At 41.4% G+C, this 72,089-nt stretch overlaps 1 protein-coding gene across 1 annotated transcript; it reads left to right on the plus strand.

Moving 5' to 3' along the window:
- Positions 1-5,171: 5,171 nt before the first annotated feature.
- Positions 5,172-58,371, plus strand: pdgfc (platelet derived growth factor c). The gene is made up of 6 exons (XM_036551944.1): positions 5,172-5,269; positions 33,947-34,142; positions 39,015-39,195; positions 57,024-57,231; positions 57,646-57,863; positions 58,181-58,371. Exons 1-6 carry the CDS (start codon positions 5,254-5,256, stop codon positions 58,295-58,297), a joined length of 936 nt encoding a protein of 311 aa, XP_036407837.1. The 5' UTR covers positions 5,172-5,253; the 3' UTR covers positions 58,298-58,371.
- The last annotated feature ends 13,718 nt before the right edge of the window (positions 58,372-72,089 follow it).

Genomic DNA, 72,089 nt, shown 5'->3' on the forward strand with positions numbered 1-72,089 from the left:
AGAACCGGGGCGATTGACAGTCATTCCAGTGCTTCCAACCCCGAGACCCTCGGCATGCACCGCAATGTATCTAAATAGGTTTATCATATATAATAGCTCCTGAGCCAGTCATATTTGGCAATGATGACATGTAGTGTCGAGCCCCAGACTCTCCACCTTCGAGTATTCCTCAGTGCTCTACACAACTGGCATGTGGAATCAGTTTGGCCTGTGTGACGGACAGGAGATTTAAGCAGTCGCATTCAGCCAAGACAGCACTGCCTGACTCATTTGCACGGAATGATTACATTATCAATCATACGCCGGTGCGTGTCATTTGATATATACATCATAACATTCACAACTGGAGATTGCTTCAATGGTGCATAAACAAACAAAGGCAAAAATGGTGCCGACACGCAGACAGAATCGCTGGACACCATGAGAGCTGGGCAGTCCAGGTATAAACAGATGTTGGTTTAGTTGTCTGAGCGGTTTTACACGCAACACTCAAGTGCAAGCATCAGTTGCACTTACAGTACATTCAAATAACGTCTTGCCGGACCACACTGAGTGGGACTACATGGAACAGCCACAGATCCATCAGGAGAACTGTCCTTCCAATAAAGCACTCGCCCAAAGCAGCTTTTGAATCTTTAATGGAGTCCAGCAGATGTTTGATTTCCCTTTGGCCTACTGTGGATACCACTAGAAACAAGGGAAAAAATGTCTAAACTGACTCTAAAAGTTTGCATGAGGTGGCCATACTGGTGCTCTAGTATCATGTTCAACTTCTATTGGGACCATTATTTGGGTCCAATTACACACCCACTCACTGTAAACAATAGAGTATCAAACGCTATCTTGACATATCTTGCTAAATAACTAGGGTCAAGTTTTCAACAAAGTTTTACAGTGCACGTCAGATCCAAGATGTTTACAGTTTGACCATCAGACTTTGAACAAAGTCAAGACAGATTCAGAGATAAGCAATCCTGAACATTTGCTCTGTTTAATACACAGCATATGAATACACTTTTCCAAACTTGGTCACATGCACTTTAAAAAAAAACAATTGCTAACGTTTAATGCCTGAAAGCAACAATAAAATAGAGTTATTTGATGAAGATTGATAACAATATTTCTGCAAGATAGATGTAACTGAAAGAGGTCAACCACTGATTAAAAATATATTTTAAAACATAGAAAAATATACAAGAAACTACACTCAGATGCTCTTACCAAGGGTGACTTATAATGCTAGCTAGTAATTGTTTTACATACAAATATATGTATACATTTAGTGCCAAAGAATTATCTTACAGAGCAACGTGCATCATACTACCATGCACACACAGCCTAATAGTGACCCATAAAAATAACTTTACCTTATATCATTATGTTTATATTGTGCCAGACAATGTTCCATGACACAAAGCTAACTTGTACTATATAGAACTATCATCCACCCAGGGACAAACAAAATCAGAAAGACCTACATTTTGCAATATTTGATTGCAGGTTGGGTTCAGAGCTCATCTCCCAATGAAATCTCATTGTTTGGACTTTTAAATATGGGCATGAACGGGTATATTTTGAAAATATTACACATCTTCAATGTCATTGTTCCCCAATACATTCATGCCTTAGCTAATAGCAGATCTTCTCTAGAACTTGAGGGGCTTCTTCATAGCAAATTCCAGAAATGTAGCTTCAAGGAATGCCACCAGGTGTCTCTAGCCTCAAAGCAAAACCAACATTAAAATAAGCTTTGTATTGAGCTTTATTTTTTAAATAAAAAAACTCTAACATATATGTAACATATTGTAACATGTTATTATTCTGAAGTGTTTGGGTTATAGATGTATGGCATCATTAATCTGATGTGTATAGGATATAGAGTTAATGTACTGTTTTGGTACCTGCGCAGAAAATGTGCTATTATTCCAAATGGCATTACTTTTACAGGGCTCTTAGAAGAGTGTATAAATCAAGAGTGGTAATAACAGTTTCTGCGCATCCCGATTTTATAGCCCACTGAAAAGTATCATGCATGTGTATTTATGAGCATACATTTTCATAGCCTTAAAGAGGCAGTCTTACTGTGTCTCTGTTACAGGCACTTACAACCAAATGCACAGGGAAATGCACACCATAACTTCCACAATCACCAACATTTTTGTCACCTTTTCACTAATAAAGCTAAAGTATAATTTTTGCAGCCTAAAAACACTCAAGTTTCTGCTCGACTTAAAAGGCTGAGCCATACTGACATTTTGACTTGAAGACCGGGCAGCTTCATATTAGATGGGTCCTGGAGTCAATGAAGTCTTGTGCATTTTTAATTTCTGAAGGTATATCCACGCTAAATACTATTTTCAGTGTATGTCATTCAGGAAAAATAATGTGTCATGCATTTTAAAGGAGTAATAAATGAAAAACGAGAGAAATAGCATGGTCACGCCACTCTATATTGATGTGTGTGTCTGGACGAAACAATGCACGCTAATATAAAGCAGAGTTTATTCAATAAAATCCCCATACTTCATGCCATTAAAGCTCCCTGCACTACCATCATATTGTTTGCAGGCAATGCTCAAAAGAGTTACCTTGACTCTGGTTTGACTGTTTATTGCATTTTTCTTTTGTATTAAAGGCTCAGTGATTCACAAGACCACCAGGGAAGTATCAGTCGAAGGGGGCCAAGAAGACAAAATACCAAGCTTTGCAGACAAAAAAAAAAAGAAAAAAAAAAACTGCACTCGGAGGGAAAAAAGAGGGGAGGGATTCCGTGCGCTGAGGTGTTGACAGCCGCTTGCAGACTGCGGGGTGGAACATGATACTTTCTTTTACACAAAAGAGCCTGGACCTCGCACCAAACCACAGGGGGACCTATCTACGTCTGTTAGCTAGGGCTACTTACATGCCTACCTGCTGTATCACTGAAACAAACGCCGCTGGTCACTTTCGGCCTGTAACTCGTTAAAATGCTGTTTCTGATTTCATAGGCAGGGGAGGGTTGAAAGGGCTTTTTTTTGCAGGCTGGCTATTTCAGTGATCTGACACGGAGGTAAATTGTGATACCATTGCATCATGTCTCTGGTATTAGAATCAGTCCAACTTGCATGCTCAGATTTAACTGTGTGGTCTGACTGAAGGCTAACAGGGAATATACACTTATGGAATCCATTGACAGAGAAGGGATGAGAGTGACCACATAAGAATTTCTTTTAATGTGAGGTATTGTTCAGGGGCACAAATTGGAAACATAAGGAAAGCATTAATCTGCATTGTCTTAAGCTTCCATTTGACAAGTTGAGAGGTCTTCCCAGACGAAACATTAATTCATTATTATGAATTATGTTTCAGTAATTTTTAGTGGGGCGCTATAGACGATGAAGTAGTAACATGTAATTAATGACTACTTGTGACTGACGGTTTCAACGAGGGACGCTGTGTGGGAGATTAATTGCTTTAAAATGTTTTCAAACATGCTTTCCCCCGCTGAGAGCAAATACATATCTCATCAGGAGATATAGCAATATAGCAAAAAAGAGTCGATTGTTATGCTGGACGCCCAGACTCTGTCGTAAGATCATTAGAACGAGGGAATGTGACACTTTCTCATGATATTATCGAGTTCTGAAACATCTCTTAGACACTCATACATTTTGACATTGACTTTTATAAGATAACGTTTCAAATTGATGGGCTAAACTTGTCTCATTAGCACTGATAGCCACCAGGCTGGATATAGCTGACGGCTTTTGGACTGTAGGTTGATGAACTCTTGCATGCTATGCTAATGCCCACGACAAATAAGTACACAGTTCATGTTTAATAACGTATTTATGCTTGACTTATTGCTGCTGAAGTATATTACTTTTGATTCTTAAGCCTGATGATAGACATTACCTATTTTAGTATTGCGCATCTTTCTTGAAAAAGTAGGCTACATAAACGGCAGTTTGATGCACAATTTACCACGGGCTACGTATCTCCAGCCTGTCATTAAACAACGGGTAATTTATGCAAGCACGAATGCATGGTCATTTTCAGCGTTTTTCATTCGCTTGCGTAGATTAAATTATTTATTTACCCCATTTATTGACTTGGGCCTCGGTTTTTTTTTCCTTCAGTAATTTTGTTGTATCTCAGAACAACCTTTGTCAGATAAACCCTTGACAAATACATTGCCAACGAATTGTGTTCATAAGGCCGCGCACGATTAAAATAAAAATGCAGACTCTAACAATTGAACGAAAATGTCAGCGATCCCGGGTTCACTGGCAAGAGCCGCAACCGAACAGTTAACACCTCCCCGGGGAGTTTCCTTTGCTGGAAGTTTTACTTTATGTGCAGCACCTGTTGTGTCGCCAGTTGGCAGTCTGCATTCACCCAAAATCCAGACCCTGCTCCTCTTAGCGCTGCAACTCAATTCGGTCTGCCGCGCATGGGATCAAACTTCACTCAACACCCAGAGATTTTTTTTCTTCACAGGATCATCCGGAATCTCAACTGCCGGCGGGCAGAAACATCTTTTCCAAGCTGCGCTGTACACATCTCTGCCGAGAATGCCAGACTTGTCAAAGCACCAGTAAGCCTCGGGACAGTATTGGACTAAAGGGAGAACGAATGCACTGGCAGACACTTGGAAAGGAAAGCAACACCGGCCGGAGACAAATATCTGTATGGATAATAGCCTATTAAAAATACTTTAAAGATCATCTTTACATCAGGGTAAATTTCAAGAAGTGACTGACCTTTTTTCGACACAGACTCGACACATTTCGTGTTGGACGTTCACTTCTCATCTGCGTAAAGGATATCCTCAACTTTATTTAACTTCTGCAAAGTTTCAGTGGAGTTAACAGGTGCTCCGCTCGTGCATCCTACCCAGCGTCTTTGACGCGCTATAGTCCTGAAGTGGACTGTTAAACGTTTCTAACAGCGGATACAATATCAATTCCTTTATTAATCGGGTGAATATCTATTTTTGCTGTACTTTTAAAGGAGTAGAAGTTTGAATGGGATTATGTGGACACTACTTTGCGTGCACCCTCGAGAAATGTGTCCAGAACAGGATCAGTGCTTTCTTCCAGATGAAGTTTGTGGATGGTGAAATAAACTTCACGTCGACCTGAAGTGCCTAGTAATTGCCCTTCAACACAAATCCAAATGATCCTGTCATTTCTGCTCCTCTTTATAACGGCAGTCCAACATCATGGCTCGAGAGCTGAATCCAGCCATGGCAACAAGTTTCAACACTCCGGTATGAAGGAGCAAAACGGTAAGTTGATTTCTTGGACAGCGCTGTTGCCATACCGTTTTCGTCGCTGCTCACTGTGTTGGGATACTGACTGTACAGGGCGACATTAATATGTCGCGTAGCTCTATTCGCGCAAAGTTTACTTAGAAACAAGAAGGTCTTTGCTCTAGTGTACATTTCCGCAGGTTCGCGGTAAATGAATGAATACCTTTTATTCGAGCCGAACAGCGCAATTCTGCAAAGGAAGTAGAAATTACTTTTAGCTTTCAAGTGTACCCGGGTGTGTTTAAAGGGGGGCGGGGGCGATCTCAAATCCTATATCCCTTGAGAGCTAAGTTCTTTATGACCGTGAAAGACTTCTTTCATGCAGAGCGATCCGCTCCGGGCTGTGTAATTTACCTACCCTCCGAACCCTTCCTCGTATACACTGTTTATTTCTCCAAATCAGTTTAGTCTACGACTGTCGTTTACTGCCCCTTGTTAAACGTATAATTAAAAACTAGCATATGTGAGCGACTGCGTGCATGTTCTTCTTGGATCTTGTTGATTCGGGGTATCCAGTTAATTTATTGTATTCAATTAAGCTTTCGTTCAGGATGGTTAATGAGTCACCAGCGTCATTCCAGTATAACTCATTCATTTAGTTTGACTGCACTGATTTATCAATTTGCCTCCCCACCATTGTAAACTACGAGAGTATCTAGTGTCCTTTAAAGTTCGTAATGGAAGCTACATTATTATTCACATGCACTGGACAACGCACTAATGTGCCACATAGTTTCAACACTGCTTACATCACCAAGGCGTTTGAGCAAAACTGAAATTAGTACAGTTATTCAATACACCAGATTTCAATACACCTTTATAAGGAAGTTTCATGGGTTGTCAATTAAAGTAACAAACGTGTATTCACTGAGGACGTGTCTAATTGATCTCACTTTATAATGTGTCAAGTGTGTTTTCTGTTTCAAATTGTAAGTAGCAGGAACCAAAGGGAAACACTATCAAAGTTAAATAAAAGGCCATTATCTCCAGTCTTAATTTGTTTTCAGATTGCATGCCTATTGTCTTAATCATCCTCCCCTGTTCACTGCTAGATGCATGCGGGCACTGAAAGTGAAGCCAATGACAACTGCACCCCCTGCTTCAATCCGCTGGTCACAATGGGTGCTTGTTTTAGGGGACCCTCCCCTTGTTATGCTGATGAAATGCACACGGTCACACCCATGCTGTTTGCGAATGTGATGACATGCAGAACATGTGGCCCGGTCTGGCGGCTGATCAAAGCCCAGCCTCGGGAGCTCTGTCTAATCAGCAGGGTTTGGGAAACGCTGGGCGGGGAAAGCCATCAAGATCATCAGAGAGGCGGCTTCCTCTCGGGCCTAAAATCAGCCAGAGTGTGACCTTTAACCTGAACATGTGAACAGGCAGTTTGTGTTTCTTTTCCCCCTGGTTATTGGATGTCCGATACTGAAAGATAAGCCTCTATTGATCTGTGAACTGGTCCTGGGACTGTGGTAGCTCTGGAGGGGCTAGTCTGGAGTCCCCGCATCATTTGCAGGGTGGTGTGTTGACCTCGTCAGGAGTTTCTCTCAGGTTTACAGGAACTTCTGGCATGCATCCGCCTGGGTTGAGCCCGGCCTCTTCTGGCTCAGTTTCTGCCATGATGCTGAACATGGCCAAAAAAGGGTCAGTGGAACAGGCGAGTCTATTGTGACGCTGTGGAATCAGAATATTTTCATTTATTTTTTCATGCCTGGATAAACAGTGTAACAAAGAAAGGCCCTCAATTTTTTGTTGTAGTGTGTTACCATGAGAAACCTAACTAAATGAAAAATGGGCAGTGAAAAGTTTTGAATGCCTTGGACGTAGCAACATGGTTTTTGTGTCTGTCAGTGCAACAGATTCAGAGGTGAAAAGATTGGTGCATGCTTGTTTAGAATAATGTGCATGTAACAAATTATCTGAAAATGTATATCCCTTACAGGAATATTAATGCAAATGTGTTTTGCATATGCCAGTAAAACATATATAGGCACATGTGTTCGAGTAAGAGAGTGCTGTGCATACTTTTTTCGCCAGAGGGGTAGGGTTTGTCTAAACATTTTCATTTCACATTCACTTGTTAGAAATATGTAGAGTATATGACAAATTCTTGCCCATAGGGTTTTCAAATGTGTACATTTTGAGGATTATACTGTATGTGCTGTTGCCTAGCAAGCGGGTCCGTTGCCCACTAATACACCCATATAGAGGTAAATTAAACAGTGCCCAAAAATAACCCAGGGTTCCTCTTTGTAACAGAGAGCTTTAGAAAGCCGAGGGGTGGTTCAGCAGTTTAAAACCATTACTCAGCCGTGACAGAGACGCCGCCTCCTATCGATGTCCGTGTAAGCCCACCCCGTGCCAGAGTTCTCCGCATAGCTGTGACCGTGTTTAAAGAACCAGCTGCAGACATTGTAGGAGAAACAGATTATCCCCTCTAATCTCATGTGGGCCGATTCCTGCGGCCCCCGGGACAGCGCCGGCTGCGCTTGACCCCCCCCCCCCCCACCCACCCCTTTCCAAATGACCACACAGCTGCCTTGCCGCTGCAGTGCTAGACTGCAGGATTATTTGGTTGGAATGGGGTTAATATGACCCACGGGGCAGCGGTGTGTAGCGTCCCATGTGCGTTCACACATCGGGCCGTGTGCTGCCGAGTCATCGCAATGTGCCTTTTCTAAAAAGAAAACTCCTGTGTATCACTCCACGGATAGAATCATTTGATACGCCTAGTGCTATGGCAAATATTTACTAATAGTAAAGGCCGACTGCAAATGCAATATATCAGCAGGATAGGAAATCAGTGGACTTAAATAAAGCGGAACTGACTTTAAGGGCTGTGTAATTTCCTTTTTATGTTGAGATAATGGCGAGAACAAGATAACAGAGTGTTTAATTCATTTTGAAAGCGAGGGACCAGAGCCGAGTGCCAGCAGTGAGAACAGGGGGAAACATTCCTTTGTACACCTGCTGATAAAAGGAAATGGCTGGTAAATACTGTAGTTAGAGAAGGCCAGTCTGAGGATTCAGGGAAATTTAATTACTCAACCCTTATCTCCTCTAGTGGCCCATGTCTCAAACATGATGGAGCATGTGCCCTGTGCATTTGGTCTTGTTAATGTGGCTTTGATGATCTTTGGTCAAATGCGCCGCAAGTTAATTCTTTTTCATTCAGTCAGAATTCAGCCCTCGTTCCAATCCATATTATCACACATGGAGGATGCGGCATGCTAATGTTTGATTTGATTACAGGAGGAAACGGGAATCCATTTTTGCCAGGGTAGATTGGTTACAAAGTGGCTCCCAATTAAGAGCGTGTGCTTATCCGGCGTCAGTTTTCTCAAATGAATTTTGAATTGGCAAGATGAACTGAGCTGAGGAAATCATGGACTTAAACGTTGACTTGAGTGATGACCCCACTGGGTGGGGAAAGTAGATGCAATTGGAAAAACCCTGTTAGAAAGAAAAAAGGTATTTATGTGGCGGACACGGAAACTCAGAATTAATTGCATTCCCTGGTGGCAGGGATAAACTATACAAAGCAACACAATGGTGTGCTTTTACTGAAAGTGAACAACCAGTGCTTATAAGCAGATTTTTACACAACATCCTTCCACGGTGACCCATGACTAATGCCAACTGAGGATTACAGTGTAGATGGATTACAATTCTTTTGCTGTCTGCACTTGTTTGAATGCTGTGGAATCTGTTAGGCATGTAAGCAAGTTGCTGGCTACTGGTGTTTGTCACTTGGGCTGTTGGGGCAGATTCTCCCAGGGAACTGGCCTCCCAGCTAAGTAGGTCAGGATGGAGTTTCAGTATCTCGAGTGAGCTGCGTCAGAGCATTGGGCTGCACCAGCGTGTGGTCTTCAGCCAGCGCTGTTCTCTTGCACTGTAGAGATTCTCTTCCTCTAGAAGTATCCACATCTTCCAGTGTCATCTCCTTCTTCTAGAAGTATCTTCTTCCCCAGGCAGCACTGCACAGTCTGAGCCATGCACCACCAGAGCGTACATTTCATCTCTTGAGGTGATGCTAATTTTTAACATGTAGTTAACTGTAGTCATAGTTTGTATGCTTGTTCCCCCTTTTATGCAACTCGGTTTAGGAATTGCCAATTGTATATTAGGTATGTCTCACCATGACACCGTCTGCACTCATGCAGCAGTGCTGAAGTAAGAGGAACACAATCCTCCGTTATTCTCACACACACCCGGTAGCCATCTTTAATGCTGCAAGTCACACAGTGCATTACAATGGAGTGGGTGCTCATTGGAGAACAGGTGCTGACGTCATCTGAGCAACTCGCAAGTGTTTGACATGTTACAGGGTGCCAGAGAGCATTGAGATGAGAACCCCTGGCCAACCAATCCACCCTTGTCTCTGGGAGGACAAAGCCAGTTTATCTCACCGCTGGAGGCTGCTGGTCAGGATCGCAGATATGTTTTGGCCCCTTCACCTACAGTACCCCCTCTTCCAACTGTTTTTTTTCTTTCTCCAGGTGTATTACCTTCTCATAGTAATATCTCCTTTGTTATTAAGTGTCACCTTCTTCCAGCAAAAAAGCACCTTTTTGAAATGCCATGCTCTGTTCCGCCATGAGCGTTGTTTCATTTACAGTGTAGCAGTGCCCTTCCCTATCAGTGGGTGTAGGTTTATTAGTATAGGTGTGTGTGTGTGTGTGTGTGTGTGTGTGTGTGTGTGCGCGCGTGCCACACGTGTGCGTGTTGGAAAGTAAAATGTCCCACGTCAGTGAGCGTAGAAAGGCTATCCGGATTTAACCTCCATCCAGTGCATCTAATGCGTACCTCATGCAGCCGACTTAGAACAGCCCTGCTTGTATTTATATTCCAGGCATTATCCAGGTGAGGCAAGCGCAGCTCAAGCGGATGGAATGCTTGCACACAGAATAATGTATTAGGCCCCTGAATGCACGGCATAGGTGGGTTAGAATGTGAGACGCAGGAAACGGAGCAGCCCCCTTGAATCCACACGTTTAAGTCCAAGCCGACAAAAAGAGCCGTGTCTGAAAGTATGTTCAATATTTGTCTTCTCTACAGAACAAAAAAAGGAGTCCCAGAACAAGCCCTCTGTGCTGCTCCCTTCTATGAAAACCCCGGCGAGGTGAAATGTTGGTGGGCTGGAGTGAGAGTCTTGCAAAGTTTACGTCTTCCTTGATTCACCTCCCTAATTGGTGTGATTTCTCTCTTGACGCCAGGCCTAGCGATGAAAAAGGCAGACCACCATCACTGATTCCCCGACAGCTGGTTACGGCTAATGGTCCTCAGCAGCCCCGTTCTTACCCCAAATATTAGGATTAGAGCAGTTCCTACACGGCACATCGCCGGGGCTGAGGTCTGCTCTCCGAGAGGAAGAGCGGCCGCACTTTGATTAGGAGGCACGGTGGTCCGCAAGCACGGTGGCTTTCACCTTCCCAAAGACAAACACTCGTCCACATTCTGCTTGATTAAAGGGAAACTCCCGAAAGCCAAACTCCCATCCATATTACAGTAGATTAAAGGGAGCCTGCATTGTTCTAAATGTTGGTTTTGAGTTATGAGAAATGCAGTGTGATGGAGGATGTCGGCCTGCTCTTTCATTTCATTTATGAAACCCCGGCGTTATTGCATAGTAGCGCTGCAGCGTTCACCACGCGCTTGTTTTCAGAACGTCAATTCAGTGCACCTGATTACGAGCGGTCAGTGAGCCTGTAATCCCACAAGTGCCTCTGCTTCCTCTTGTTTTCCTACCACCTGTGCTAAGGTGTCGTTTATCGTTCCTCAGACCATGCCTGTGTGCTTTGCCTTTAATATTATACTTTCCGTAAAGATCGCACTGAGCTTGAATGCAGCCTAGCCGATGTTAGTTAATCTAAAAAATATATGTGTATCCCAAAGTCTGTTTGGTAATGCACCGTGCCTTCGACATATAGTCATAATCCTTAAAAGCTGCCCCCTGGGCCAAAATATGCCTTGAACCTCATGATGGTGAGGGCTTCTGGTAACAACCTGCAGCTCTCCAAGCATCGATAAACAGTGTAAAGGGATGTTGCTATTTTCCCCTGTACATTGGAAGGTCACGTCTTAAATCCACAATTTCTCCCTCCAGCAGTAACACGGGTTGCATTTATGGCTGCTGAAAGCCATTCGGAATCAGTAATGGAATTGTTATAAGTGCAGGGCCCTGGCTGGTGGAAAGCATTTTTCTGACGGGAAAAAGTATTTTGCCACTAGTGTGTATGTCTTTCTCTGAACGTACCTCATTGTTCCACCGCCACTCCACCAAGGCTATAGACCTGCATATTTGCACTGAAACATCATGAATGCATACTGAAAATAAATGGAGCTTATAAGAAATAAGAGCTTACTCTCTCAACTTCCACATTATAGAATCATTGATCAATGAGCAGGTCGTACATTCTTTGTAAAAACATTAAATGCCCTATATATGCTTCTGTTTTAGTGTTTCTAACTCAGCACTTAGGTAGCTATGCTGCTATACTACTCGGTCAGAATAAGCAAATGCTATTATACTAAATAGCTTATTAGCTCTTAGCTTTGGCATCCATAGCTCCAGCGCATATAGACAAACTGGCTGTCCCCATCCCCAGGAGTGTGGCCTAAATGAACTTTTGATAGCGTTACTTCCTAGCTAGCTAGCCGCATGTGGTGTAGTGGACTGAAAACAGCTGCTGGCAGAGACTGAAAATTATATTGCTGACTGCTGCATTTTAAACTATTAAGAAATGTGATGACTTCATTGTTTGTCCTGCATACCTTGTGCAAGGAGTAAGGAAAAACAAAAGCAGAAAGCTGACCACATTAATTTATCTGCGGGAGAAATGTTTTCAAAACATGCTAATAAATGTTAATATCTAATAAATTTGTTCTGACACTCCCAACAAAGGTGATGACCTGGCGTTTTTCTTAAGAAGAGTAACTACAAAAAATTGTACATTCCTGTCTGGCTTTTTTCCCCCTTCTCTGTTTTGTGCACCAGATTTGTGGCACACCTTTTTAGCGGCAAAGCAGAGACTTAGCCGGCTACAGCTGCTATAAGTTGAAAATTGAAAGCAAGACGGAGAGGTCTGCAAAGTAATTAGAATCAAACTCAGGATTCCAATCCCTCTAGTACAAAACCTTGCCTGCAGATGCTGGAACAGACTGCAACTTCAGTAAGGGATTATGTGCAAAATACATATATTTCTGATATGGGGCCGGGTAAAAACAGTTAGCAGCTTAGCCTTGAATTTTTGTTTGATGAATTTTCTGCAAATCACCAAGGAAGCGAAGTAATGATTGCTTCGCTGAGTACTTGATAATACTGAAAAAGGTGTGACCAAGTCGAAATATGATTTTAATACGACACGTGCTATATGGTGCAACTGCTACTGTCTGATGATTTGGCATGACTCACAACGTGCTCCTTAAATTAAATATACGGAAGATATGTGTTATTTTCATGGCTTTTAATCAGGCAGGCCAAAACCACAGAGTAAACTGATTATTTTTTTATGATCTGTAATGTTCAGCTGAGGTTCTATTTGAGTACATCAAAGCTTAGGTCATCATAGGTCAACGAAAAACAGCACTGACCTGACAGTGCCTTACCACAAACAACCTGTAGGTTCATGTTGCATCACAAATCCTACTACAGTTATATTGTTTGTGAAGTTCTCTGAATCAAATCTGCCATTTAATCTGGTGACAAGTAGGCATTGTTAGCTAATCAGACTTATGTCTTAGAAATAGAAGCTGACATGCACTGACTCTTGGATAACCTGTGCTGTATTTGTGTTTAAAGATGTGCTCAGTGGAACCGGTCTCAATCCATATAATGCCATCAGCACATTGAGACTTAGGTTTTTACACGGCTGCTGCCTTTTTAAAGTAAACTAAATTCCATTAATCCCACAATTTTGGCAGCAGGCGGGCGTGATGAGTTGACCTTGGGAGCCGTCTGCGGAGGGCACACCTACATTCCTGGTCGGGTTTCATCACTCCCTGTCAGTGCGATCTTAATGCGTCTCCGTCTCGCATCTCTTTTATGTGCGCTGTTTGAGCGCTCCTACACCTGACTGACACGCGGATCAGATGTCAAAACAGAGCCTCCCCTGCCAGAGAGATAAGATTTGTCATGTTGTTAAAATAATCGGTAGCCTCTTCTTTTAAGTCGCGGATCAATCCCAGGTTCCTCTGAGCCGGGGGGGCGGCCGGAGACGCCGGCGGCGGGTCAGCGCGGGGCAGCGGTAGCGTGCTGTTAAGCACTTCATCACTCCATGCAAGATTTCTCCTGCCCCCCTCCATAAAGTGAAGAAAGGCCTTGGTGGGAGGCTCTTCACCTTAAACAACCCGGCAGGCTTTTGGAGAGCCATCGATTTCTGTCCGCAGAAGATCTTTTATTATTTCAGCGCCCGCGTCTGTGCAGAGAGAGATGGACACCGTTTGCCAGGGAGCTCGCATGTGTTGCGTCGCCCCCACCTCGAGGACACGCGTCTTGGGCTCAGTGTTCGCGGCTTTTCCGTGGAACCTGGCTCTCATATGTGAGTGAAATCATCCTCAGGTTATCACCGCCCTAACCATAACATGTTCCGAAGGAATATACTTGTGGTTGGTATTATGGAAAATACAAAAGCAGGGTTACATTTCTTGAATTCCCCTTACCCAGGTGGTACACAAATGGTCCTGCTGAGACTTCAGGCTTCAGACATTACTTGTTGGGTTAGGCTCCACTCAGCATTCAGTGTTTGCATAGGTATGAACTTTTTGAAATACAAGAAACGTTCAGTGTATGCAGATCCCAATGCAGTTAAGTGGTTAGTTTATGAATGCTAACATATTTCAACAGAAGCCTGCAGTGGGATGAAATGACCTGCTGTGGCTTATTTTTGTTGTGGTTGGTCAGGGAGCTTGCCATTGGCCACCACACCTGTCCGTCACAGCAAAGGGGCAGCACAGAGATCATTTATCCTATTCCTTGCCATGGCATAGTTTTTGTAGACATGATAGACGCAAAAGTAAGGAAAGATAAACAAATTTCTTCACTTTCTACCACGAGTATTGGGCTTTGCTGTAAAATAGTCATTAGACTTTTTTCTCAGATATGTCCTTGATTTGTGGTGAAAAATACATTTCAAAGCATTCCAAAGTACAGTACTTTCCTGTACTTTAAAATTCTATGAAAAGCCCACTGTAGCGACCACCTTGTGTGAAAGCACTTTTGAACTGGATGTTTGTATTTGACAGAAAGCTTCCTGCTAATTTGGGAGTTGATTACACAAACTAGGGGAAAACATATGAGCAGTAACACGAAAGCAACTGAAAAAGAACAGATTTTTTATAACACGTTTTCCTTTTTTGATGTCTTTTTTGTTTTATTAAACTCACTTATTTAAATGTAATTGTATTTAGAATTATTGAATTGTGTTGCATTTCTACTTCATGTTCTCTTTTTATATTCAGTTTTATGTTTAACATCCAAATATGTTTCTGCATTTGAAATGCACAGCTTTTCTTTGTCCACCCAAGTTTGTCCCATCCCATCACAATCTGCTCTTTGAGTGCATCCATAATATAGCTCAGTTCCACTGCAGAGGGGCACATCTAAAGGAATATCAAAGTTATATTCATGATATTAGAACTGTGGTCTGCTGGAGCCTTCCTATAACTGTGAGGCCCAGTACAACAGAGCACATGATAGCTGGAACAGTGTTTTCCAAAAAGAAGAATTTTTTTCATTTAATGTCAGATACTTTTCTCATCCATTATTGTTAAGTGAGAAATCATTTGCCAGCTGTACAATGTATGCTCTCATTTTAAAAGCCATTTAATACTGTCAGCGCTGCTGGGATTTAAAGAATGATTGGGAGGTGATCATGGCACGGATCATTCAAACAGAAGGGAGGTGCTTTGTGATTTTAGAGAGGTGGGGCATGCTGTGATCATAAGGGATGGCCTTTATTACATCAGCAGGGTGGGATTTTGTCCTCTGCAGGAAGGCCAAACTCTGCCCCCACTTGCCATTACTGGAATAATTATTGAGCAACAAAGTTACTTTAAGGTTCTGTATAAGAGGATTTTTAGAAATATAGCTATTTATCAGTGACAGTTTCAGTTGATGCCATTTTTACATGCTGGATTTCCCAAACGAGTTCATTGCTCAGCACAAACATTTGATAAGCAGGGGTTTCAGAGAATGTGTCTGACCACCTACACAGGAATGAAGCATAACAATGCACTCACATGATGGGGTGTCTGTGAGCTGGAGCTAGATATTGCAGAGGAGTGATGAAAGGCACCCACTCGCTGGAAGTATGGCACCGGGTCAGCGTTGTTGCACACTGGCCTCCCCAATACAATACAGATTGTAAGTGTATTATTGTGACAGACAACGGATGATCATGTTCTGTCTACTCCCACAACATCTACTGTTTGAACAAAGTCCACTCATTGGCTGTCATTGAAAGCAGCTGAGGTTCACCATGCTTTTAAAAATGTTGCAAGAGATCAGACCTCTGCCTCTGTTTTTCCATACCAAAATCAAACCCCCAACTTTAAAGAGTGGGTAAGTTGTCCTGATATCGTCATTAAAAGAAAGGCAGTCTGAACCACGTGCTTTTCCCTGTACTGTACTTTTAATGGAAACTTTGGAAATTCTAACCATTTTGTATTAAAACTCAGGTGGGTATCAGTTTGTAAGTGGGTATAAAAGCATCAGGAACTTGGGACTTCTGTCTAGTAACTGCAAAGATATCCAGTTATGATTTGAATATGGTTTTAAAACGCAGCACATTTATTGTTTGTTTGTGGTATCAGATGTATAAGAACTGAAATAATCTGAAAGGTTATAGATTCAAAGTGTTCACATTAATGGACAATGTCCTCTGCATGTTTGATTTATAGCAAACACTGCTCTTTGGAAGAGAATATACTGTCCACTTACGTTAGAAGACTTGATAAATTGGCCATTAATGGTTATGTCAATCCAAACATTATGTATAGTCACTCGGATTCTTAATGGAGGGTTTAATTAAATCATGAACTTTTAGGTTATTATCACTAGTGACCTTGTACAAGGGAGCTGGTCAAAGCCGCATGCCTGTCAGCTTTAGATGCCTGAGTTAATCCAGGCCAGTAAAATAAGGGGCCTGCGTGACTCAGGTCAAAGAGAATATTAAATATGCATAGCTGGTAGACTTTCCTAATTAATAATCTCCCCAATGTTCTGAGTCTGGAGCCCGAAGCACTGCTGTTATCAAGACAACACCGTGGAGCTTAGACAGTCTCTAATTTGCCCCTTATTTGCATCTTTGTCACACAGTTCACACAGATGATGTGTCTGTTTTTGTCTCAGTAGAGTTTGTCTCAGTAGAGTAGTGTTCTTGTATGTTTGAAACTGTTCTTTGCTGTGATCACTTACTGTGTATCTTTAAAATGCAATTGAGAAACACTGATTTATATTATTTAAAACTGTTAGTTTGTGTACTCACATGTTAACTGGTATCGGTTTGCTTTTGTGACAAGGCGGAGTTTGTTATTGAATGTTTTTCTTGTGCACAGGTGTACGTGATTTTTTTAATGCTTCGGTGTGCAGGGGATGTTGGCAGATTTTATTTCATAATGAGAAGGGATTTGATTTGTATTTCAGGGTTTTGAAATTAAGATGACATATATTAAAAAATATCCTCAAAATTAACTAGTTCAGCAGGGTGTCGGGACAGCGGGACTGTATTAGATTGTGTTATGGCGCTGCTCATTTTTTTGTGATTTGATTTAATGCAGCGTGCTAGTTGTGTGTGGGATGTAACCAAATCACACAGACTGTTTAGAGAATTGGTAGACTTTCCCAAAGCACAGATTGGATTTACAGCACAAAACACATTCCTTACACACCCTGCAGTCAAAATTAACCACATGGAACCTCAAGAGTGCTAGCTATTCCTAGAATACTAATGAGACCAAAGTAAACTCAGATTAGGCGTTTAAAGGAAAATTGAAGTTTCAAGCAAGACTGTGGTATGTCTACAGTAAGCACAAAACACAGTGTTGATGTAAAACAAACAAACATGGGCAATTTCAGGCATACAGGAAAATGTAGTTGTGTCATTAATTTGGAGGTAAAATCTATGGTGCAGATAGGCTGTAGATTGTAGCACACTGAAATTAGCATGGAAACGAAAACATGAAAAATCAGCACCGTGAAAAAAACAGAGGATGTCCAGAAACAGGCTTCGTCTCTCAGACTCATAACTGGCGGACGCCATGGATTGGGAGTTAAAGCATTTCGGTGCACAGACGGGCAGTGACAGCAGCGCTCTCGTGAACGTGCTGCAGTGCAGTTAAAAAGCAGTGACGGGGACAGCGGGCCAGTGCCCGACGGGGGCCTCTTTCATAAGTGAATTTCCCAAACCGACAGGAGGCAGGTGACAGGACAGCTCGCTATCAGCAAGGTGCGACTCCCCCCCTCCAACCCTTCATTTTTTTCCCCCCTTTCCAGGCTGAACATCTGCTCAGCTGTTTCTCATTAACACTCATGGATGACAACATTAAAATAGCCCAGGAGCCCTGCTGGCTAATGAGATTCCATTGACATGCCCAATCTATCTTTTGTTGCCATTTGTCAAATAACACCTCACTAAAGCTTAGGTACAAAGTTTGCTCTGCAAGTTGTTTTCCACAACCTGTAGAAGCTGGGTATCAAATTTTGGGAATGTCTGGTTGTTTTTTTAGGATTTGCAGACTATTTTTCTCTGGGTTCCAAGAACAGGACTGTTTACAGATAATTCAAGACAATTTATCAAGTGCTGATTTATAAGCAAGTGGCTGTTCCGAACTTTAAAACTCAGAAAACAAGCCATTGATGTGGTCAAGATGTAATGCCTACGAATTCAACTCTGACCTTCTCACTGGGCGAAGACCCCGAAGAATTTGAAAATCTCTGACCTGATTTCAATGCTCATGCTGTTTCTAACTGTTTCTAAACACTCTCTGTGCTAAATGCCTCACACAAGTGCTTTACACTCTGTTACGCATGTCCTCCTTTGGAAGCCGAGGGAAAAACCCTTGAATCAGTGATTTTTGAAGTTTGAGAAATTGTAGACCTATATAGAGGTCTGAGTGGTTCCAGCCCTTAAACTGCAGAATCCCATATCTTTTAAGCATTTATTTTCCAGCACCCTCAGCAAGTGCAGCAGGTGATGTGCTTTCAAAATAAGTCAATCTTATTTTGTTATTTTCAAAAAAAAAGAAAACATGGGTCCTTAATATGAACGTTGTTGTCTTTCTCATCTTTCTCATCTTTCTCACCTTAAAACATATTGACCTCAAAACTAAAAGTACAGTATCCTGATGTACAAAGAAACTGAGAGTCTGAAAGAAGAGAAGAATGTCATTTGAAAATAGTTTTTAAAATCCACCGAATGCCATGGGCTCCTTCTAATCAACACTTGACATGTGCCAAATGAATGCTGAAAATGGTAAGATACATGTCTATTTGTGGTCTGCACTGAAGGCATCAGAAATTTTTTCCGCATGACATGACAAACTGATTTAGTGTTCACATAATTAATCCCAGGGTTTGTTTTTGGTTTGACATACCAGGCATGCGGCAGACAACCTTAAGGAATGACTCCCATTGAGTGATTAATCCAATGTTTAATTTCATCCTGGCCTCTTTTTTTCCTGATTCCATATTGAATCATTATGAAGTTAAGTTTTTTGTACAGGCATAATCCTCCTGTCCTCTGCTTTAAGGTTGTATTTCATTTTAAATCAAATAACATGTGGAGTTTATTACTTTAGCTGATCAGTCTAAAATCATGACCACATGCCATGATTTGCACAGAAAGAACACACTGACTACTCCTTTTATTTTATATGACAGGAAGTCATTCAGGGCTGAGTTCTGGAGGTAGGGCATGCATAACTTAAAGCTGGATGTGAGTATTGTTCTGTGTATTTCACCCCAATAGCAGGATGGTGAAAGCCATATCCGACCTAAATGCTGTAGCCTTGTTTTCAACCTCGTTTTGGCAACAAAAGCAAGCCCTTCAATGATGGCATTTTGTAGCAGCATGTCAGGGTTGCATAAGGGATAGACTGTACTTAGCTTGAAGCCATGTCAGCGTGCTGGGTGAATAGGTAGGTAGACAGGAGCATTAGCTCTGTGCAGAAAGATCTCCACATGGTGTCAAAAGATGCAGGGCTTCCAAGGAACCTGACTGCATTTTACTGGATTTCACTGTTTTATTCGGTCATTTGAGCATTCTCACAAAAAACACAACAGAAGTTCTCCAGAATTTCAAAATCACACTGTTTTAATATTATTGCTGAATATTTGCTAAATGTTTTAAGGTAGAACACAATGACTATTATAATTCCCATTCACCAGATGTCAAATAAGCACATTTAGTGACTTGATCTCTCTGGTAATGATCATTTGAGAAAATGTGAGACATGTGACATGATACACTCTTATAGTCCAGTATACAGGTGACAGTATTTAGACTTCAGTTCAGCCCCCATGAAGCAAGTTTGGATTCCAGCCTTGCAAAGCAGTAGGGGGAAACACTACAATGTCTACCCAGAGCCCTAAAGTGAAATGTTACCGGATATCTTCAGATGGTGGTGTCAAGTCAACATGTCAGCATCCTCACACCTGAACTTGCAAAGCACACAGACCTCACCCTATTGGTCAGGTGCAAAGTAGGGAGCAAATGTGACATGAATATGTGTGGTACTAGTACACGCTAATTTTGCTCCTTAAACTTTTATTGTGTGCTGACATTTCAGTTCATGTGGAACTTCACCAATCTGAAATGTCACATAATAGTAGTGTCAAAATTGTGTGCACAAGAACTGGTACAGTCAACATCTGTACATTTGCATAAAATGGCATGCACTTTTCCTCATGTGAAAAGAAAAACTGATAAATAAGTGAAGATATGTCACGCTTATGCAAAAGGTGCCAATAATTACAGACACTACTGAAATCATGAGGAAGAATCTGTTCCAAAAAAAAAAGAGAATTTCCCCAGGTGTCTGAGTGGGTGTATGTTTCTTGCTTACGCTGAGATTTCTCTGTAGATTAAAGGCTGTGCTTTGCGAAGGCCTGGAAGCTGTTTATCTTCCTCGGTTTTTCCCTCTCTTTTTCATGTGTACTTCTCAGCCCTCCGCTTTCCACCTCTTCCTCTCAGATTGCGCGTCCTCTCCCACAGGGGTCTGCTAGGTTGCATTTGTGCTGACACCCCAGAGGAAATGCCCCACGCTCTCCGTCCCTTGGGACAGCTGCATGGCCGCCAACATCGGAAGGACAGTGAGCGGACAAGTTTTAATCCCTGCTGTTTCATTCGGGCTGAAGACCTATGACTTCAGAGGACCTCAAACGTCTCGGTTCTCCTCAGCCCTTTCCTTGCAATGAGTAGATAAGCTGGTTTGTTTTCAGTTCACGTAAATGGCTGACATTCTAGAGGCAACACTGTAGGTGGAGTGGCTTCTACAAGCCGCAGATGCAGACTCGTGTTGTTGATTCTGTTGTTCACCTTTTCGACCGCCCGTTATCGGACGTTTAGGAAGTAAACTGAAAAACACTCTGCTTAGCACCTGTTCTGTTACAGAAAGCGGTTACTGTTACGTAAAATGCCAGCTTGCCTTTGATGAATAGGGGCATTCAGATGTGTAATGGGCCATGCAAGCTATGACATAAGCGTTGAGCAGTAAATATTTAGCTTTGCCTGCTTTATTCCTTTCAGCATCAGTTGCCCTGTAAATGAATGGCAGACTGATTGTAAATATCGCACCTAATTAAGAACTACCATGAGTGATGAAACATAACATTTCCGGTGTCCTTCGTCAAAATGTGTGTGAAATGTGAACAAAGCCACACTACCTCCAGGTTTCAATTCTGGATCCAGCCATTTTTATAGGCCTGACACAATCAGCAGCAAATGCTTTTCCACGGGCAGACTGCAATATATTTTTAACTGTCTCTGTGAATGAGAATCCTTCATCTCTAAAACTACCTGCCCTTGAACCTATCTGCTTTAAGGGTCTCTAACAGCTGACCAATGCCCTGCACATAAAAACTGTAGGAATGGCAAATATTTACAAAACCAATGATTGATTCTAAAAAAATCCTACAAAACAAGCCTGAACCTGCATGGCTTGGGCCACAGCAAACTGACTGACCAATTCAGTCAAACACACCTGTATTTAAACAGAGGCTAATTAACAAGTGAGGCTTGTTAGCCAATAGCTGGCCTTCTCACATACAAAACAACACAGACAATGATAATTACAGTTAACACATTTGGTCAATTGCACTGTAATCTGGTTATCAACACAGGGGTTTCTCCATTAACACATTTACACTAGGATTGCCAACCGTCCCGTAAAATACGGAATCATCCCATAATTGGAAACTAAAAGACGTGTTCCGTATTGAACTGATAATGGGACACGCTTTGTTACGTATTTTTGAGAGTCAATTCAGTGCAAATCTATGGGAGAGAAATAGCATATTACAGGTTAGACTATTAAGACTCTGTATCTCTGTATGAGATAGACGGAAACCCTGCTGCTCTCCCTCAGCCTGTCTGTCATGTTGTGTTCCACTACCCAAACAGAGAATGCGCTTCTCTGAGAAAAAAAAATCTTTATGATATAAAGCAAATACTTGGATACACTGTTGAACATTTTGATCCACATCCCTTTAGAGCATAACTCTCCAGCTTCAGTAGATGATGCAGACTAGCCATGCAAACAGAACATGGTTGAAAAAGGCAGATTTTACAGAAGAGGCAGAAGAAGTTCAGACATCAAAAAACTTTTTGAAAAACTTCTGGATGTCTGCACTTCTTGAGAGAATCAATGTGCATGTGGTGACACTACTGTTGTTGAAAAAAAATGAGTGAAAGGCTTACTCTCTCATCCTACAGTCATCCTACACTGAAAGGGTTCAAAAGCATCACTTCTAGTTTTAGTTTCATCCTAGATATTCAGTGAACTTCTGAACAATGAAATCGTTGCCATTCACAAACAGCACATGTAAATTCCAAGGGTCTTCAGGGAACATAGAAGCATAATCCATTTTAGGATTGTAATACGTGTAGAAAAGCCTGATATTTTGCCTGGTTTTTCACAGGGATGTGCTTAAGACATAATATCATGGGATATAGAAATATGATTCAGTCAGTTATCCTCATCCCCTTCCACTAGATCCCCAATAAAGGACAAAACCCAGGAAACAGGTTAAATCGTGACCCCAATCAGGAATATACCAACATTTTAGTGGATACAAGTTAAAACCAGAGCCCTGTTAGAATCTACACAATTTGGCATTGTATGTATACTTAGGTAAGACCCCTCCAACCTTTTGTCTAAATGTGTTTTTATCATTACAGAGAAATTATATTTCAGCATGTGTACAGTGTAAGACTGTATGGTCATAGATAGTAGTTATCTGAATACTGATTTTATGGGTCCAAAAAGTGTCATTTCAGTTTTCTGGAAAATGGCAGTGTCGTGACGTATAAGACTTGTCAAGGGCATACGTGGCTGGCTTCCTCATTAAGGTGCTCATTAAGTCTCTATCTTTCCTTTCCTATGTGGCACACTGAATATAAATATTATGCATATCCTAAGGAGTCTCCTCTAAATGACCTGGACATATGAAATGGGTTGAAAATGTATTTGAATTTAAATGACACATTTTTAGTTTTTCTCAGCTCAACTCATATGAGCAAATTCCTCCTTCAGTAAGACAAATCAGACCTCCTATAAACAAAGCTAATAGGCTTCAGACACTATAATCAAAATGTCTGCTTTTTTGTGACTGTGAGGAGGCTGCGGCACTGCAAAATACAGGCAGGTCTAAACGCACACTTGAAAGCTGTGGCGTTGTCCAGATAAAGTCAGAATCAGTGCTGTGTGTTGGCAGTTGCTACAGATAAAAAAGCAAGCGCATTACATAGTCTGTCATGCCAGTGTTACCAGAAGATAAGAGTGCAGGACTAGTGCAGGACATGTGTCCATATTTCTGGGTGTAAAGTAATTGGCTGATTAACACCTGTTTACTGATTGGCCTTTTTGTTTCCTTTGTTGCTCTTGAGTAACTACTACTGTATTATGTGATTTCTTTTTCTCTTTCTGTTTGCCTTTGTTGATACTTCAAAAAGGCCATGGTTAAGACAGCTGGTCCCCAGATTGTGGAAGCAGGTTGATGGTATGTCAAGTGCATGGCATTTCTTTAAGATCAGTCAGGAAGATTCATATTTTGGCAACAAAAACCAAATTGTTGAGTATCTTGTTACGCCACTCTGATTAAAATGTTCTTGGTGCATTGCATTTCCCAATCTGAATCAATAATTTCATTTGTGGCTGCTGGAAATCAAGTCATGCCTGTGCAAACTTTGGCCAACACTAGCTGTTCAGAAGTCTGTTCAATTCAATCTCTCCCGTAAAGCTGCACCTTCCAAGGTAAACGATTTAAGTCATCTTATACTTCACTTACCAACACCTACTAATAAAGTGGTGTGCTTTCTAGGGAAAAGGAGTCTATTAGTACATCCATGTGTATCTGATGGGCCATCCAAAGGTGCAATGTTGGGTGAGAAATGTTCTCGTAAATGAGCGGTTCTGTCTTTCACAAAGCAGAGGTAATGGGCTGCTGGAAGAAGGTCTGTTTGGCTGAAGTTCGCATGGTTTCGGTGCTACCGTGAATGCGCCGATTATAGGAGCTGCAACCTGAGATACAGCGCAAAACGTTTGTTTACAATGCAGAGTTTTTGCGGTCTCAGGCTAAAGGTAATAGGCAGGTCTGTCCCCCCCGCCCCACCATTTGGGTACCCTGTGCGCGCAGACATGAAAGCCCCGCTTCTCCGTACATTCCAGACATCAATGGGCCGAGCCAGGGATCCGTTTTCAGATGGCAGCCAGGCATTTAAGTATCTTCCTGAGTTTTTCCAGATTACAATTTACGGGAGTAAAATCGCTGTCAAGCGCAAGAGGGGGATCGCCAAACCCACAACAAAGAGGGATGCGTGGGACGTCAAGTCGTCAGTGAAACTTCATCCCTCCCCCGCCGTTCCCCCTCCCCCTCGCGTTTGAAAACCTGGATTGGCAATCGCTCTTAATAACAGTATCCTGATCTCGCAGTGTGAGCTGCCTGCCAGCGCGGCGAGGCTGGATAGCACTGTAATTCACTCCCAGGTTCCAGCTGCCAGTGTCTGACAGATGTGCCTACAAAGGCCTCTCTCTCTCCGCCGTTAGACCCCACAGCTGCGGGGGGAAAATTGCTCGGTAACTTTTTTTTTTTTTTGAAAACTCACTGATGTGTCCATCAGCGGCTGCCGGGAGACCCGGAGAGAGGTTAAAGTTTTGTCTCGCAGCGTTTGGGAAGACATTTCTTAGGGTATTGTTTCTGATAGTCAAATTAAACATTTGCTTTTCAACACTCGGCTTATTGACTTTGCTGTGTTGCTGTGTGGCTTTGATGTGTTAGTTGATGTTTAATGGCTGTTGATCAAATCGATTGTACTTTCATCAGTCGTTTCCCTCGAGGCCTTGTTATTATGTATGACAGCGTGCCTTTCAGACGAACCTGATTAATATCCTTGTCTATTAACGTCCAGACCCCCCTTAATGGGAAAATCCCTCCACAAATTTCTGTAGCTGATTTTGGACTTCATCTTTCAACTGTCTATCAGGAACAGCATCATTATACTAAATGCAGAAGCTAATTTCCGATACAAGCATATTAAAGTTTTTTTTTTTTTAAAAAAAAAGCTTAAGGGTTATCTTGATCAAATGAAAATGAATAAATATGACAGCACACAAGAAGAAAGTTTGAATACCTTTGTATTGCTGTGATCACAACTGGCTTGAAGAGAATCATGGCAATTCTACCTATCCAGTAAATTCAATGGTTTGTTACCACATTTGCTGAAATGTGAATATCATCTTAGATTCTTACATAGTATGTAAAGAATATAGTTAGTGGAGGAGCAATGAGTAAATAAATGGCTGCCAAAAGAGTTTTAAGTTGGTATTTTTATAAGACTGCATGTTTAATGGCAATCAAGAAGAAATACATATTTGGAACACTTATTGAAATAAACCTTTAACCACTTTACTTTCCTGTTGCGGCATTTGCTAAAAAGTCAGCACTGGCACAAACATAGCCTGGACAGCTAGAGAACTTGCTTAGAATCCAATCAGTTAATAAACCTATTAAGAGTTCCATTGGCAAGTAGAAATTCGTATTTTTATTCAATTGCCGCTCATTGCTTTTGCAGTAGTAAATCTTTTATCTCAGCTTGCTTATTCTTTCCAGAGACAATTTTCTGCTTATGTAAAACATTGTCTGCAAATGTTATTGGCCTCATTTAATTGTTCAGGATTTAGTCAAGCAGAAGAACATCATCCCGAGGTATTCGTGATTGCGGTCACGCGGACGCTCAAGTATCCTCTGTGAAGTTGGTTGAGGTTCCCAGATTCCAAGGATGAAGTCATGTCTAAGTTGAGGCTCGGGGGGTTAAAGGTGCAAGTCTGGTGGATGCGGCCATGTGCGTGTAAATAGAATTCCACAGCGAAAGTGTCAACAAGGCAGCGTGTAGGATATCTGAGAGCCGCGGGGCGTTTGAGGAGGCCAGACAGGAGTGTCAGCAGTAATTAGTGGGTTTCCTGAATCGCTAAAGGACACAAGCCACATGCAACGTGAAGAGAACAAATGTGCAGCCGGAGATTAGCCTGCCGGAACGGCGCAACTTAATGTGTTGAAAGGGAGAAAATTTAAACAGGCCTGTCGGCCTCATTTTCCCATGTGCGCTGTGTATACGGAAACACTCTGTGGTCTCTATAGTCTTTCTCAATTACGTCTTGTGTAGGGATTTATTTTCGCTAATAAAGCCACTTGTGCAGTCTGACTTCCCCTGTGAGAAGAATGCCTCTCGAAAGGAATATATATGCCTATACATATATAGACACACACGCACAAGCACATGTGTGCGTTTGCTGTGTAGCTCTATCCTTTGAAATCAGTTCCCAGTTCACCTTGGTGGCTGCAGATGTGCACACAAATGAAGAGAAGATTAACAAGAAAGGTATGAATTTTGTGAACAGGGCGTGCAAACATAAAAGCAGACTTAAAATAAGGCTTAACACCACTTTTTATATTTTGTGGATGTGGACACATGAAAGTGGCTAACTTTTGTGATAACAAAAAAGGTGATAACCATCTCTGGGATGTTTCAGAATTGAAATCAAATCCAAAACATTCGTACAAAAAAGAGAAGCTTTTTAAAGGTGCCGTACCTGTCAGGATGCCATGGTACTGGGTGACAGAGCCAGGATGGGATTATTGGAGGAGCTGGAGGAGGACTGGCGCCGTGTGTGGTGAGGAGGACATGCGGGTAATTTACTGCCGCGCAGTAAGCATATGGCTCTGGAATAAGATTTACGCTGCAAAGGAGCAAGTGCCCCCAGAATGCTGAGGCCTCCCCGTGACAGGGATAGCACCCAGGCATGGGGCTACCGAAAGGAGGGTGTCGGGTTGTACGTAGATACTAACCTCAGATAACACAGCTGAATCCAACAAATCTGTACACAAATACAGCTACAGGCTCAAAATTAAAATATAGGCCGTGACAACTGTAACAAAGTTTTTTTTTTTTATGTAAACTGCATTCCCCGTTTTATACACTCCTTATATTTTATACATTTTGAATATAATCTTGTTGATTTTAAGTTCGTGTTGCGTGCTGTTCTGGCACTGATACGGGGTGGCCACTGTAATTTTGTTGTCCTGGGCAATGAGAATAAAGCTCTCTTAACTCTGTTATCTTGTCTTGACAGTGTGCTATTTGAGCTTTTCAGATTGTGTACTTTCATGGATTCAGTTCATTATGTACATTTTTTTAAACAAGAATATGATGATCTGTCCTGGTGACTCACCAGCTGGGCCAGACAGTGTAGGAAACACTGCCATAGAGTGTGCTTGTAAGTGAGTTATTACACAAACGCGTTGTAATTATTGGTCTGTTTTATATACCTGCTAAAACAGACACTATTTAGTCCAGCACTGTTGTCATTCGTGTCCCTCACTTTGTGTAGCAGGAAGATCGACATTCTTGGGTAAGCTCCCAGCTGGCTTATTGATGCTATCCTCAGATGTTCCTTGGCTGCTTCAGCAGGACGTGTGAACAGACCGATTTCCTCGTAGGGGCGTGGAGCCGTTTCCCAGACACAGCGAGATGATGCATGTTTTCTATCCTGATGACGGTGCCCTCCGCGGGATTGCGGAGTGCCTCTGCGCCCCTGCGTTGGCGTTCTTCCAGGCCATTCCTGAGACCTGGTTGAAAGCCTTTTTTTTTTTTGAAAGACACGACTGTTCTCAGTTCAGCTTGAGCATCCGTCGCCCCCCCAGAGCACAGAGTCACCGGAGACTTTCTCCCCCTGCTGGCCCCTCCTGGCATCAGACAGACACTTCCCCCTTCCTGTTTTTGTGTAAGCAGATTTGAGTAAATACAGTGACTGAGCGCATGTTAAGCATCCAGCTGCAAGTACGCTGTCCTTACTGATTCGTCAGTTGAAATAAAGTTCTTGCAGATGACTTGATCTGGATGTGGTTGGCAAAATATCAAGGGTTTGATTTGCAAATACCAAAAGTAGAAAGAGTATCAAGTTAAGTTAGTCAGTGACAAGCCCAGTGATTAGGAGCCCTATTAGTATTTATACCCGGGTGATATCAACACCAACCTCCTGTCGCTGTTTACTGTCCCCTGTGACTAAAGGGATATGCCCCCACAGCCTGAGTAATTTTATGAGTGCAACACTTGGGCTGACCTTTAAGACGCGTGGGCCTGAGGCATTTATTTTCAGATTACTCATTTTTATGATGTGAAGTAAAAAGGTCCAGAGTTAATGCATTTCTCGCTAATTGTTAGAGTAATACATTTTAGGGGATGTGTCCAATTAACAGTGTCTCTTTGAGATGACGAGGATCAAGGCTTTGGCAGTAAATCAGTGTCATAGCCTCCTACGTTGCAGACTGTCATCTTTGGGTTCCACAAAGACAGCTAGACCTAGCCCAGGTGAAATAGGAATGCTATGCTAATCTTTTTGAGCGCAATCCGTCTTATATCAGCTACTTTGTAACCACCCAGGCATACCAGAGTCGTTTATGTATCAAGGGAGTCCATAATCCTTAACAGCGTCATTCCTCAGATTGTCAAACTGAATGGCTGCAACTGATGCCCACTTTAGATGGGAAGGTGCATATAGACATCAGCTGCGGCATTTATTTCTAAATGGTCTAAGGAATGATGATGCTGATCTCCTTTGGTGTGCATCGGTGGCTCAGTGTGGAGTCTGTGACTGGTGGGATCGTTGCTGGGGTTGGCCACAGTTGTGTAGTGCCATCATCATGGAAAAAAAAAAAGATACAGGGGACATGTGGACCATGGACAGAAGGATTAAAAAAAAGCAGAACTGCGGTCTGGTCAAAACCTGAATGAATAAGTCCTGCTCTTGGCGAGATCAAATGCATTAAACGGCTGAGATAATGCAATCTCCTTTATCATTGTGTCAAACTTTGTCCGACTTAAAGAGAATCATCTGTCCGGCAGATTAAGTTAGTGCAGGAAGCAATGCTCTCATAAAGCCAGATTCTTTTTAAATGGCATGAGAAATTCACATTCGGTGTTCAGCAACTTTGCTGACCGACTGTAAACCTAAAGGCAATAAATATTTGAAACCAGGCCTGTAATTTACTGCACCTGTAGTAACCACCGCAAAACCGTAATAAGCAGCAGATGTGAGAATGACTGTACTGGACCTCAAAACTGGGTCAGAGATTTTTTAACCTGACTAATACGGCCTCATGACTTTGTTTTGGACAAACACACAAGGTAAAGTCCCCAGCTATATCTGTTGCATTGGACATTGGCATTTTTTAGAGGGATGGCTAGTTGCAGAAAGCATGTAGCATGTTTTATGCTTAACTAGTCATCAACAGCACCTTAATAATGGCGCAAACCATGTTTTTTTAAACCACAATAACTCCTTAGGACTGAACCAAATTCAAAGCCATCATTAGAAGTGAATGGGTCTCTACATGATAAATAAATAGGTTCTAATTTGCTGCAGCCCTGAGGCAAACAGCCACATACAGTTAATATCTGTCCTTAACCTTGACTTAAAAATAAATTCAAGCATCAGTGCAAACACACTGTATTGAATTTGTTTTGCTGATCAAACTGAGTTTGTAAAAAAAAAAGTACCACTTTCATTCTAGTGTACGCGCTCGAGTAAGTACACTTTGATATAGTGAGTCAAAGTTAAGGATAAATAAATCCAGAGTAAAATCCTGCCTTAACCACAGGCAAAACAAACACAGGAATATTACAGAATTGTAAAAGCTTGGTCCCTTCCTGCAGCTTATGTGTTACCCATATGCCTGTCTTAGCGACAGAAAGGTTAATATTTGACATTGGTTGCTTCTCTGAAATACTTTACTGAGTAATGTGTGAACAAAACACAATGGATTCACTGTGTGGGCCTATTTACTTTAACTCACTTCCTGCCCTAATCATCCTCACTTTTCTCCTAAAATTAGGTCAAGGAAAAGTCATGTTTGAGGCAATTAACCCAGGGGACCCCATTGTTAGCATGAAGTGTCTTTTTTTCTAACCAGGAAAGTGAGGTCACCCTTTACCCAAACATAGGCTAACAGGGGGGAGGAGCCCTGGCATTTGATACATCATTTCTGGTTAAGTTTTTGAAAAGTCAGACAAAACATACCTTTTGAGAGTGTCGGAATTTTGCTTTTTGGTTGCATGTCCCTATGTATTTTGTTTCACAGAATGTTCCCGAATGTACAGTATATGGAATACACTCTACTCTGAGGGGGATCCCAGCCCCCAACCACCCCCCAAAAATAAATGAAAGAAAAACAGGCACCTGGAAGAGTGTAGTGTGTAGTTAGTAGAAAGAAAAAGAGTTTCTCTGGCCCATTAAACGGTAAAATCATTTGCAACAGTGTAAGAGTCTGCTTTGATCTCTGTGCCTGCAGAACCCTCCTCCGCATGAAGCCTCTGCCGTCTGTCTGAATCCCTCTCTCCGCGCCCTCCGCCTCACCCATGGAGCGGCTTTTTCCTCCAGCTCATGATTTTAATCGTGCTCTCAATGGACCGGCGTTCCATTCATCACATAACTGCCCCCACCCCCCCCCCAATCCCCACCTCCCACAACCTCACAGTCTGCACCCCTGTTTAGTTGCCTCTGTATGCTCCTGCTGCATTGAAACCATGTGTGCTGGAGTGTGTTGCCCGGGTCCTCTTACCCGCGCGCCCAAAAACAACGGACCTCTGCATTAATCATTACGCTCCTCACCAGCCACCGGCGCTCCTAGATTGGGAATGGGACGGCGATTAAAAAGCACGCCGTGGTCACCAGAAACCCCCGCGCCCCCCGTGGCAAAGAGGAACCCGAAAGCCGGCGCTCTCTCTCAGACATTTGGAGCCCGGCCAGGGAATACTGTCAAAAACAAAGCAGCAAGAGCTGTCAATCAAACCCGCCGCTGCTGCACGCTCAGTGAGATTAAAAGAACCATAAAGCTTTTCTCTCCGTTTTTTTCCTTAAAATGAAATGACATCAAAGGCATCTCGGCTGGAGCAGGAGAAGAATCGCCTGTTTATATAATTCACTTAGCACACACATTGTTCTGTCTTCAGAAGAGGGTGTGTTTGTAGTATATGGCAATCAGTTGCTGCCTTGAGGGCCTGGTATTTGGATTAATATTGCACGCATTGTCCGTTTGCAATCTCCGGAGAGCAAGAATCATCTTGCTAGAGCTTACTTATCCAGACATTGTGTCTTTTCTCTGCTAGACGTAGTTAGTGCTCGCTGCCAAAATTCCTATTCAGTACAAAATGTGGTTACTTAAAGGTAAGATGTGCCTTTTCTTTGCATTTTAGCTTTCAAATTACAACCTACCACACATCTTGTTAGAAGAAAAACGTATGTCTTCCATCAAAGCACTGCTTCGGCCATTGCTGAAGGCTCCAGGAAAGATGTCTCTGTTCATTTTTGATACATTAAGGGATCCTTTTATTCAATGAAGCAGGTAGAGACATGCTTTTATGTCAACGAGAATATATTGTTTGCATCTAGTGGAAACGAGATGCAGTAACTCATTGCCCTTGTTGAAACCTACTGAATGTTAGGACGCAGACCTCTGTTTAATTTTCTACTGGTGGCAGTTTGCTCTTATACAGAGGTAATGCCCCTGCCATTCTCAAAAGCTCGATGTTGGAATAAAGTCTCTGTACTAACTGTCCCAGGATGTGAATGATTGTCCTTGGTTTAATAAGTAGCTGAAAGCAATTACACTCCCACCGAAATCATTATGATATACTGCTGCACCTGAAATATGTTTACACATCTGCTAAATCTACTACCTGCTAGCAAGCGCACGGTGCCAACTTAGAGTCTAATAAATGGGACCAATCAGAAAACACTACCGGTATGTTTTTTTTATTTTATTTATGTGTACCTGCTTCTGAGGGAATGATTGAACATCCGGGTACTCCTCTGGTCAGTGGTCCCGTGTTTAAAAAATGAAACGCCCCGAACATTTATACGAGTGGATTTCATAGCTTTTCACAGATGCCACATGAAGGCATTTAATAACGTTTACGGCGCAAAGCCGAGGATCTGAATCGTTGCTGCGGGGCGAGTGAGGGAGAGATGAGAGATAGGGGGTGCGGGGGGGGGGGGGGGGGGGGGTGGGGGATCAGGTGGATTGTTGTGCATTGCCTAATTGTGGTGCACGGCAAGCGGCTGCTTATTGGCAGTATTTCCTCCTCAAGGTGACAGAGGCTGATGGAGAGTGGGGCGAGGGGGGGGGGCGCGTGTGATTTAAAGCCCGGCCGTGAATTCCCAGGGTGGGCCGCGCGGCAGGGAGCTCGTTAAGAGCAGGTGCTCTGCTCCTCTTTTTTTTTACGGCCTCTTATGCGCCCTGATTTGAGAGGGCCCCGACGACTCGCCGATGCATCACGGCTGATGGTAGCAATCAGTTTGCCCGTGCGGACAGGCTGTCTAAAGGCAGGCTTTATTTTTTTAAGGGGATAGCAATTAGAAAGTCAAGCCCGGGGAAAGACAGGGACCTGATGTGGCCGGCGCTCTACATCTTGTCGAGCCGAACGCGGTGGCAGTGAAAAAAAGAGCATTCGGGACAATGTGTTCGGGATGGGGAAAGGAAGGAACCCTATGTCCGTGTGCATCTTATTAGCCAGTGGCTATGTGCCGGCTCGTGTCGCGGACCGACACTTCTTTAACAATTAATCACTCTCCTAAATTGGTGGTAATCAAGTCATGACAGATAGCAATCATGTGACTGCAGAACTAAATTCAGAAATCATTTATAGCGATTGATATTGGCTGAGCCTGATGTGTTGTTTGATGTACTTTATGTCCTATGGACGTTCATTCCAGTGGTAATAAGTGGCTATAAATATTTTAGAATTACTTTAACGGCTGTTAAGTGCGCTGGCAATTGCTAATGAATCGTTGCTGATGCGGCTGTAAATGCTTTATGTATGTATACATAAGAACCCCCTAAGCAGAATACTGCTATTTTCTCTGGCGCTGTCAGTGCACGGTATTTTGGAAAATACCAGGAAGTCATGGCCCGTTTTTCACTGTAATTCAATGCCTGTGAAAGCAACAACAAGCAGCATTGTCACTTGCTCTCCAAACTGCTAAATGTTAGACTAAACATTTGTGGAGATTTCGGTGTGTGATTACTTATATGTGATTAGCGGTTACTGCATTGTGTAATTGGGTTGATTCAGAGGGAAGCTTCTTCAGACAGGAGACCAAAGATGGAACAGTCCAAAGAGATTGAATGTGTGCTTATGTGAGGCCTCTGCTTTTGTTTATTCACTGTTGGTAGGATTCATCACTCTTAAATATCATGTTACAATTGTCTGTCAGATATAGTAGCTAAGCCAGTCCATGTATGTGGCAAAGTCTCCTTTTTGTTGACTCACTGATGTTGTATCTGCCAGAAGGGAGATATGCACTTCCAAATACAGTGTTTTCCCTCACCTAGCTGACTGCCCTTCACATTTTTTTCTCTGTCTTGTATACAGTCCAGATTTTGTCCGTTCTCACACATTATGCATTGCCATGCCTATGTGTCATGTCCCGTAATGCTCAAACACAGAGTATTCAATCAGAATGCAGCCTTTTTACTCACTGCCTCAGAAAATAACATTAACAGTACATAGATGTATTTCTGTGCTCTTCCATGCCGTGTGCCGTATTTCTTTCTGACGCATGGCCTCAATAAAGGAAAATTTGCCTTAAAAAAATGTCAGCTTCAGTCTGCTGCCTTTTTTATCCTTGAGGATACATCCCTCCACAGAAAGTGGATGTCTGCTGTGTAATAAATAAATAAATAAATAAATGTAACCAAATGACTAAGTTTAGCAATGACAAAAATGTCATACCACCCTTAACCTACGATGGCTTGTTATGTATTGCTATAGCAAACACAGTAGACAAAAGGAACCCTTAAAGCTGGAGGGAACAGACTTGGCCACTGCTCTGCCCGTGTTTAACCACTGAGAATATGTTCCGTTTCCTCTCTGTCTCAAGGGGTTCAGGACTCCCAGCATGAGAAGGTCCTCACAGTGGCAGGAGATGGAACAGTCCACAGCCCCAACTTTCCCCGCACCTACCCCCGCAACATGGTGCTCGTCTGGAGGCTGGTGGCTGCCAACGAGAACGCGCGGATACAGTTAACCTTTGACGAAAGATTTGGGCTGGAGGACCCAGAAGACGGTATATGCAAGTAAGTGCAAGTAGAGTGGACTCTGTGTGTGTGTGTATGTGTGTGTGTGTGTGTGTGTGTGTGTGTGTGTGTGTGTGCGCGCATTGACATTTGGTGGAAAGATGCCTTCTGTTGTTTTGGGCCTTTTTGAAGGGTTGCAGCTGAATTGTATGCCATTTTCTACATTGCTTTTGCCATTTAAGAGCAGAATAAATAGAGATAAACCTGCACAGGACTGATTTGCTCTCAGGTGACTGGCATGGGGAAATGGCTGCAGCAGATACAGCCGACTCAGGCCTGGCTGTTTGTTTCTGCTTGACACCGGCAGCCCTTCGGTGCTAGCCTTCGCTCTGAGCTCATTTTATAAATATGGCCTGGGCAGGCGCGAAACATCGGTCTCCGTCACTGTCATTTTTTAGACAAATCTGCAGAGGTGTATATCAGCGTCGCTCTCGAACGTGTCGTCCATCATATTTAATTCGCCGGCGCCCGCGCAGCCGAGCGTATGCATCCGCGGGGGAGAGTGACCTCTGTAAGCACAACAGAGACGTCAGCGCCGAGGCCAGATATTCCCAGGGAGCTCCCCCGATTGGCCGCTCAATGTATCACAATATGGCTGCTGTGGACACCGGCCCTCTCCCTAATGTCCTGCCTGTAATTTAAGCGTGTGCTCCGTGACAGCCGCGGTGAATGAGCTCTCTGTGCCGTCTCCCTCGCCAGGGAAAGTCAATACATGCAATCAGGTGGAGTGATGATCGACACCCGTTTTGGCAGGCACCTCCATGTTCAAGACTGCACAGGTTGTCTGTGAACTGGAGTCACAGAGCCACAGGAGAGCACACAGGAAACAATACAGAGCCAGCTTAAGTAACGTACAGCCTCATTGCACTGTGTATAAACACCCTCTGCTACTGCTTTTTCCCACGCTGTCCAGAGCCCTAAGGTACCTTTGCACACAAGTGATTACACACGTGCATAACACACATGAGCCCACCTACGTGGACATACATAGATACACATGCACACACACATGCTTTACACAGACACGCATGTGCGTGAGCACACACACACGCACACACACACAGACACACATACACATTTACATTTACATTTATTCATTTGGCAGACGCTTTTATACAAAGCGACTTACATAGGTTACAGTTCTTTACAATGATATCCATTTATACAGCTGGATAGTTACTGAGGCAACTGTGGGTTAAGTACCTTGCCCAAGGGTACAGCAGCAGTGTCCCAGCAGGGATCGAACCAGCAACCTTTCGGTTACGAGTCCTTTCGGTTACGAGTCCTGCTCCTTAACCACTATGCTACACACACACCCACAAACATACACACACATACACATACACACATATACAAAATACACATACACACAAAAAATACATACACATGCACACACAAATATAAACAAATCCACTTAAGCACATGGTCACACATGCACACACAGACAAACATCTGTGCGAGCATTCACACACAGATAACCACACTCAGGCACACATGCAAATCCCCATGGATGCGCACACACACACACACACACACACATACACACACAGTCTTTTATCCCCGTGGCGCGTCAGCAATCTGTTGGCGATGCCCCCTCCCACGACACGGCGTTCTCCGGTCCCCTCGGCGCGCCGATATTCTCATGAGAACGTGGGTGGAAATATGCGATGTGAAAACGCTCACAGGGCAATCCATCGCAAGGTGTTTGTCCCACTGCTTCATTACAGTAAAACAAGTCAATAAATAGGATACTGCCATCTGCTGACATCTAATAAACACTGATGGCCCCGCACAAAACAAATAAAACCACACAACAGTGTGGCTCTTCAGAAGCCTTCAGCTATCTCTTGGAAGATGGAACTCGGAACACTCTTGTTACAGTTAGCTGTTTATATACTGTTCTGCTTGTCTTGAAAAAAAAAAACACATTTCTAGCAAATTCCACAGGACTTAACCTTGAGTTGCTTTCCTTTGTTCCATGTGTATTCACTTCTTAATACAGGCCTAGAAAAAAGATGATTACCATCACACAGAACTAGTCTACAATCATTAATATAGAAAACAAACAACCCCCTAGGTACTCTCTGAATATGTATAGCGTGATTGTTGTAACGATATCACCGCAATATACTGCATTATATCACTTTTTGCCTGAAGAGATATGCTCTTCACACTGAGCTCCTATCCAAAGTCAGAGCGCGAATGCATGTTGGCAGGTACATCCACTCAAGAGTAAATGGAGAGATGGCAAACAAAAGGAGCAGAACATGTAAAAATGTGAAATAATTTAGCAGGAGAAAATAATTTTGCCCTGCATTATTTATGTACCATCTGCTGCTGACATTAAGGCCACGTCTGAGGTTTGACTCACAAAAAGAGCAGCCTAAACATTCAGCTGCATGGCTTTCTTAGAACTGATTAAAAAAATTCTGCATAAATCATCTCTTTTCTTGTGGAGAAAGTATGGTACAATGTGAATGTAATATCAGGTCATTCCAGGAACTTATGAAAAAACGTACATTGGGAGGGGGTCAAAGAACAATATTAACACCAGTATGGCACTAGAGGACCCTATTAGGTATATATACTTTCTTCCTTCGTCCAAACAGTACAAGTGTTATGAAGGTTCCATTTTCTTGGTTGGTGCTGACCCATGTGAAATTCAAATGCGCAAAGGAGTTTGTCCACATCCATTTATTAAACATCACGGCAAATCCGTTTAATGCCTGTTCATTCCACCACTATTTATACAGAAACTGGTCTGAAGTGAAAACATCGGACTTCACAAAATGAAAACAGCCTTCCGAAGTTAAATATCTGCATTGGCACTCCCAAATAAAGAGTAAGAGTGCATTTAAGCAGCAGGCCAAAAAATAGCCCCCGTCTTGGCAAAAAGACTCAGAAGCCATCGTTTACAGAACACTCCTGAGTTATTGGGTCATGCAGGCAAAATAATATGGCACCAGTCCACAGTTTATACAGTGTAGTTGTGCCAGTGGAGGTTTGAAGACATTCTATTCAGGCCAGAGTATCAAAGAAGGGGAACATGGAAAGGAACATGAAAGTAAAAGGAAAGGAAAGAAAATGACTTTATTTCCTCTTTAACGTCAAATGATTAAAATAAACCGGTAAAGGAGGAGCCAAATGCAGACAGCATCTGCTTCCCTGAGAGAGGATGCAGTCACCATGCTTTGTAAAAATCAAATTTTTGACCAAATGAGAAGAGAATCACGTGCCGTTTACTTGAATGAATTTTGATTGGATTTACATTCATCCAGGACAGTGCCGCTGAAATTCACAGAGTACATTGTTTCTAAGAAAGCCATGTGTTTGATATTGGGGAAAGATATAGCCTATTTGTTAAATTGTCACATAAAGTTCTGGGTGAAATGGCCCAAGAAAAACCCTCTCTATCACTGCACTTTCAATTCAGCAATTTCAGCTAAGGTTGTAAATCCAAGGCCAGATAAACAATACAAATCAATTTGGCATCAATTTGAGCGTTTAGCCATTTGTCACACAGCTGACAGAAACAAGTCTAGAACTTTCCAGGAGGCACTAGCCAGTATATTTGCATTTAACATGTACATCTTGTAGTATACAGCCAGAGGTGTGGCTCTGACCACAGTAGTTCACATTATGTTACAGTACTGGTGAATACAAAGCAAATGGACTATCACTTTTGTATGAACTGCAATAATAGTAATGCTACCCTTCTCTGCACTATTGCACTGTTCTGACAATTTATCCTCAGTATGTCTCAGTGCTGTCCAAACTGAAAACTATGTAATCTCATTTAAGATGCTTTGATCACGAGACCGTTGCCTTGGCAACACATTTTCTACAAATGTCTCTGGGGATTTTGTTTTCAAGGGACATCGTCAACTGTCTTTTTTTTTTCTTCCAAGGAGACTGGCCTACTCTGTAAGCGTTGCCATGTAGAGAGTTAGACACTCAACACTAATCACCGCAATTACATTGCAAGCTGATGGAAAGGAACATTGATATTTCAAAGTAACCCGAAAGACTTATTTCCTAAATGGTGTGATGCACACGTTCTTGCCGTTGCCAGCTAGCAAAGGTGATCGTTCTTAATGCTCTCCCCCGATCCACTTTAGCTTGTGCGGTGCACTTGTAATGTGCAGTTCATCTTTTATATTTAATACAAACTGTGAATAATCCAGTTACAGTGGGCCTCCACGGAGCCTGACTGAGTGTTGGGGCGGTAGTTGTAAACCATTTAGTGGTACCTCGCTGCCCCCCCAAGAGTCGAATTCGGATGAGGGGAAACACGCTTAGTAAAGAAAGCACACCAAGCGCCCCAGGACACCGCCCTATCGCACGGCACGCCGCACTGTATTGGTTAGCTAAATTGCTCTCGTATGACAACAAGCCGTTGTTTGTGGATGGCTGATTTGCGAGACTGAAAGTCGTGTTGCGTGTCTGTGGGACATTAACGCAGCTATCAGGGAAACGACAGGAGTTTGTACCGTTTGTGTGTGGCCCCCTCCAACAGGATATTCATCCAATCAGAACTGCCTTCAGAATGGAATTAGCCCACTGTTAAGTTAAAGCCAGGTAGCTTTTTACATTACAATATTGTCATTTAACAAACACTCTTATCCAGAGCAACTTACATGCAGTAGGTTACAATTTTATGCATTTGTACAGTCAGACATTTACTGAGGCAATTCTGGGTTAAGTACCTTGCCAAAGGATACAACGGCAGCACTGTAGGGAGGAATCAAACCAGCAGCCTTTTGGTTACAAGTCCTACTCCTTGCCGTTACGCCACACTGCTTTTTGCTTTGCAAACCCAATGGATTGGTTTGCATGTGTGTTTTTAACAGTCCTTCTCTTTGACAATTGCAGGTATGACTTTGTAGAGATCGAGGAGCCCTCTGACGGCGCCATACTAGGCCGGTGGTGCGGGTCACAGGCAGCGCCAGGAACCCAGGTGTCCAAGGGGAGCCAGATTAGGATACGCTTCACATCGGACGAATACTTCCCAGCGGAACCAGGCTTCTGCATTCGGTACTCCCTGCTCCCAGTGGTGAGACCCCCATTCTCTGTCTTTCCGAACTAAGCAACAAGACCTTCTGACCTAATGCATCACATATCAGCCATTTATTTCATTACAGACTTACCCATCTTATGTAGCTATTCACTGAACTTTTTTCATGTAAAGCAATCAGATATAAATAGGATTGCTTTCTGTCTGACACACTGCCTGACAGAATTTGCAGCTGGTTGCGACAGTGTGATGCATGAGTATAGACGTTCCCTAAGACCGGAGTCAAAGAAGGAGCGTTTTGTATTCATGGCAGATCTGAAGTTCCACGGGCACAATCACTTTGAGCCGCGCGGACACTAGTTGGTTTATTGACCCTTGGATGGATTAATTCCCTGATTAATTCCTCCAACTGGAAATAAAGGAGGGATTAAAGAGGCGGAGAGGGAGCCCGGCCTTGAACACAGGACGTGTCTCTGAGAGACGGCAGCATCGCCCCCGTCTCTTTCTTCCCCGTGCTAGACCACCCACAGCGAGGTATAATGCAGCGCCCCCCTTCACTCACAAAAGTCTGGAGATAAACTGAGTGAAATACCACTCTCCATATTTCCCCTTGACACTCTGCAATTAATAACACAAATGAAAGGCTGGGACACGCAGTACAGTGTCAGCCCTGAACTTGCCCTGTTAATGACATTACGAGTTTGCCATGAGTTTGCCACAAGTTCGCCAGTTGGAACTCGGGGTGGGAACTTTAAAACTGTACATTCAAAAACAGCATAGATGCTGTAGTGTTTTGAGTTCTAACAACATGTGATAAATACCATTTTGAGCATGTACAAGCTGCAGTTTTCACCTGAATTGCATTGAATGGCAGGTTTCACAAGCCTACAAGTTTTGTTAAGCTACGAAAAGGAATGCTCACAGTTTCGACTCTCAAGCTTAACTGCAATTATATCAGTATAACAGAGCTCAGATCAGATAGCCAAGATTCAGTTCTTGTAACAAGGCTGCATTCAAGGTGAGAACGGGACATTCAAAATGGCGTAATATCTCAAACATAAGTTATGACCTACTCAGTATCTGTTTGATTTTAACCAAATTGCATTGTCCTCAAACACTTCCATCAGCATTTTACTGAACTGAGTGGAGAGTTAACTTTCAGGGCCAGTGGTGTGGGAGTGTATGACTGATTAACTCTCAACATGATTGCTGATTACCCCACATCGGTGGTTATTGTAGCTAAAGTCAGTTTCACACATGAGCCTGGTCCATTGTTACATTTGAATGTGGATTCATTGCTTTCATCTTAATTTAATTGACTCTCAAATGTCTATGCATCATGCCAAAATATCAGCAGATTTTTTTTCATTTTGAATGTTATTTAGCTGTCATTTAAGCCACCCTTATTTCATGTTTAATCACATATTGATCTAACAGGAATAAAAGAGCATGCAAGGACCAATCTGACTGTACTTAAGTCACATAGATCATGAGAAACGCCTTCCTCACCACATGAGAAAACATGCCCCAAGTGTGTGCTTATGAAATGTCACCTTGCAAATCTGTTTACCAAGACGTGTCCAGAGTCTGAGCAAGTCATTCAAAAAGCAGCCACTTTCACACCCGCAGATCTCAAATCAAAACTGGACCCCATGTTTGCTTCGGTCAGTCAAACGATGTGTTACATTTGAGACTTGTATGCTTCGTGTACCGGGATGGGAGTGTTTTTCTGTCGACCGGTTGTGTGAAATCAATGTTTAATGTCTGTCAAAGAAAAAGGAATCCTGGTAAGGCCTAGTGTGATGTGCTGCAGAATGGCTCTGCACTGTATGTTAGCATTGGAGTGTTACCGCCCGTCAGTTTTAAACCTGGATTCAAACACGCTAGTCAAAGTTAATACTGAAGGACAAGAGACAGTCCAGTGCAGGATTCTAACCCCTGTGGAAGATCCTGGCTATTGATTGTTTGCTAGCTCTTAGGAGAGTTCTGTCTTTGGAGTGGCTGAGCATCCGTTTGCAGAATGCCAATGAGGGCGATTTGAATATAAACGCATTCATGTGTTAATGTTTTTAATGGGGGAATAAATAAACGCTCTCAGCAAAGGAGCTCTGTTTATGATGGTGGGTGGGTAGGGTGGAATCGGAGATTAAATGAGGCACAGCATTTAATTATGAAATTACGGACGAGTCTGCAGCATCTAAAAGAAGTTTCACAAAACTGTGTGAAACATGTCTAATGGATAAGTTGAGGAGACACGGTACATTTTTTTTTTTTTGGTTACTGTGCCGGCATGAAATAAATGTTAGTTTAATCTGTGCATAAACAACTGTAATTTCAATATTGACCATAATAACAGTCCTCCAGTCAAAAGCAATCTCTCTGTCAGAGGTACAGAAAATGAGCACAGCCATTGTTAAACAGATGCTTATTTTTCCTATTTTATCACTGCATAGTAGATGTGGTTATTAGCAAAAACTACTCTGTTGTCCACATGCATGCAGTTTAGTAATTATAGCTGATTTTTGCTCAGAGAAATAGTGATAAAATTGTGCAATTGCATGATTCAGTATTATGCCAGAATATTTCACATGGAGCAGTCCCGCTGAGCAATGTATTCCTATATGAATTCCCATATCTAATTACCTAAATGTACATATTTCTTTCTGGTATGAAACATACCCCTTATATTATTACTAACCAAATTCATTACTCATTGAATCAGGGGCAGCCAAGTTTGTAAAATGATTGATTCAGCCCCATTAATCAAATTCTTTGTTAGTCTCCCCAGTATCGCTGAGCCCACTTTGTGTTTAATTAGAGAACACAAATAAGCACATGGATTGTCAACAGCAGAGTAGCTGGTCAATGTTGAACATTACTGTGGTCATTCCATGGTTTTTTCAGGACTTTGATAAGCTTTCCTTTGTAGCACCTCAATGTGTGTCATTGGCTACATAGATAATGCAAGGTATGCATATGCAGTTTCTATCTTCATTTACAAATGGACCAACAGTATTTATCTTTCATAACTGAATAATAACAATAATAATTTAATAACATTAGCTTTAGAGTTTTAGGAGTTTACTTAGGAAAATACAATTGTGATGAGCAAAGTTAATGTAATTAAGCACTGTTGACATTGTCTGTGTTGTTTTGTGACCACCAGCTGCCTAAGAAGTTATGTACCATACTTGCCATGTGCCTTGCTAGTTTTATTGACTCTGATTAAATACTTTTTAATGACTTCACACTGTGACATTAAGGCAGGCTCCAAAGTCCCAATGCGACCCCAGAGGGCTGAGGAGGATGAGGGCCAGGGATGCTGCTGTGCCCGTGTCTCCATGTCTGAGCCTCTCTCAGTCTCCTAAAATCAGTCTACTCTACTTCCCCATCCGTCTCTTTGGTGGCTCAGACTTTTTGATTATGGCGTCTGCATTTGATTTAATGGTCTATTTCCACAGCACTGTGGTACTTGAGAGCCATCTAACGATTTATTTATATATGATTTTCTCTTTTTTGGAGAACAATATGCTTCTCATACAACATTTTTATGCATGTTTGGGACCCATTTCCCATTAACTGTTTCCACTTTGGTATCTTAATATGAAACAACATTGTGGTACGAAGTTGGTGTAATTGGCTGTGGTTTATGACATTGAATATATCCACACCACATGCTCTTTTTGTAAAACAATTTGACTTGTACTGGGGTTTCAGGGCACATAATGGCTTTGAATCTTGACAGCAAACCAGGCAGGTGGACGAAAGGGAAGTTGTTCAGAATTGTTTTTAACCCAGTTTAAATTACCAAATGGCCAACAGCTGTAACATCTGCTGAAGTAAATATCCGTTAGTTCAAAGCGTCTCTGAGAGTACAGGTAATAGGGATAATGATAACAAAGTTGCAGCAGACTTTAATGGCTCATTCTTTATAACATTTTTAAAAAAAAGATCCATTTTGATTTTACAGAATTTCCAAAAACATTTCCCTATGGATAATGCTTACGGTATATTTGACCCCTTCGAGCCCCTCCCATCTCCCCTTTCCCTTGTTCTTAGCAGTGAAACTCTGTGAAACACCCATGCCAACACACAATACTGCAACACATGAATTTGAATGTGCAGTCCCCAGTCCAGTAAAAACGTCAGTTGTTAATGTTCTCCATTCTGTAGCTTTGAACAGCAAAAACGTGGCATTTTTCCATTAATTTGAATACATGTTTATCATCCTTGGAACAACATTGTAATACACTCATAAATAATGGAAGCGTGCTCAAGTTCCTTCGAGTGCTGTAATTAGTTCTTGCAGCAAGCCATATGTTGTTTGAATACCAAGCCGTGTTATGCAATGGATACTGTATTTAAAATAGTCCTTTGCATAGCCTCCATGGAATGGTGGCAATTAAGGTTCTCATCTCATCACAATCCACATATAATCAGGCCTCATCAGCCATTTTATATTTAACCCATACAACTGGGGTCCTGAACAGATCAATGTTAGCCAGAGCACATTTCTCCAGGGTTGAATTACCCCTCCATCTCTGCATAGGAAACCATAATAATTAAGTAATCATGTAGATTTCTCAACCTAGGTATTTAAACTTTGGTCTCTTGACCTGTAAGGTAAATGTTCCAGACATGACATCATAATGGTTCTCTCAGTTCAGTATATCACCAGAGACTGTCAGTCAGGAGACTGCATGTTCCAACTGTCCCGTTTTTCAGTCTCTTAAGAGGTAATAGGAGGATCTGGTGCTGTCAGCATCTAGGGAAGTTTGCCACGGATATTCTCTATTTTGCTATGCTGCTTATTGAATCTTCGTTATGACCCAGCAAACCATAAACTTTTATATTAAAGAAGGCAGAGACATTATTAATTAATTTTTAATGTTTTATTGTTTATTTATCATTTAAAATTATTTTTTAATATTACGCACTCCAAGCAGAATGTGTTTTGAACATGGAAATCAAGTATTTGTTCTTTTTATCAGTCAGGTGAGGCTCTGTGTTCCCGGAGTTAGAGTAAGACCATGGAGTCTGTCAGCTGTGTGTTCCTTCCATTCACTGAACTTCTGTTTCTAGTAGGTTCAGAAGGTAATGGAAGATTCCACTCCTGTCCAGTGCAAGTCAGAACACTTATTTCAACAATGGCAGAGACAGAACATTTCAAAGCACACAAAGCTGAATATCTGTCCAGTAAACAGATCATCTGTAGTTTGAGTAGCTGTTTTCATCACTGAATTGGAGGAGTGCCTTTAATGGAACTTTCCACTTACTGACAGCAGGGGTAGAATTTTCAACGTAAACTATATAGAGTATGATATCTTTTTCACTACCAGAGTATCTTTGCCGCCACCTTATCCTGTTACATTCACTCTTCCCTGGTGCTGTGTTGAGTCTTTGGTTCCTCTCTTTTAAAACAGGAGAGAAGCGTGCAAGGCAAACCCTGCAGTGTGCGCAGTAGAACTAACTATGGGAATGTATGTTGTTAAAGGTGTGCCGATAAATGTTTGCCAAACCAAAGGCATTCAGTTTACGGTAACTCCCCCAAGGATTTTCCTTTAATGATTTTTTTTTTGTCTTTTTTTGTCAGTGTGAACCGTGCAGTATTAATGGTGGCTCTCTCTGGTGCTTTCAGCAGCCACAATAATTCACCTTTCCCGCTCACTTATATCCGGACAAATATTGTTTGACAAATTTCAGGTTATCCCTCAGATATGATTTAATAGATGCGTTTCCCTTTGATGTGTAATGCTTTCATTAAGTTTTGTTGTTCTTCCTCTGGGTTGTTTACATAGTGTGCATGCGTGCCCGAACCTTGCCTCCTCTGTGAATGAGCCTCAGTGCTGCAGCCAAACAAAAGCTTACTTCATGTGGCTGTGTTGCACCTTGACACTCGATACCTGTTGTAACTCCGACTTGCTGTAATTAATAAAATGTATTTATTCAGAATGAAATGTGGAAGGAACACAGGTTACGCAATGTGCTGCTGGTGCACGCTACTGAAAGGAATGTAACACCTTCAAAGAGGAAATGATTTTTTTTTTTTTTTGTTTGTCAAGTATTTTATTCATTGCCCTGTACTTGAATTCAACACTGGCTGCTGTGATAGACAGTTGTGCAAACTGGAGAAAACTGGCACAATGAAAGCCAATTCAAGGGGAGTTAAAAAAAAAAAAACGGTAAAATTTTTAAAAGGAGTCAGAGAGGTTTTTTGTTTTGTTCTGTTCCATTTTATTTTGTTTTGCCCGATTGTAGGCTACAGAAAAGTGCAGTGTCAAAAGTATAATGATACGCCGGAGAGAAGACTTGTTTTCACATCTTCAGGTGAATATTAGCAATGCCATTTTGGCCAATCTTTCACAATTGTCCTTTATTTTTGAGTACCATCTGATCGCTCTCCCAGGCAATGCACTGGTGAGTGCATGTACAACATTGGGCATCCTACGGTCGCCAGGCTGGTTGACAGAAGACGTCTCACTTGCATTTTGGAGAGCCAGCTATTTATAGGAATAACGAATCTGCACCCATGTGCATGCAAAGATAACACCCTTTTGCCTCACAAAATGGACAATATAGATGATGTATAGATGATACACTTTGAATTTCAAGCTCCTTCAATGTTCCGATCTTGGCAAGTGGCTGCTGCAGGTGTTAGTGCAAAATTGCATTGCTGTTTCATAATTAGAGGCTGACAGACACAGTGATTTATAGCACCAGTGGCGATATGTAGGGAGCAAGAGGCCTGATAACTGACATAATGCTGATGTCCATCTAATGTATTGATTAACAATTTAATAATAAAAAAATAGAATTACACAAAATAGTTGAACTCCCATGATCAAATTTATTGAACGTAGTGGATTAATTGGTCACAGGCACAGAAGATTTGTGGTGCACTTATAAAGTTGTCACAAACATTTCAAACTCTAAAAATACTTGAGAATAAATAGAAAGTATCAGTACACTTGTTAACAGCTGCATTTCTTTATCTGATAAACATTGCAAGATATCTTAGGAGATGTTATTAGATAACACTGGCTGACAGACAGGGTGCTAAAAATACGCTGCTGTAAATACAATGAGCGAGCCAAGGGGAACATTTACGGGGATTTATCTTAGATGTTTGCTTTTAACGATGGATTAACATCAACTTTGACCAATCCCCAATTTAGTAAGGTAGCAGAAAATCAAAGCCTCTACAGAGGCATTTGTTGGGAATGCAATGGATGCCTTAGTTTGGGCTTTGGAATTTATGCTCATCATACAAAGTGTCACCTAAGGTTATGGGTGAACATAAAGGAAATGATAAACTTTTAAATTATAAGCTAACATCAGGTTTGTCACATAGAGCATGTGTACAACGCAATGTAATGGTCTGACTACAAAACCAAATAGTGCTGACGTACTAAATCTAAAATAGCACGAGAATGTTTGGACATTAAGTCATTTAAAATGGCTTTCCTAGCCATCTCACTAGTGCAAGCCAATATGAAAAAGCATTAAGCTACATAAAAAGATGGGTATTTATTTGTAGAATAGCTGCAGAAGCTAACAGTATCTAGCTCAGAAAACAGAAAGTCAGATTGTCATGAATCTAGTATGAATGTCATTTCATACTAGATTCATCTACATGTTGCTAACAATGCGCATGCCTGGCTAAGATGAAACAATAATATCTGCTAAAAAGTTATCAGGTTTTCTCTGAATCAAATTGTACATGCTATCATATCCCATGACTTCAAGCGTCAACCTGTCACTAATGTTCCACAGCAGCGACCTGAGTGACTGCAGATATCAAGGGTGACACATGACACAAGGGCAGAAAAGCAGAAAATAACATCACCTATCATCTTAGCCTTTGTTGATGACAGAAACCTCACAAATGGCAGATAACAGCTGATAATGTTAGCTGACCGATATATTGGTCTACCTCTAATCATGATATAAAGTTGAAGTATAAAGAGGAGTACAATTAAAAGTAGTTAAAACGACGAGACACTGTACGTAAGTATGGTTTTTGTGCAGACTTTCCTCACCTCTTGTCCCTATGTAGCTGTAGAAATATAAAAACATCAATCTCACACTGTCATCAAGGTCAGCACTTTCACTGGATGGTTTATGGGCTCATTTTTTTTTTTTGAAAAATGTATCCAAACATGCTGGTGTCGGAGATCCATGAAAAAGTCCCATGTGAGATAGGGTGTGGCCATTTTCAACAGTCACTCCAAACAGAAGGTAGCTTTTGGTTCTCAATTGACGCATTTATCTGTGCTGCGTAATATTTATTTTACTATGTGTTTTCTTTATGAAATGTTCTGCTGCTTTACTGAAAGGAGGTGCGTTTTGGTAAGAGTCTCCAGTGTACACATCAAAAGAAATGGAGCTGGATCCTGAACGCTATTTTTAGCCGTTGTGGAGGAGGATGTCTGTGGAACATATAATTTGCTACAGCTCTGACATACGGCCATTAGACACACACTTTACAGTTTATGCTTGCTTCCTGATTGTAACTCTTTGTCAAGGCTTTTGTGGTTAACGCAGACTATGCAGTAGCTTGATCATTATAAACCAGCACATCAACTGTACTGTACCCTTCCTGTGTTTCCTGGTGTCTGCTACTGTGCTCAATAGCAGACATTAGCATTTGTTGTATGTATGGACAAGGAGCCAAAGACCTGTGGAACTAATCAGTTGCCCCAAGGCATTGTGTTTCAAATAAGCAGCCCAACGAAAGGCTACGTGAACATCTGTTCCATTTCTTTTCTTTCTTTTTTTTTAGTACTTTGTTTCTCTCAAACAATATTTTTTCTTGACCCTAACAATATTTGTGATAAAGACTATACAAATACATTGGCATACTTTGCAGTGTAATAGTTCAATGTTTTCTGTATTTTGTTAACTCTCTGACAACTTTGTTCGTACATTATTGGAACAATGGGGTCATGCTCTTCACAGTACATCGGACGGTCACTGTGTTCAGTCTCCAACCTCACGTGCACAAGAAGGCATTTACAAATGAAAATGATGACAGTGTTGTTGACCTGAAGCGAAAAGGACATTCACATCGCAATTGTAGAAAAACATCGGACCATAAAGCAGAGGCCTACACTGTACTGAAGGTTGACAGTTATTGTTGCAACTCTCAGGAGACATAAAAAAGGTCACTTTTCATGGGTTCATGACCCAATATTAACACTGTCATCTTAGGTTTCAAGGATGTTTTCCAGTTCGTTTGGCAGTGCTGTAGTGTTTTTAGCCTGCCTTTGTGAAAGGTTTGAGTAAGGGCTTGTAATTGCTGTAGCTGTTTGCTTGCACAAAAGGACTGGTAAAATAATCTACTACCAGTAAATTCAGAAGTGCTGTTTCTATAACAAACAAGGATTTTGTCACAATCAGGCCTCGTGTTATTTGATTTTGCCCCAGGCTACATTTTAACAGTCAAGTGGTTTTCAATAGAGAGTCACCACAGACCTGTGTATGCAAGGAAGTTTCGCCATATTTATATATAAAATACATGTATGTGCATGCTGTGAATGTAATCAGTGGGGCAAGCCAGTCTGTCATTCTTATTAAGGCAGTGTGCCAGCATTTACAAAGGGAATTCAGAAGAGAGAAGCCAGATTGTTCCAGGCCCGCCTGGGTTTTTGTGTGCAGTCCTTAATTCTGGAACCCCCGTGTAAACAGCGGCCCTCTGTTTCCCTGCGGTAAACCAGAGCTACTGGAACCCTGGACCTATGGGGCAGCAGTTAGTTTATATTTAAACAGTGGTAATTCCTCTTTACCGCTTCCATGAAAGGAAAAAGTAACCCCAGCTGTAATTTTTAGGAAGAGATTTTGGAAACACTCGGGCCAGACAGAAGGTTGTAAAAACACAAGGCGCACAGAAGAAAGATTGACTTCATAAAGGCTGGGGTAAAAAATCGTCTTTCAAACGCCGACCCTCGGCGACCCTTTCAGAAGGGACCGCTGAAGGCGGGCCCCGGTGCCGCTCTGCACTGAGAGCCATTGTGCTCCGGCGCTCGCCCCGCCGCGCAGCAGCGGACGAGTGAGCGAGGGCGAACATGACGACAGGGGGAAAGGGCCGGTGCCCTTTCACCGGAGAGGGATCCGGGGAGGTGTAATTGTAGTTTCTGGCAGCGCGACGTGGGGATCTCTGTGTCAAAGAGCTGGCAGCGCTGTGTCGAGCCTTTCACTGAACCTCAATTACAGCTCGGTCAGTAAATGCACAATGGGTTATTTATACAGGAGCGGGCCCCTTTACAATGCCATCCTTCAGCATGCCTGTGTAGTAGCGGAGCACGAGATAAAATAAAACCATTATATTGCACTCAATTGAAAAAAGCTAAAAAAAAAAAAGTATTTTTCAAGAGAAGCACTGTATTATTATTCCCTTATCCCTATGAAACACGGACCAAGTACGACTTTTGTGCATTCACTAATGTCTGCCATCAAATTCAGCAATCAATAGATTGGAATTCTGCACTTTTGTGAAGTGTACTATAGAGCTATAGAGACTTCTACTTGGGATACCACAAGTGCAGTTGAGCAACATGTAGGCTAATTCCTCAGCTAACCTTCAGCAATGTCTTCAAAGAGTATTTGAGCCATTAACAAATGCAGTAATACCATGAGAAGAGGCAGGTTTCAGGGCTTCAGGGTTTCAAGGTCTGGCTAATTACTGCTGCTAGAAAGCAGTAATCATAGTGATAATGCATTTCTGGCATTTATTATTCCCAAAATAAAACTTTTGCTGGAAGACTTTGTGTGTCTACCATTTAGAGCTTAGGCTAGCATTCTTCAACAGAGCTACACAGAGGAGCTATTTTACTGTGACTCAGTGCTGTTATTTATTTATTTTTTTTCCCCAGAGTACTCATCTAATTGGTACATTTTGTCAGCCGCATTGCCTCATGGGTGGTGTAGTTTGTAGAGTGCAGATGGCAGTTCCCATGTACATAAAGAGAGATAAAACATGTTGTACATTGCTATCAATCAAAGAACTGGGTGGTTATCCTTTCTTACTTTTGAACTGGTAACCAAAGGGCCGGGTGGAACAATATTTGACGTTGTAATACTCTTTAAACACTGCTCTGAACACAAGAATGTCCAGTTGTAGATGGCTCAATTTCATACGTATGGTACTGTCTTGTGTTAAATATATCGTGACAATATGGTAATTTACCAAAATTGTCTATTTTGTAGAAATATGGTGCTTAACTCCTGCAAGCATTTTCTTTCATGTTTATTACTGCATACATCTCAACACTGTTCAGAAAGTGAAAGCTGGTTTTCATTGTTGTGGATCAAAAACGAAACAGCATCTAAAACATTTGAGGCCGAAGGCTTGTTACCAGTACTGACAGCAGGTTTCTATATGTTTATTCAATCAGGGACATAAAAACATTGCACATTTGCTTAGCAGACACTTTTATCCAGAGCAACTTACACAGCATACGTATCATCCACTTATACAGCTTGATATTTACTGAAGCTATTCAGGTTAAGTGCTGTGCTCAAGGGTGCCATAGCAGAAGCCCTCCTGGTAATCAAACCAGCCACCTGTGGATTGTCCCATTCCTCACCACTATTTGAGGCTGCTACCTATGATAACTAGGATAGTGATAACTAGATGGTGCTGGCTTGAAATCAGTGCCATTTTCCAACAATGGATAATTGTAATATTAATTAATTAATGTGAATAATTCATGGTAGTGGCATGTAAAAAGAATAATAATATATAAAACAGCAAAAGTAACTGGATTACTCACTTTGGGGACTGTCATTGTTCCTGCCTGGTATATTGGTCTGCATGTCTCTGTGAGCTTGGATAGTCTGACAGCAGTAACACACAGAAACAGGCCATAGAAACATTAGGAATCATCCGTCAGTTTAGGAACTGGACAACAGAAGGAGATATTCCAGTTGAATTTAATACCTTGTAGGTCATATTTAATGTATATTAATATAACCCATGGTATAAGAAATGCAGAGGGTAAAAGTTGGAGGTGGAGGGGGGTGAAAAGAACATAACCTTGTTAACCCTCAGTTAGGGGGCCAAATATTTTTAGGGTTGCTAGGCAAGAGAAGGTCACACATAGATTAGAGGAATGTTTACAGCTTGCAAGATGTGACCGGGACACTAAGTGTGTTGGTGAAAATATTATGAACTGCTACTTATGAAGAGTTGCATGCTTTGCCACTTTTTTGTTGATTTCTTATACATTTCTTTCACAGATTACAAAATGCAATCCTTGCAATATCTTACTTTTTGCCTGCAAACAACCAGCCCTAATGGTAGCCCTAATACGTACTAGCTGAGTGGCTCCGCCAAGGTAGCAACAATACCACTGGATGTTGACAAGGCACACAAAATGACATCCACCAGTGTAGCCCTAGAGGGATGACTAATGCCTGTTCTTGTTTGTTATTCTTCAGATATGAAAATGTGCTATTGTAATGAAACAAATGTTAAGAAGACATTTTCTACCTTTTCCACTGATTTTGATAAGACACGGACGAGATGAAATATAAACATGAAATTTGATTGTGCTAAAGAAGAAAGTAGGGCTTTCGCCTGCATTGTCTGAGCAGCTGACAGCAGAACAGACCACACAGCTCACGACACAGGCAAAAAAAAAAAAAAAGTACATCACACACTGGGAAACAGCAGGTTGGCAGACTTCCATTAAAGTGTTTGACAACCACATGCAAATCATGTCATTATGAAAATGAGTAATGAGAGAATGTAACCAGTGAAAATGCTGGCAGAACAGCAGGGCAGCAAGGAGGGCGGTGAGGGAGTGGGAGTAAATATAATTACTCTGCAGATGTAGGTGGAGGTGGAGGAACCAAGGGTCAGGCCTCATATAGTTTCTGGCTACTAAACTCATTTTCCTGTTTGCTTTTGGCCATGCTTAGTTAGTAACAAACCAACAAAACCTTCCATGGCTCCTTACACTATGTCAAAAGGCATTAAGGGCAGCTTAATTTTCCTTGATTACTTGTTACTTCAGCCTAAATGAAATCGGTGGTCATCCCAGGAAAATTTTGTGTCATCAGTGCAACATTTTGAAAGGATTTAATTGGTTATTTCCCCAATGAAGGCTAATGGATGAGCGCTTGTTCTCCTTTCATTAGCTTAATACACTTCCTGCTCTGTACAAATTCAATCAAGAGCCGAACCGACAAGCAACAGGGATCAACAGTTGCGTATGTCAGTGAGTTTAAAGCAATGATGGCATTTTGGATTTTCAGTTAATCTCCTCGATCTAAGGAATATCCCATTTCAATCAAAACACACAAACCTCTAAATATTCATTTATCTGTATTCATTTAAATTCACTAAATCGAGCTGTTTGCTGTTATTATATGTCTCAGTTGCCGTACAATATCTTTGTAGCGTCAACTTACCATGTCCTCACATCAACGCATGTAAAACATTTTTACATATTACAGTTTTCTCCCCACATTGTATCTTATGTATAAAAGAATTTTATTGCAAATTTTCATTCTATAATAACAAACCAAATAAAAATAACAGTAACCCTTAGAAGGCTGATTCTTGCTCAACCTCTGTGAGGCGTGTAGATTTTTCTAAAAGTGACAGGCCTGCTTGTATTACATGTAATGGATGTTTATTTATTTCCCCTTCGGTTTACACTCAGGATCAGATGTTTGTCTTTAAAGTTGAGAAGACTTAATGGGTTTGCATTAGCGGAGGAAAATAAGCGTTCTGTATGTTTAAGCCTGCTGGGTCACGGAATCATTTTCATGTGTGTACGTAGAGATGAATTAAACTGATTGAGTTCAGGAGTTCAGAGCCAAAAGAGTAGATGTTACATTTTTTGGGAACTTAACTAACAGAGGATAATTCACCGTGTGCCTGGGCAAGTCCCTTAATGACTGCTATAGCGAGTGCCACGACGTGGAAAATGTGTTTATAGTGCAGCTCAAACCAAGAGCTTAATAGCTATACTTCATGAGCATCACAACAGCATTAAAAAGCCACATCAGTCATATCACTTTTCAGCAGTTAGTGTCAGAACCCAGTCCAGTTCTGTAATTAAGGTTTAACCTCACCAGTCTGGAGTTTGAGTTTGAAATTTCTTAGCTACTTTCTTAGTTAAGTTCTTAGCCTACCCTAGCTATTTAGGATTACAGTAACTACACCCATGTTTCATCTTCAGATTCTCAGAAATGAATCCTTTTTCAACAAAACATTCTGTGAGTATTGTGATAAGCAAAACCTGACAGGGCAGTTATTTCATATTGTATGTATTACATGTAAGTATTGCTTGGCAACATGTGCATAGCAAAATCATTCTCTTATGTAGTATTCACTTCACTGAGATGTGGCCAGCTCCTTTGCTGTAGGTCTACTATGGTACCTGCGGTAAATACACAGTGTTTATGAGATGACATCCCGTCCAAACAACTGCACGTAAATAAACACGGTCATGTAATCGATGCATAGCTAGTTTCCATCAGCTGCACTCAACTACTGTTGGAAACTGGCCACAGTGAAAAGGCTGTTTCCACTCAGGGTCAGCTGTAGATGAGGTGGGACTGAAAGTGGATTGCTTCAGGTACAGCTGGCTACCTAGGACTTGATGTAGCCAGGTTATGGTTGCACTGCAATTGGTATGAGTGGCTGTGTTTATGGAATTTATGATTGAGGAGAAAGCCTGGTATAATGATAAGTAAACAGTCAGATCTCCAGCAAATACAAGTGATTAAAGCAAGCACTGGACATGTCCAGGCAGATGGTGAAAAATGCTCTGTTTGAAGAAGGAGGGAGAACCTTTTCATTCTGGGGTTTTGTATTATTTACAATGGGACTAGCTGCTAGCTGGTGCTATTTTTCAGTGAGATACCTAGCTGTTGAACTTGTTTTTAGCTACTACTGTGAGAGAGGCTGGGTGGGCAAGGGGTTGATGTCTGACTAGCTAACTGCACCTCAAGGTAATGTAAGAGAACAACGTTTATTTTTCAGACAGACCCTGGGGTCACTGACCCACAGTTCAATGTGGCTGGTGGAAAACAAGCTATACGCACTGTGACACAGTTCCTCTCACCCAGCACTGGAGCGCTAAACCTAAATAGCAGAACTGGATTGGGCAGCATTTAAATAATTGTAGAGGAGTATTGTTGTTGCGTAAGGATTTGCTGCTTTCCTGTCTCTGCATAGCAACATCCTGCTGGACATAATGTGGTCCACTACATACGAAGCTCCTCAGGGGAAAAATTGAAACATACATCTGCCACATGTGGTTTGGGTTAAATATGGAGACAGAAAGGTGAGAAAGACAACTGAGCAAAGATGTGCACCCAGTAAAGGGTCACGTTCCTCCATTCTGACTAAAGCTGGGACATGTGTATGTCCATGGGTACGCATTTACATCAACTCTGGCATGGTGGGACAAACCCACCTGGAGCTCAACACAAACGAGCACATGGATTGGGCCACATCCTTCCAATCAAGTTTGAAAAGGCTGTTTATGTACTGTTTCACCTCCAATTCTACCTCTGCTCCACCAGGAAGCTCTATGGAAAAGCTCGGGGCAGTTGGTTAAGATTTGCTTTTTGATGCAAATATAATCATATCGTGTCAATGCAGATGAAATACTTCAGTATTGTCATATTAATTTCACGAATGATGCTGTACAAAACGGTGGCTTTTCCTGCAAAAATATTTCATTTACTTCAAAAATAAGTATGGTCTGAGGATTTTATTGTGATCTGAAGTATATGTGATAGTAATCATAAAGATGATGGTGATTTTAAATTACCCTTATTCTTTATGACTTACATTCGGAATTCAAATATCAAATAGCTGTCACAGTATACTCTGTGAAAGGCAATCTGTGAAGATTTTTGGAGAGGTACCTCAATCCCAGTCTGCAGTGGCAATTTCTAGAGTCAATAACATTTGACAGGTAAAGTCTCATCACAGATCCAAAGCTGCCTTTATTCTGTTTCTAAAGGGCGCGCTGACAGTGGGGGGTGATGAAGCTATGGCCACATAGCCTCTGCTGTCTACATTCACAAGCTGTTAAATTCTCAAACCCCTGAGTATTAAAGATAACGCCTAGCGGAATTAAGCCAAATTGCATGAATAAATGCAATCCATTTTCGGCGCCCATTCTCTTTGAAATTCAGTGTAATGAGGCATGTTTTAACTACAAAAATAATTAATTCATAAAGTAACCTTCTGAAGTGACGTTTATACAATATATCATCATTGCCCCTAAGTGACCCTTTGTTTCATTTCATTATTTCCACCATCTTCATTATTTTAATTGAAGGAATTGCATACATCAAGTTTTTGTTCTTGCCACACTTTTACTCTGATTTTACAGTACTCATTGAACACTCTATGTGGTATATGTCTAGAGGCCTATTTAATAAGCAGACTGAGCAACAGTCCAACATGACGCACAAAACATTTTAAATAAATAAATACAAGGACATCATAAATACACACGCAATATTACAAGAACTGTAAATGTGGCTTATGCTTAGTTTTAAAACTAATAACAGCTCCTCTGCCAATCCAAATGATTCAAAACCTGTTTTTCAATAAATCTCACTTGTGGTCTTGGATGGTGAGATGACCCGAGACAATAGAACTCAGATTATGTTTATAGATGTAAGGGATTAAAAGTTCCAAAATATAGGAAGAGGCCGGGCCATGCATGACCTTAGGAGTCAGTAGCAGAAGGGAGAAGAAGTAGACATTTTGAACAGTGAAAAAAAAATCATAGCATGCTGCCTGCTATCTCGTGTCAAATGTCTATCCGAAAACTACAAAGCGCAAAAAGGTCTCCCACATGACAGGCTAATAGTCTGCTGTGTGCAAACTGGTCTTGTTTTTAGATGACAGGTCTTACCACTCCCCGCCTGGCATTGCAGAATTGTGTTGTGCGGTTGTGACAGTCACGGAAGCCTGCCACATAGCCACCGCTGGTGCTCCTGCCAAGCCAAACACACGCAGGGGACAGTTACAGAAACTGGACAAAACACAAAAAACCAAGATGATAATATTCACATGCAGGGTCTGTTGCCAAACTCCAGCTGGCTCCACCACGAGCAGAAGGAATTGTCTGTGTTTGGACAGATATATGTGACCACAATAGGTAGTTTCCAATATTTTCCCACTCATATCTTCTTTCTAATATTGACACGAGAAGGATCTAGCAGGCTATCTGTCTCTGTCTAGACAGTGTAGGTGACAGAACAGCTGCACCCCGGCTAGAGAGACACTCTTATCTTTTCTCCATTGTCCTGGCTTGACTTTGTCCCCAAATCCCCTGACACTTCAGTGCCTCCGGCGTAGAGAAAAAATAAAAAAGTCAGCAGTCGAGCTGGGAAAAAAAAATCAAATACTTTCGCAAAATCACTTTTCTGTGGTTCTCATTTGCTCATATTCAAGTCTCCTGCATCTTTGCATTTATTCGTGATGTGACAACACACATCACTGTAGTACTATTTTGTCTGATCAGATAATACTCCTTGATTGAGATCAACTGATCATAATGACTTCCCTTAAAATGACTGGAAATATTCAGAAACAGGTGGGTTCAATGGAGATGGAACAGGCTGCTGTAATGACTAGCTGCTGTACTGTCAGCGGAGCTTTTTTTTGGTTCAGTGAAATGGTAAAGTCTGACTGTGGTTTTATTGGGACTCCATTGGGGTTTGGCAATGATGTAGTGGAAACTGAAATAAATATATAAACTATACATACAGTGGAAGCCATGGTATACTCTTAGCTTCATAGATCATTTGGTTCAGATACAATATTTGGACCCATTGAAAGCATTGTTTTTTTGTGTGGGTTTTTTGTGTGTGTGTGTTGAGTGCAGAAAGTTCCTGAACCTGAAATACCAGCGGTTGTGCCGCCGTCTCTACAAAGTGCGGACATGTTGAGTGAGGCTGTATCCGGCTTTAGCACCGTGGAGGAGGTTATGAAATACTTGGAACCCGACCGCTGGAAGCTGGACATGGAGGACTTGTACAAGCCAACATGGCATGTGCTGGGAAAGTCCTTCATCCATTCCAAGAAATCTAGAGGTAGGCTTGCCGTCATTTCATCCATGGCCTCCCTTGCGATTCAAATGCCCTGAAGCACACAGGCAAGGCTTGCAGTGTGTCAGAGTGAGAGAGGGGCAAACTGTGCCAAACAGAAGCCTGCTTCTGGCTAATGGAGCTCAATCCTTTGATCATGGCGCCAAATTTGTGAACAGATGTGGATTGTCCTTTTTTTTTAATCAAAGCTGTTGCTAGTCGCCTTGACTTACTCTCCCCCAAGTCACTTTTTCTGTATGATTTTTTTTTGATATTACATTATTGGCATTTAGCAGACACTCTTATCCAGAGTGACCCAGCAGTGTCCCAGCGGGGCACTATTTATTTTGTGTCATTTAGAGCAGTCTAATGTCATAAGTAAGTTGATCAGAAAATAGGAAGCTGTCATGTCTCCTGCAGGAGGGACGGATCTGAACCTGCTGAAAGAGGAGGTGAGACTGTACAGCTGCACGCCGCGCAACTTCTCCGTCTCCCTCCGAGAGGAGCTCAAGCGCACGGACTCCATCTTCTGGCCCACCTGCCTCCTGGTCAAGCGGTGCGGAGGGAACTGCGGCTGCTGCCACCGCTGCTACAACTGCCAGTGCACGCCCACCAAAGTGGCCAAAAAATACCACGAGGTAAGAGGCCGCGTTTCGGTAATTCTGTGGTGGAGATGGCTGCACACGCCACTTTTAGAACAGGGTGGTAGCGAGGCATAATTGGGAGCTGGGCTCACAGCCCAAGGGCTGCAGGTTTGATTCCCAGGTGAGGCGCAGCCATTACACCCCTGAGCCAGGTGCTTGACCTTAAATGCTTCAGCAAACATCCCCCTGCATAAATGGATCATTTGTAAAAATGTGAGCTATGTGAGTCGCCCTGGATAAGAGGGCCCTGCCACGCAAACAAATAATCGGGGGAGAGGCCTAAATCATTTTTACGATGTTGTTCCTCGCAGGTCCTCCTGCTAAGATACAGTCGTGCAGGACGAGGGCTGCAGAAATCCCTGACAGATGTGGCCCTGGAACACCACGAGGAATGCGGCTGCGTGTGCAAAGACGATTCCGACGGATAAAAACGAGCACGCCAGCGCGCTCACCTCAAAGGGCACTTACACACAGAGATATGATAGCAACGACCGGCTTTCGGTTGCCCCCCCCCTTCCTCCCGCAAATGTATGGACAATCATGGAAGAGGGACTTCTCACTCCAGCTGCCCAGCCGTTATCAAGAAAGCAGGATTAAGGATTTCTGGACGAATTGTGTTGCTGTGGAGCGCCTGGACTTTTTTTTTTTTTGGCGCATTCCAGAGACGAGGCTGACAGCACACATCGGAGAGGAGCTGTTAATTATTTGCTCTGTTATATCACTGAAAGGCTTTCTGTTGTTTTTTGGCGGCTGGAGGTGCGAACGGATTGGAAATAACTCTGAGAGGGGCATGAGCGTTCCAGCGCTGCGTTGGCAGCAGTGGTTCCGGACTCCCAGTGATGTGTTTTTTTTTTTTTTTTTTGTTGTTTAAAAAAACTTTTTAAAATTCAGAACACACGGCGTGAGAGTGCCTTCGAAAAGCAGCTCTTCTTTACCCGAGCGCTTGCGTGTAAACAGCTGAGGCCTCTCGGGCCTGCCCTGCTCGTGCTCCGGTGCGCCCCGATGTGGCGAGAACTGACCATCCCGGAAGTCACGCTCCACGTCTTCTGCGGCTTAAAATCACTGTATTAAACGTATTTGTGTTTTAGACGTCAGCATTTAAATGTTCACTCAGAAGCATTGTCTTTCCCTCTTTTAAGTGTTCTTTTGAATTGCATATGCTGTAAATTTCTTCCTTCTTAGTCTTCTTGCTTTTCTCCCTCGACGGTCCTGTATTTTTACCAAAGTTATTTAACGTCGCGTCTTTTGTCACGCCAACCGTTAATTGTTTTTTTGATTTTTACTGTTTTTTTGTTTTGTTTTTTACCTGTTCTTTGTCATTTAAAATAAAAAGCTGGGGGTAAGCACAAACATGTACACACACTCTGAAAATTGAGAATCTCTGTTCATAATTTTTCTGTATGCAAATAACATAAAAAGGGAAAATCAGACTGAAAGGGAAATCTGGGCAGACCCTTGTTTTCTTTCGATGTGCACAACTACTGTATGTTGAAACGTTCTGAGTTACTTCGGCAGGGTCCAGCCGCCAAAGTCGTTACTGTCTGCCATTTTGTAAATAAGCGATGCATTAAAGATAATTCCCGCAGTCTTACTGAGAGCATTAGGCAGAGCATCAGAAAAAAAAAGATCTTAGTGTTTCATCCAATGACATTGAGTATGTTAATGATAAAGTTGACTAAAAATGACATGGAATCAATTACAATGCAGCTCCCAGCACTGCTGAACTCACTGGCAGAATAATGAAGAAATCTCTGCTTGCTTTATGTTCTTCTGTGACGTGATGTTCACCGTTACCTTGAGAGGGCACAACAACATGATCATCCCTCACTTTACTCATAATCGTTTTTGTACGACCTTTACCAAATGACCAATTTGCTTGAAAATCTACAATCAGGAACACAAGGGTCATATTTGTATGTGTGAGATAATCTGTTTTTAATCACGCTCCGCCTGCATAAGACCAGACATGTCCAGGTGTTGGATTTTAACTCTAATAAGGTAGTACGTCTTTATATGCATCATGTTTATGGTATGCAAATCATAAATGGGGTCATTTTTGACAATATTACCATCATTGTTTGCAAAATGCCAAATGGGCTGGAAAACCTCCTGCCACACACTTATAAACGCCGAAAAAATGGATTCTGTGTTCCGGTTAAGCATCACATTATATTTCGATTCAAATATCCCATTGTTTTTATGTGATCGCGCAGCATAGCGGCAAACTAACCTGCAATGAAAACAGAAAGTATCGCAAAGTAGCGCTGTCCAATTCCCTGTCTCTTGGGGGTCGCGGCGTCTCTACAGACAGGCTCTTTCCCAAGGTGCAGTGTGCTGGTGAGTTATGAAACAAATCTCAGACGAAAACTCTACGCTCATCAACCAACCGCCATTTAACAACAAGCACCAAAATGGCAGTCTACTGTGCAGTCAGTATGAAAAGAAGGTGGTAAATGCAAGGCCATATCAGAATTGTATTTTCTGAAGTGGGATATGCATGCTTACTTTTTTAATCTGTTAAACAGTGAGCCCTGAGTCAGAACCAATGCTGCCAAAGGACAACACCATCAATTGTAAAACTAAAAAGCTTTGCATAAATAACACCAAACTATACGTTTTTTTTTTTTTTAAATCATCTTTGAACATTGTCATAGTTCGTGGCTGTAATGACTTTGGATTTGTCTACCCACATATTGCTCTAAAAACTGTTATTGTAAACCTTGACTTAGACTGTGGATGTGTACTCAAATAAAAGAAAACCTTTCTGCTTTTTATAAGACCAATAAAACTTAATTCAGCGTACCAGTTTCATTCCAAGTACATTACTGAGAAACCGTAAAGCAGGTACATCCAAAGCATCACACAGGAGATCCATTTGTTTCCTCTTTAAACAACTTGTGGGTCCTCTAATGCAACTACAAAATTGATTCCACAATCTCTCCACAGGTATGCCAGGCTAAACCCAAGTGTTTGTATGACTTTTCCAGCACATTACCCCACTCTGTGCACCAGATGCAACACCTAATTTTGCTACATACCAGTTTATGTATAAACACTTACCATGAACCTCCAGCAAGGTAATGTATTATATTAGATATACCAATGGAATATGCTAAGGGTTTGTATTATTTTATAAGTTCTTATTTTTTGGCTTTTTTTTTGACCCACACTAGTTTAGATTGTTGAATGCATTAATAAACATGGTTGCCATAGACCTGATGGATATATTACCTTGTCTATTTTTGCCAGAGCTGAAACACTGCCACAACAAAATAGCCACATAATTAACAATATGTGTACGTTTTACTGGAGCTCTCGGTGGCAACCCTGTTAATTGTCAAATTAATGGAATTAATCATTTAAAAGGTGTGGTTGTTCTTTATTGTGGTTCGTGTTGCTGTGGTTTGTCAGTGACTGTCAAACAGGACAGTGGAATGTTGCTTTACATGTACTGTAACCACTGTACTCTTTTTTAGTTACTGTAAATAGCTCAGTGTAGCTTTTTAGAAAATCCTACAGTAACTAGCTACTATAGGTTCTGTTTTGAAGCTGTATGAACCTGGGTTACTATTAGCTAGCTCCCTGAACCACCTCTCCAGGTACCTCCAAACTAATGGCTTAGCCAATGCAAGGGGATGAGTTATTTTGCAGAGTGGTCTATATGTTGCTGTGATGTCTGAGGCCCTATACCTGTTTAATTTTTGGATTGATTTCTTGGGCTGATGTGGCTTTACAGTGGCTTTCAAAGTGCAGTGCAAAGGCACAAAATAAAGTAAAATAAGCGTCTATTTTCAGCATGTCAAAGCAAAGCAAGGCCCAGCTCCAAGATGGCGGATGCTTTGCATTTTTATAAAAAGGGTCTTGTTAAAAAAACGAAAATTTTTCTGGCCCAAATGAAGCTTTCAAAAATGCAGCGGGGAGGTGCCTTCATGTTTTTGTTATAAAGTCACCTCTACAGCCTTTGAAAAGCACTGCAGAGTGGACACATCTGTCTCTTGAGCTAAAATCCTGCAGAGATATTATTTGTTGCATGTGGGATGTGGCATGGTGGTTATGAGCAGGGCTCGTAACCAAAAGGATGCTGGTTCGTTTACCTGCTGGGGCACCGCTGTTGTACCCTTGGGCAAGGTACTTAACCCACAATTGCCTCATTAAATAGCCAGCAGTATAAATGGATAAATGAGTAACCTGTAAGTTGCTCTGGATAAGAGCATCTGCTAAATGACAGAAATGTATGTAATGTATTTTGTGACAGAGAAAGATGTTACTCTTCAGGTTAGCAACAGAAAATAACCAGATAGGGTATTTCTCCACATTTGTCCCAGTGAATTTTAAAAAGGAACTTAAGTTTAAGACTGCCTTACATGATTTCAATATGTAAAATGCAAGTTGCACATCACCTTGGATAAAGGGGTCTTCTAAGCAAGTAAATAATACTAATCATTATCATTATGGTTAACACCACATCAGTGCATTTTCCAATCAGCAGCTGTGTGTTTGAACACTTTTCTTACCCCAATGTGTTATGGTATATTCACTGCATATTTTGATCTAATTCAACGACTGCACAGACAGACAGCTGAGCATTTCAGTCTGAGCACAAATGCTTTCTGAAACAGTTTGAACTGATTTATTCTAATAAATTAATACATGAAAAAGAAAAGTTTCACTTGAGGAGAAGGGGGAGCATGAAAACAAGGGCATATGCTTTATGGGCATCATTATATTCATTTTACGGAACTCTTGCCTATCTCTACTCTCTACTATGCTGTTGGGATTTCTAACTGTCTGTTGAATTTACTGTTGTACACTGAGGTGTCGCTTAACATTTCTGTGCCATTTGCTGGCAATAAACTCTTCCACAGTAACTGAAAGTGATAAGAACAGCTGATAGAATTTTTTATTGTAATTTTTATTTTGTAATAGCTTTGAATGTTGCTTTGCTCTATGAAGGCTTTTGTGTTCAAAATAGTGCTGCACACAAAAATAAATTTAATTAAATGATATAAGAGACTTCAAGCTTCGCAAAATAAAAAAAAAACATTCACAACACTGGATATCAAAGGAATCAGTTCTGTATTATGAAAAGCAAAGTACTGAAATTAGCATCTGAAATTTCTATCAATACTGATATATAATGTTATATAACTATGCTATAGTAAATACAACTGAATTTTAAATGCCAATGAATTTAGCTTTCTAATTTGTTATTACTTACTTTACCCTGCCTTTGTATGCAGTATTGCATGGATTAGAGGTGACTCTGGAAGAAAAGGGGGGATGGGACATCCTTGGATTCAAGTCACAGTGACAAACAGCACTGGATATGAAACTCTTTCATATCAACATGAATAAAAATTCACATTTACTCAAACAATAAAGTTGAAGACATCTGAAGACCACAAAACCTAAACTTCCAAAAAAGGTCCAGAGAATTTTGTGGCAAACATTCTGCTGAAGGTGGCATGTTCTCTTTTTTTATGACACCCCTTTTCATTTTTTAACAGCTGCCTGATAACAGTCCTGACGTTATGTCACGTTAAATAATGTCAACCATAAACTGTTCTTTCTGTTTGCCCTCCTACCTGATTAGTTAGTCATTGGTGTTTAACGGTTTAAGCATTGGCTCTGTGTTGTGCAGTGGTCGAGGTGCTGGGCGCGTAACAACAGGTTTGTGTGTTCATTTTCCACTGCATGATGCGTCCCTGAGCAAGGTTGTTCCGTATATATTCAACTACACAAACACTTAATGTATCAATGCATCAGAGCTATGTAAGGGCATCTGAAAAGCCACTCGCTACTATAGTGGAATGTAGTAACAATGACGTTGTTGGTCTCTGAAGTTGAGATGGAAATGTGTTCAAGGACATCTGAGTTAAAGGACTGTTCACAATGTGAACTGTAAGAAACATGCTGTCACACATTGGGTGTGTTCAGTACAGGATCACACTTGAGTTGTGGCCATCGTGTGTTGCAGCTGTGTTGCAAAACGCCTATTAAAAGTAGCATGGGATTAGGTGGGTATTTGTCCTGAGTCAAATTTACAATTAATGCCTGCTATATGAGGGCAGCATGTGCATTTTCCATTGATGATTATGTCATTTTGCTCACACATGCATTAAAGGCATGTATGAGCATGTATGAGGAGGACATTCTGTAAACAGCTGTCATCAAGGGTTCCATTTAATTCTCAAAAGCCTATGCTAATTATGAGCCCCTTACAACATAAACATTTTTTTTTTCATTCAGAAGTAGATGGTTTTTGGGGGTTTCATCATTTCTGACCGCTAATGTGTCATTGATCTAAACTCATTGAAGATGATCTTACTACAATACACGTTTGATTGCTTCTTCACAGCTGTCCTCCATACTTTGATCAAAGGTCTGTTTAATGCCCATTTAAAGTCAAGAAGTACTCTCTTTAACCAAGACACCCGGTAATTGTCAACAGACGGAGGCATCGTGAGCTAAGGTGAGAATTATTCCTGCTTATTCCTGCGAAGGGAGAGACAAATAATTCAGCGGTGCAGGCTTGTATGCCATGCAGTAAACGCCTTGCTAAAGGAAATTAAAGACCTTGATTCCTGCACTCAGAGGTCTCACTTTCTCTGCTCTGCTCTGGTGAAAATGCAGCTTTGCTGCTTGGAATTTCCCAGGCCACTTTCAGCAAAGAGCCGTTCAACATGTGACAGCAGGGTCACATTTAATTCCCCACCAGACGTTAAGATATTGAAAGGGCAAAGCAGGAGGGTTTTTTTTTCTTATTACTGACTTCCTTCAGTTCCTGGTGCAATTACAATGGCACACATATTCCATTGATTCATACAAATTTCACACAAGTTCTATAAGTGCGCAGGCTGTATGTAATGCACAGCACCCTAATGATTGCATGGTTATGTTCAAGTACCCTAGATCAGGTCTAGACAGCTATATCTTCAGAAGCAGTTCTCCTATGTGATTACAGTAATATGCTGTCTTACACACAGATCAGTGAGGTACACAACTGTTCTTCGCTATGCGGGCTATTCACTCAAAGCATTACCAGTTTCTTTATTTTTCAGGATTATGTGCAGAAGTAAATTACAAGTGGTCATATCCCCACCTCTCTCCCTCACCTAAGAATAAGAAAGCTGGTTGCTGTCCTCCCGGAAAACTGGGTGTGAGCAACTGCATCCTTTTATGTCTGTTAATTTTTGATATGAGAGGTCTGGTGAATTACATCAAAACAAAGTAAAACAAACTGAAAATATTCCAAGGATGGTGCGCCACTCATGTCCTGACTTCTGTTGCAAAACACTCAGGCTTTACTCAGACTATTTCAGTGGCAGCTGTTCAGAGGAGGAAAAGGAAGCTAAACCTCCTCTAAAAATTAATGAGGTTAGGTTTTTTTTTCTTTTAATATTTTGCCTTTATTCTTGTCACATAATTTAAGAAATTTGTGAATATAAAGCAGCATTGCATGTGTTGACAGCTGCCATTTCAAATTTTTGGTGAAATATTAAAATCCCGGCTTGTCAAGTTCAACTTAGACCATGGAAGCTGGGCTTTCCACTGAAATGTATTGACATTACAACACTATGACAAGAATTTAGCCCTGCCCAGAGGCCCACCCTCTCTTGAAATCTGTTAGAAAAATGGATTTCTATTAAAGCCAATGAGACACTTTGGCTCTGATTGGACAATAAAATTTTGACAAGAATTTAGCCGCACCTAGAAGCCTGCCTCCACGTCTGCTTCGACAGAGTTTGAAAACAGGACTTTATGATGGCCAATGGATCTTGATCAGGTTCAGACACCTTATAGACAACCCTATAGACACCTTTTGATGAATACTATCTGCATCACTAAACCCCAGTACCCTGCTCAAAGTCAGTATGTGAGAATAATTTATCTGGAGAATAGAGTTAAAATCATTGTTTTATTCTCATTTGGAGGAGTGACAAATTGGTGTGTGTAATCTGGGGTTTGATTTTGTTTCCATTTACAGTTTGTTATCTTCTGTAACTGTGACCACTAATAGTCTTTTGCTTTGACCATGTAATTACTTGATTTACATAACAAGTTTAGTTAATTGGTCATTTGTGTGTCAGTGACAGTGGTTGCTTTTGGGTCTTTCAAATTGTAAGACTCAGTTTAATCTCTGTTTTTTTTTTTTGTATTTTGTGTTTTTTTTCCCAAATACCAAGATGGTCAGAACATCCATACATGACACTTATATTCTTAAGTGTTTGCTCAGTCAAAATGGTACTAGGAAAGGGCAATTTCAAATTATGAATATTTTACTTTTTTTACATTGGTGCCCTCTGTGATCTTTGCCATAAATTACCATGGCATGAAATATTGTATTCAAAATGAATAGGGTTCCAGGCAGGGGAGGATAAGACTGAAATTCAAATTAAGTCAAGCATAGTTAGGATCTAACTGGCCAGACTCTCCACAGCATCAGACAAAACTGCCGTCATGCTTTGCACAATGATGTTAGCGCTGAAGGAGTGCTTTCGGCTGCATGCAATTTCCCTGGCCAGATCGTTATGGGAGTGCAAGAGGTGGTTTGTTGATTGAATAGGCATTGAACATGTTCAACCATTGTCTTTATTTTTTTTTCTGCCAACATCAAAGCCATAACAAATTACTTCTCTCTATTAATTAAACAGGGCTGTGAGTAGAAGCGGTGCGGCTGGCCAAGAGGAACCCAAATGAAGCGAAACAAAATCTGGAAGGTAATTAAATTTATTACTTGTTGACTGAGTGGAGTCATTAAAAATACGTTTTAAGGTCTCCAAACGAAAATATATCATTCAGCACATGAATAGACAGCTGGCCGAACAAATGAATAAAGCATTTTTTTTTCTTCTTTGGCCGACATGCAACACTGCTGGGAAGAAAAATTCTCAGAGGTTTTAGCTTGCTTTTGGTCATCTGTGGTCAGGTTATCTATTCTTTTTGTACTGGGGAAAAAAGAGAGGATTGTCAAACTTTATTTCACACTGCACATATATTAATGTTTACACTTTCATGATATGTCTGACTGTAACCCAAAATCACCATTCTGTTGCCTGACATTAGTGTATTCCATTTTTTAATATTCTCCAACTGTTAGCTATTTTGATATCGTTGGCTCGGCTTCCCCTGCATGGTGGACAGTCTTATCCCACGCAATGGTCTAAGTGACCTCTAGATCAAATTGGCCAAGATCATCCCACGTCTCTTTTGGGACGCTGAGCAGAGTGAAGTGGCAGGAGAAAAGGACTGTGGTCAGCACCACCCTCATCAGCAGCCGTATCCACAGCTGAGAGCCCTGTTCTCACAGCCTTTCACACTGCGCAGAGGTGAGTGTCAAGTGCGGCCACATTTTCACACAGAGAGAGCTGGCGATAATGAGAAGTGATACTTGGAAAAAATCTGTTAAAGTGAGGTGATTTGACAAGGAAATATCATTATTTGAAATATGTATTTAAGAGGAAGAATGTGATTCAGAACATTGTACAAGTGATTCTTTAATGTTAAGTTAATTTAAAATATGCTTGCATTTATTCAGAAAATAATTAGGGATTAGCATGGACAAAAAACTGACAATCCTTTGCTATAATGTCTTTACAAGTTTAATCCATTACCTGGACAAGGCCGCCTTTCTCATATGGATGGTGTCTATTCGTCTCCTACCTCCAGGCAAAAATAAATTCTCCATTGAGAAATATCTATGACCAAGGAGTAAGATGGAGTGTGACAGGGACATCACCAGGCATTATGGATGTGCTACAAACCCATATATCTAGTTGTTGTTGGTGACCATGACCATTGACCTGGACTTCAATCAGCCTTTTCCATTTTGTCTCAAACGAGCACTTTTTCCTCATGGTCCTTTACACCATATTGCAGTAATTATAGACTATTTGTTTATGCATTCTCACATGGTCAAGCCCTTTTTTCTGAAACACATGCAAATGATTTGAAAATGATCATTTTCACAGGAACAGACACACTGTTAACATATGAAACCATTAAGAGGTTAATACTTTTCTATGTTTAAGTATTTTAAATAATGCTATTTTTTTCCATACAGTGTTACACCTTGGGGATGGTGTTCACAATATTTTGAAGAAAAAAGTACTTCAGCTATTTTAAAATATTATAATGCAATCTCTCACAAACTATCTAGCATTATTATTCTTCTCATAGTGCTTAATTATGGTCCTTAAAAACTCCAAAAGTCCTGTCACCAACTCATCCCTTTCCCTCCCTCTTACTTACTGATTGCACTTACAAGGCCTCCTAGAGAGGCTCTCTCCCTGCTTATTACCTCTTCTCTTCTGGTCTTCCCTCAAGGCTCATCTTTCACTAATCTTCCCTTGGCTGCAAAAAAATGATAAACTTGCAGACTGTCTCCTTTATCTCTTCATTCTTTCATTTCTAAATTCAATCGTCTGCGGTGGAGTCAGCTGCCCCTCAACATTAGAACTGTGCAGTCTCTCATTACCTCTGGGGAGACGCACCTCATTACACATTACTTCAGAATTTTTTCCCCATTTTTAAAATTTGTACTAATCACATCTCAGTCAATGTCTTCAAAGTATGTGGCTCTTTCATCTTTCTAATAACCCTTAATACTGCTCATAAAACTTTTTTTTCAAATCCAGAAATGTGTTAAATTGCTTCCACATTTGATTGCTTTTTTCAGTCTTACATGCCTATTGAGTATTTTTGCAATACAGTTCTTGGACCAAGCATTACAACATTTTCTTGACGTGTTAATCATACAATAGAATTTCATTCTTTATTCCAAAAAATTAGTTTAAATAACTTTGTTTTTGCAGCTGATTGATTTTGTGGTTGAGAGGGGGAAGTTGTTTGGCCTTTTAAAATGTATTCATTAGTATTCCTCTCTATAGCCAGTGATTGTAAGGGTTGTTTGCTTATATTGTTGCTTACGAACGTGGGAAGATAAAATTGGAAAATGATATTGCCTCCCAGCAGTTCAGAGTTTGCTCCTTTCTTATTTTGCCTTCTTTGCACCTTTTTTTCCTCCACATGTGATTTTTTTCAAGATTAGATACACAAAAACATAAAACAGGGGTTCCATTTGTAGGAATAACGAAAATAATTATGAAGTGATGAGGTAAGGGAGGGACATTGACTCAAAAATCCCCCTTTTATAATGTTGCATGCTTCATCTTGCTTCAGACTTTGGGAACATTCGCTGTGTACTGTAAACATATTAAACAGAGAACCACTCAATCACGTCTTCAACAATGAGGTCACTCTCAAAGAATGTTCGCTTCATGAGTTTCAGATAACCGTCTAAACAAACTGTAGTGTTGTGCTGTAGTGTTCATCCTGGCGAGCGTTATTATGATGCCAGATGCCACTACATAAATCTGCGGAATCACATTTGTGGTTCTCATGAAAAGAACTAGGCTTTCATCTTCACTGCCAGAGGAACCACCCTGAGCTGGCATACGACATGAAACAGCATGAATCCTCCCATCAGCTCCCTTGTGGATTGGATGCGGTCCAGTGTTTAAGTTCCCCGCCCCTCACCTTAAGGTTCACTGCTTGAGAGCCACACCTATATTGGACTGTTCAAAAGAACTTTTTTTTTTTTAAACAAATTCCGCTTAATTAAATTTTGAATGAAGCATTAAGTCCGTTCTCACTCCTTTCTCCATCTTTGTTGTTCCTAACAATAACCAGTTCCCAGATCCAGTGATGCTAAAGCTAAAGAGTAAAAACACTGTTTGCAAACTGATTGACAGAAGTTGGGATTTTTGGCTTTTGGAAAGAAAGAAATACTTAGATTTTAGGGCTGTTAAGAGGTATTTACAAACAGACAATGTCAAGTCGACTTGACTCCACAAAGAGGGGTCTGTGAGTTTGAATCAGGGATTTAACATGATAGAAGTTGTTTGAGGTATGCAGTTTTCTAACGTGGACTTGAGTTGTATATATTCCATAATACAGGTACACTTTGGTACACCTCTTATTCCACCTAACAGTGGTAGTTTTATTATGCCTACCCTATGGAAAATATGTGTAAGAAAACCAATGGCCTGCAGCCACTCAGAAGATGACATGTAATGAGATCTATACTGGAGATGGATGGCCTCACCAAGCTTGAAGATTGATTAGATTATGGACTTTCATGCCCACCCATCCAGGTGCTTAATTAAATTGCGTACAATAATGTGGCGATGTGACAAGGGGTTGGCCCATTATTGCCGTATCAAGCGCATGTTATCCTGTATTGAAATTTCAGCATGCAATTTTACACTGATTCATAGTGTGCATTTATTCCCTGATTATGTATGCATTGCACATGCAGATAACCAGTTATCCTAACGCAACCAAATTGCTTTCACCTCATTTATTTTTGATGTTCGTTTCACTCAGGATGGAAGTGTGTTTGCAGCAGGTGTAGTGGGAAGGGGGATTCTTGTAGAACAAAGTCTGATCAGCCATCTCCTTTGATCTAAGTTAGAAGCGGGATGATGTCAAGTGACGTGAATACCCACACCACAGAAAGGAAGGAGGTCCCTGCCAAACCACATTCTGTACAGCCATGGCATAGGGGACTCTTAAAAAACATAACTCCACAGCCTCGAGGGATTGATATTGGCCCCAAGCTGCAATTTCAGCAGAAAAGGCCCCTCCCATCACGCTCTGTCGCTTGGTCACGGCAACTCCCTCCCTCTCCTTCATGTGGTCACACACAAGATCTCCATCAAGCAGTCTTCAGCTTAACCCAAGGGGTTACTTAAAGGTCATTTTGCAGGCGGGAGCTTCTGCTTAAAAGGCAGAGACAAAAGGAAAGATTTACTGTGCCAGGGGTATGAATTTCAAATAAGAACACAAGCCTGTATGAGGCTACGAAAACACAAAAAGTACCATGGAGTATTTGATTGAGGTGAAATAATGCATAACAGTTGGGTATGGAACACTGGTATATCCACTGATGATGTAATAGTGTCAATCAATTCAAATAAAAACAGAATAAAAGAGAAAACAGCAGTACCACTGGACACTGCTAGTGGAAACTCTGTACTGTACTGTCAGTGTATTATAATAGAAATTGTAGTGGGTGGACAAAGCAAGGGACCAATCACAGCAACCCCATCGCCTCCTTCCTCTGCAGGGACATGACTGGGTTGGACTAATAGGAACATTGAGTACATATTCAGATTTCCAATAGACATGAACTTGCCAAAAACCCAACAGCTTTTTTGAAAAAAAAAAAATCAAATATGTCCCTACCTTATTATCACCAAAGTAATTTATTAAAGCTTAAATTAGATCATTGCTAATATTGCTGATGTTAGACATTTCCTAATTTTCAGCCTTCAGTTCTTTAGAGTATTTTCACAGGAGCAAACATTGCCAAAATCTCAGCCATGTGTTAAGCCTCAGCTGAGCTGTGCGGACGAAAGAATATCATTTTTGACAAGTACACTGTTTATTATTTATATCCTGTTTCAGCAGATGTATAAAAATGAAACAAAAAGAAAACAAACAATGCTTAAGTTATGCCAAATTGATGTATGTAGCTTTAATATCCAAACAGAAAATTCTTGTCCTTAACTAACGTCACTGAATTTTATGACAACTTGGAGCTAGCGCAGCCGTTTTCATGTGAAATTAACCAGCAGGGTTTGAATCTGCACAGCTTGTGAAGTCAAAGTAAGACAGGCCTGGGTCATATACTGAACAATATATGACTGACAGATATTCCACACACAAAATAACTAGTTGGAAGTTGTTCTGTAAAATGACAAGTGCCCTGAAACTGCTTATTATATCTCCTATTATGATGACTCAACAGAGAACTAGGGCAAAAGTTCTCAAAAGCAAAGAACTTTCATTATTGCAGATTGAAAGCATAAATTGAACCAGAGATTTCCCTACAGTAGATTAAAGACTGTGGAGTACATTTGAAAATATAGCCATAGGTCTCATTTAATAGACACCACTAATCTACATTATGGCTTTGCTGTATAAACACTCATGTACAATGTGAAGCTGGCTTATATGAAGCACTGTACTGACAGCTTATTTCAGTTTTGGTTGAGAGACATAGTTCATTATGTCAATCTCTCAGTTTCTTTTAGCGGGGAGTTTTGTGCTGGGCTGGATTAATCTGAGGTTATATTTATTTAAAATGACTACATATTAAAACAACTAATGTATCTATTACAACACCTGAATTATAAGTTCAAGTTTACCTTTACT

The sequence above is a fragment of the Megalops cyprinoides genome, chromosome 18, assembly GCF_013368585.1.
Source record: "Megalops cyprinoides isolate fMegCyp1 chromosome 18, fMegCyp1.pri, whole genome shotgun sequence".
Taxonomy (NCBI): Eukaryota; Metazoa; Chordata; class Actinopteri; order Elopiformes; family Megalopidae; genus Megalops; species Megalops cyprinoides.

Bases quoted from the DNA above. Each gene is read 5' to 3' on its own strand.
- pdgfc (XM_036551944.1), top strand. The intron at 34,143-39,014 runs GTAAGTGCAAGT...TGACAATTGCAG, and splicing joins CCAGAAGACGGTATATGCAA to GTATGACTTTGTAGAGATCG. The intron at 57,864-58,180 runs GTAAGAGGCCGC...TGTTCCTCGCAG, and splicing joins TGGCCAAAAAATACCACGAG to GTCCTCCTGCTAAGATACAG.